The 64,206-nt window shown below is 46.0% G+C and overlaps 6 protein-coding genes across 10 annotated transcripts; 5 read left to right on the forward strand and 1 right to left on the reverse strand.

Moving 5' to 3' along the window:
* The first annotated feature begins 10,014 nt into the window (after positions 1-10,014).
* Positions 10,015-12,985, forward strand: LOC134012028 (mucin-2). Its single transcript, XM_062451633.1, has 5 exons — positions 10,015-10,652; positions 11,116-11,270; positions 11,521-11,590; positions 11,701-11,902; positions 12,078-12,985. Exons 1-5 carry the CDS (start codon positions 10,510-10,512, stop codon positions 12,564-12,566), a joined length of 1,059 nt encoding a protein of 352 aa, XP_062307617.1. The 5' UTR covers positions 10,015-10,509; the 3' UTR covers positions 12,567-12,985.
* Positions 12,986-13,569: 584 nt separating this feature from the next.
* ptgs1 (prostaglandin-endoperoxide synthase 1) lies at positions 13,570-29,127 on the reverse strand. The gene is made up of 13 exons (XM_062451632.1): positions 29,077-29,127; positions 25,055-25,112; positions 24,322-24,946; positions 24,106-24,195; positions 23,350-23,466; positions 20,577-20,717; positions 18,397-18,540; positions 17,953-18,134; positions 17,652-17,735; positions 16,630-16,876; positions 15,703-15,989; positions 14,571-14,718; positions 13,570-14,226 (listed from the first exon to the last, which is right to left on the reverse strand). The coding sequence occupies exons 3-13, from the start codon at positions 24,326-24,328 to the stop codon at positions 13,859-13,861; spliced, it is 1,815 nt and encodes a 604-aa protein (XP_062307616.1). The 5' UTR covers positions 24,329-24,946; positions 25,055-25,112; positions 29,077-29,127; the 3' UTR covers positions 13,570-13,858.
* A 2,339-nt stretch (positions 29,128-31,466) lies between these two features.
* On the forward strand, positions 31,467-37,096 carry lhx6b (LIM homeobox 6b). 3 transcript variants are annotated; one of them, XM_062452011.1, is made up of 8 exons: positions 31,467-31,576; positions 33,586-33,762; positions 34,023-34,144; positions 34,728-34,948; positions 35,129-35,229; positions 35,326-35,421; positions 35,941-36,115; positions 36,441-37,096. In XM_062452011.1, exons 1-8 carry the CDS (start codon positions 31,568-31,570, stop codon positions 36,518-36,520), a joined length of 981 nt encoding a protein of 326 aa, XP_062307995.1. In that variant the 5' UTR covers positions 31,467-31,567; the 3' UTR covers positions 36,521-37,096. The 3 variants fall into 3 exon arrangements, with proteins under 3 accessions (XP_062307995.1, XP_062307994.1, XP_062307996.1); XM_062452010.1 differs by lacking the exon at positions 31,467-31,576 and adding an exon at positions 32,073-32,424; XM_062452012.1 differs by lacking the exon at positions 31,467-31,576 and adding an exon at positions 32,525-33,200.
* Positions 37,097-41,137: 4,041 nt separating this feature from the next.
* On the forward strand, positions 41,138-46,889 carry krt1-c5 (keratin, type 1, gene c5). The gene is made up of 9 exons (XM_062451634.1): positions 41,138-41,227; positions 41,719-42,116; positions 42,324-42,406; positions 42,823-42,979; positions 43,813-43,977; positions 44,214-44,339; positions 45,117-45,334; positions 45,659-45,684; positions 46,436-46,889. The coding sequence occupies exons 2-9, from the start codon at positions 41,727-41,729 to the stop codon at positions 46,549-46,551; spliced, it is 1,281 nt and encodes a 426-aa protein (XP_062307618.1). The 5' UTR covers positions 41,138-41,227; positions 41,719-41,726; the 3' UTR covers positions 46,552-46,889.
* A 1,498-nt stretch (positions 46,890-48,387) lies between these two features.
* zbtb26 (zinc finger and BTB domain containing 26) lies at positions 48,388-51,671 on the forward strand. 3 transcript variants are annotated; one of them, XM_062451636.1, is made up of 2 exons: positions 48,388-48,509; positions 49,082-51,671. In XM_062451636.1, exon 2 carries the CDS (start codon positions 49,102-49,104, stop codon positions 50,374-50,376), a length of 1,275 nt encoding a protein of 424 aa, XP_062307620.1. In that variant the 5' UTR covers positions 48,388-48,509; positions 49,082-49,101; the 3' UTR covers positions 50,377-51,671. The 3 variants fall into 3 exon arrangements, with proteins under 3 accessions (XP_062307620.1, XP_062307619.1, XP_062307621.1); XM_062451635.1 differs by having other exon boundaries at positions 48,396-48,532; positions 49,082-51,670; XM_062451637.1 differs by lacking the exon at positions 48,388-48,509 and adding an exon at positions 48,641-48,979.
* A 6,484-nt stretch (positions 51,672-58,155) lies between these two features.
* LOC134012347 (probable G-protein coupled receptor 21) lies at positions 58,156-59,870 on the forward strand. Its single transcript, XM_062452138.1, has one exon. It carries the CDS (start codon positions 58,809-58,811, stop codon positions 59,868-59,870), a length of 1,062 nt encoding a protein of 353 aa, XP_062308122.1. The 5' UTR covers positions 58,156-58,808.
* The last annotated feature ends 4,336 nt before the right edge of the window (positions 59,871-64,206 follow it).

A 64,206-nucleotide genomic window follows, 5' to 3' on the forward strand; every position in this document is an offset into this window, starting at 1 on the left:
AGGGATTTTAAGTGAATCAATATTCCAATATTCAAGCAAGCATTCAAGCTAGTCTTCGCAGTCCAGAAACGACGGCAGCACAGAGAGCTGCTGTAGGACCTTTTTCAAGAGGCAAGGTCCTCCTTCACCCATCTCTCTTCCCCATCCAGTGTTCTCCACGCGTCCGGAACATGGGGTCGGTGTGTTGGGTTCTCCCCTCACACTTCCCTGTGCAGCGTACGACTCCCTCCAGCAGAGGGCGGTATCTGTCAGCTGGGAGAGAGCCAGCGGAGAGCCGGCACTAGAAGGCCTCCACCTAATGGCGAATGGTTCCCTGTTCTTGCCCCGACTAAGAGAGCAGGACCTGGGGAGATATTTCTGTAAGGCCTCGGCTGGTAATGACCACATCATGGCCGCTGTCCAGGTGGAACTGGCCGGTGTGTAGCGTTCGAGATGTGCTTCTAAATTCCACCGGTGAAGAATACATCACTGGTATTACTGGAATGTTAAGTGGTTTTTCATATCTTCCTCCCCTTCCCTTCCCCTCTCCCTGTCCATCTCTCTTTCTCCCTCTCTCTCACCTTCTCACTCCCTCCCCCTTCCTACCTCTGTCACCTTCTCTCCCCCTTTCCCTCTCCCCCTCCCTTACTTCCCCTGCAGATCTGGGGCCAGTGTTTCACAGCCCTCAGTCTGTGTTGGTGAGCGAAGGTCAGTCTGTGTCTCTCCAGTGTGTGTCAGGAGACAGCTCTCCTCCTGCTCACGTCACATGGCTCAGAGATGGAGCAGCGCTCACCAGGGGCAAACAGATCCAGGTAAAGTGTGTGTGCGTGTACATCTGCGTGTGTGTCTTTGTGCGTGTGTGTGCATGTGTGTAGCAACTTAGTTTGGAACGTGGTGTGTGTTTCCTCAGGGCCAGTATGGAGGTGGAAGCCAGAGGAAGACCTCTGGCTCTCTGCATCTTTCTAACGTGTCCATAGAGGACCAGGGAGAATATGTTTGTGTCACACGCAACTCTTTCCTCAACATCAGCAGAAAGAGCCATGCTGCTACGCTAACAGTGCTAGGTAAGAGCCATGCTGTTACGCTAACAGTGCTAGGTAAGAGCCATGCTGCTACGCTAACAGTGCTAGGTAAGAGCCATGCTGCTACGCTAACAGTGCTAGGTAAGAGCCATGCTGCAACGCTAACAGTGCTAGGTGAGAGCCATGCTGCTACGCTAACAGTGCTATGTAAGAGCCTCAGCCCATCCAGAGAGCTGATAGGACCAGGTTTAGCTTGCCGTGTTTAGCTACTCGATTTGTGTCCAGGAGCCCCTAGAAGACTTGAGATCACTCACGGTCCGGACAACATCACTGTTGCCGTGGGGACGGAAGCCTCCATGAGCTGCGTCGTCCGTGGCTTCCCAGTTCCCACGGTGATGTGGTTTAAAGATGGCCATCCTCAGGACAACGGCTCCAGCTTCAGCATGCTGGACCACGGACGGCGGCTTGTTTTCAGGTCAGGCAACATTTCTCTCCAACCAGGAACCAGACCACAAAACACCTGCTGCACTACTGTTTCTGAGTGGTGCGAAAGAAATATCGAATTTCCGAAAAATAACAAATGGAACACAAAACAAATCCAACTGGATTTTATTCTGATTTATGTTGTGATAATGAAGAATAAACAATCATTGTCTCAGTGGAATCATGTTGTGTGAGTGTGTGTGGTGTCTTGTGGCCCTCAGGAACGTGTCAGAGGAGCATGAGGGCCGCTACCACTGTGAGGCCCGGAACGAGGGGGAGATGGTGAGGTCCCAGCCTGCCCTCCTCCTCCCGGCAGGTGGGTAACTGGAGAGGGGAACACCCCCACCCTCGCTGAGCACACATACACAAACCCGTAAAACTGATTATGCTGCAGAGTCATGGTTCAACTCTTGCCAAAGTTTTGCTTGCTGGGGCTGGTCCTGTGGTGTAACACTAACCCAAAACAAGCACAGATGCACAGTGCACACACTAACCCATACTACCCTTCTCTTTCCACAGTGATGGACTGGGATTTCGTCCACCAGCCCAGTGACCACACAGTGAGGAGGGGGGGGTCTGTCACCTTGGTGTGTCGCCCCCCCCACAGCAGACCCCCAGCACAGCTGGCCTGGTTCAAGAACAACACACTCCTCCCTCCTGAGCGTCACTACACCCTGGCTCCTGAGGGAAACCTCACTTTCCACAGGTGTGTATGGCTGCACATGAGTGTGTGTGTTGGGCTACGTGAGGTGACACAGTGCCTGTTGATGTAGTGTGCAGGAGTCCGACAGTGGAACCTACCTGTGCAGGGCGTCTAACCCCTACCTTCACCGGTCTGTGACGTCTAGGAGGATCAGCCTCAAAGTCCTGGGTACGTGCACACACACACACGGACACGTTAACATCATTCATATTGGACTGGAGTTGTTAAATCAGTATTTATCTGTAACTCCTGACTCCCCCGCCCCCCCCCCCCCCTCTCTCTACACTGCCAGCCCCTCCCACGGTGAGACTGGCCCCCCTGGTGGCCACAGTGCCTGTGGGTGCTCAGGTGCTGTTCCAGTGCCAGGTGTGGGGGCACCCGGTACCTTCCATCAGGTGGCACAAGCAGGGACTCCACTGGGAGACTGGCGGGAGGACCACTGTGGGGTACGTTCAGAGGAACATGAAGTGTTGGACACTGTTACCGACTGATAAAATGACAGTGTTTAGGCCATTCTAGATATAGCTGCAATTGAAGGTGCTGTACTGATAGTTACATTTACTGAAGGCTTTATGTTATAATTAAAAACTGTAGTTCACTAACATACAGGAAGGGTTTTTCAAACCGTTTTACACCAGCAGAGATTGAGGATGTGGGATGACATGTAGACTAGAGGAATTCAGGAAATCAGTGCAATTCACCTTTAGTTATATACTGTAGTGGTGACATAAAACCAAAACGAGGTTAGTGAGCTGCTAACCTATATCTAGGCTACAAGCCCAAAGCAGAGTACCATATATAAACAAACAAATTGTCTTTCGGTGGGTAGGAGTGTTCTGTGTGAGGTTTTGGGGGTGAGAGCAGTTTGTCTGTTGCCAGGGTGAGGAACGCCAGCCTCTTCATCCAATCAGTGAGGAGTTTTGACGAGGGCATGTACACCTGTGAGGCCGCCAACGCTCTGGGCCGTGTCCGGAGCACCGCCACGCTGCGCGTCGCTGGTAAGTTGCCATGGCGGCAGCCTACCCTATAAAAGTCTGGTATCCGTGGTCTCCACGGATGCTCTATTTGGCCTTGTCGTACTGTAGGCGGCTGCATATATGAAAAAACAAACACCTAACCCTAAAAAAATTCAAACAAAGGTTTCTCAGCAGTTTTTTTGTGTGTAGTATTAGGTGTCCTTAATAACATACTAAAAGTTTACCAAAGTTTGACTACTAGAAAGGTGTACTTTTCAAGATGGCGTCCAAGATGAGCAGGAAGCCCTTAAAATATCCTAACTCCTTCATTATTTGACCTAGCCAAGTAATCTTGGTGTCTAACCCCATGTTTTCTGGGTCTATGAATCCATTGGACTTACTGTAAGGTTTTATCTTTATTTGGGGTGAACCAGAGATGTAAACGATTTAGCCTATGTCATGTAACTCCTACTCAGTACGTGGTTTTGGACACATAACCTTTTTTTGCTAAAACGAAGACTTGACATTCAACATAAAAGTTAACTCTGAATTAGCCTGAACAGAGGCCTGCAGAGACTGAGTTTGTGGGAAGAAAGGATGATTTACTTTCCAGATCTTGCAACAAACAAGGACTTATCCATCTTATGACTGAGGAGCTGGAGAAGAAGGACCGCAATCAATGCCTATCAATGCATCAGATAATGCTGACATGGACATTGAGCAGACGCTCTTATCCTGCGTAGTGACTTGTTTTTCCAGTTTTCCCACGCATTTTTTGTGGTGGCAAACAGAAACTTGTGAATGGTGAATCATCCATCGAGTCCTATGCAAATGTGTTTCTGTTCCCACATCAAGCAAGGAATGTCATAGACTAGAGGACCATGGGACCAAGGCAATGGCAGTGTTGTTTGGCGGAAAGAGTAACGATTCACTTGCTTCTTTGCGCTACAACCTTTTTACCTTTTACAACCTTTTTAGCAATAAAATCGTTACCCCAGAACGTCTGCCTCCAACTGAGTCGTCAACCAAATCTCATGCCAAAGAGTTTACTTCCAGATCATGGTGTGGATTGGAAAGGAAGGTGACATGAAAACAATGGATTGGGGATGGAAACTGGTGGACAACCGGTTCCTGCCAGTTATGACCAGTAAGACTGCTGAAAGCCTCCTGCAGATGATCCACTGTAATTGCACAACTGCCTGCTGAACACAACGGTGCAGTTGCAGGGCATATGGACTACCATGCTTGCCTGCTTGTGGACCATGTCAAGTTGGGAATTGTGAGAATCACTATAATCAACCTCTATGGGAGGAAGAGTGTGATGACTAAAGGTAAATCTACTGAAGGTCACAGTGCAAAAAAGTATAAAAAATAAACCAGAATAAGAGGTAAACCTCTTAATAAATAAACCCTAACCCTGAAGAAAATATAAAAAGATATGTATAAGTAAGAAAAGTATAAAAAATATATAAAAAACAAAAGGTAAAAAAATATATATATATATATATAAAAAATATATATATAAAAAAATATGGCAGCCCTGTTTTGACTAATTTTACAGTACCACACAGTTCTAATGAATTTATTCTTTATTGGAATCAAAAGAAAACCACCAACACTAGGCAAAACAATATGAGAAAGGAGAAACATGCAATTACTTAAGGGAAATTTTACGCATAAATATGCTTTTAACCAATTGCTTTAATATATAATTGTACTTGTAATCACTTATCTATCATGCAAATATGCTAATTCGAATATTACATCGCAAAAACATGTATCAGGCACCAGTATTCCTAGTCTAGGAGGAATACAAAGGAGTAATGTTCATTTTAAGGACCTGACGGCCGCCAATTTGAAAATGGGGCCTTTCTTGGAATCAAACTTTGGTAAACTTTTAGTATGTTTTTAAGGACATCTGATACTACTGTAAACCACTGAGAAAACCTTTTGTTCGAATTTTTTGGGGGTCAAGACATATTTGCAGCTGACTACTGTAGAATGAAGATGTGTTCTCTGAGAGAACACTGTTGAATGGTCTCTCCCTCCCACCCTCTCTCCTTCCCTCCTGTGAATCTGTAAAACGACCCACGTTGACACTTTCATTTCATCCTCTCCTCCTAATGGTCCTCCTCCCTGGGGGCTGTGTTGCTGCTACAGCCAGCCCCATCATAGTGCCCTGGCTGGGCCAGGTGAGAAGCTTGCTGGGGCGACTGGTGGTTCTGCAGTGCAGGGCGGTGGGGGTCCTCCCCATCAGCTACACCTGGAGCAAAGGAGACCTGCACACCCCCATCACGGCCTCCCAGGGGAGACGTGTCGATGGTGAGACCCTTCTACACGTCCAGTTTACATGACATTTCATGCTTTTATCCAAAGCGATATTCAAATTCAAGTGCATATAGAAAGTACAGTAGAAGACTAGGTATATTTATAGACTTTCTATATATACAGTGCTGTGTATAGACATTAGGGATGGTAAGATTCACCCGGTTCGCATCGGTGCTTCGGCATAAAAGCTCACGATGCGATTTCCCGGATCAAAAAAAGTTTCTTGCGAGTTGGAGGCGTGTTGGCGCGAGTGTTATTATGGCGGAGGATTATATTACACTTTCCTACGAATTGCAATAAATCAGGTTTGGGAACACTGGATTTTCCAAGGAAGATGGGCAATTTGACAAGACCCATGCAATTGGCAAGATATGTCGTGCTGCTATAAAGTACACAGGCAGCACGGTTAATTTAGGTAGTCACCTGAAGAGGCTGGTATTTGTGTGGAGCAGGGGTATTGTTAGACATAAAACTCTACTGGGGCACAGGCCCCTATTCATATCCCTTTTTTTCTTCCAAGCTTGTTGCACAATGCACTACTAGGCTATAGAAACTCCCTTTGCTTAACCCACTATACAACAGTTCAGGGACGCAAGTTTGATATCAGCTTTGGCAGGGACATCAATAGTTAATGCGAGTGCGCATTTTTTTCGCATTAATTTGAGCGCAAATACAGTTTTTACAGCATCCCATGCAAATCATCCCACCCGCATTCTGTGAAGACTCGTCCTATTCTTCCCCTGATTGGGTAATACAATACAATGGTTCACGGCCAATCAGAGGCAGAGGAAGGCGGGTCTCTTGGTGTAGAGTCGATTTGAAAGAATGGCGGAGGCAGGTCCAGATACCCCCCACGTAATAAGAAGTACACTTATAAAAGGAAGTAGGCTCTACATGCCCCAATACTGCACACTACTACTTTTGGTCCACTGATGTTATCATGTTCATAATGTTCATGGAAGATCATTTGCAAGTCTCCTGCACTATATCTATTTTTTCCAATAGACTTATTTGAGTATCAAAGCATTTGTTTAATTTAAAGTTAATAAGTTATGGATCTGATCATTTTAAGTTAATAAAATATGGTTCTCACTATTTTTTGTGGTCTCAATGTCAAACTTTGTTGGCCTATGTTTATTATTGTCATAGCTGACGATATGACCACTTGAGTTGTGATAGAGATAGACTGAGTGCATCTGTTCACACTGATTTCAATAGCAGATATCTTTTTATAATGTCGATGTATCAATCTTAATATTTTAGTGAAAACATGTTTTAAGTTGTGATTTACCACCACTGGCACGTCATCGGGCCTGTGGTCATCGTGGCCCCGAGGGGTGTGGCCCCCGCTGCGGCAGGCGTCCCTTATTTTTCAGTATTGAAGGTGGCAACCCTAATGGCTACAGTCAGTGGCTCCATCGGTACCCATAGCAAGAAGAAAGAAGACTGATGAGCAAAGCAGGGCTGCCAACTTTTCAAAAAAACTTGGAGTGAGATTTGGTGGGGCCAACCAACCCCCCCCCCCCCCCCCCCCCCGAGACGACATTACATGTCTGTAATTACATACAGGAAAGAAGGACTGGTTTAAGGCAAGGTCCAGGCCTGATTTTATTTTATCTTTTGTCAGAGACTTTGTTTAAAATGTGAAGTACAACTTTAGTTAATTTATGATTTGCTGTCTGACAAAGAAATACATCATTATGTACCATATTAAATTGCATAGCCTCATATTCTTTCGCATCTCATTGAATCGCATTGTGTCGAATCGCACTGCATCGCAATAGGGGTGAATTGTATTGTATCGCATTAGTAGTTGCTTTCATGTATCGTATGTATGTATGTATTGGATCATTGGCAGTGCATCGAGATGGGTATCGCATCGTCCTCAGTGATAGAGATCCCTAATAGACATATGTCTTGTTTGAGGGGTGGGCATGTTTGGCATGTGGGCATGGCTCAGTGGTGGGAGGTGATCCAGGGGTCGCCGGTTCAATTCCCCCTCTGTGTGTCGCTTTAGATAAAAGCGTCTCCTAAAGAAATGCATTACTATTATAATAATGAGTTCATCTTCACCAGGAAGGGAAGACATATAGATATTTTAAACTGCTGTGTATGTTTCCCGTCAGTGTGTGACTCTCTGCTCTCCTTGTCTGGGTAGATGACGGAACCCTCCGGATCACCGGTGTTCAGTGGTCTGATGGAGGACAGTACCAGTGTACGGCTGAGAACAGAGCAGGACGACAGCAGAGAAACACCGTCCTCATTGTGACGGGTATGAGACCCGTCACTGTCTGATGCTTCTGTCTCTCTCTCTCTCTCTTATCTCTCTCACTCTCTTATCTCTCTCTCTTATCTCTCTCTCCTCTCTCTCTCTCCTCTCTCTTTCTCTCTCTCTCTCTCTCTCTCTCTCTCTCTCTCTCTCTCTCTCTCTCTCTCTCTCTCTCTCTCTCTCTCTCTCTCTCTCTCTCTCTCTATCTATCTATCTATCTATCTATCTATCTATCTATCTATCTATCTATCTATCTATCTATCTCTCTCCTCTCTCTCTCTCTTTATCTCTCTCTCTTGCTCTCTCTCTATTTTCATGCTCACACTTCCTCCCCACATCTTTCACCATCGCTTCAGTTTTCCTTTTGTCTCCTCTCTCTTTTTCTTTTTTTTCTCTCTCTCTCTCTCTCTCTCTCTCTCTCTCTCTCTCTCTCTCTCTCTCTCTCTCTCTCTCTCTCTCTCTCTCTCTCTCTCTCTCTCACACGCTCTCTCTCTTTCACAATATGATGTATTCAGTTTTTAACTGGTCTGTGAAAACGTGCTCCTTCCTCCATCTGCAGCTGAAGATGGCCCAGCTGATACAGACAAGCAGACTAGACATGTTTTATCTGCTGTGAGTACAAGCCCAAAGTGCAGAAATATTTATCTCTACTGGTTTTGGAGACCACCGTTTCCTGTTGTCAATAGTTACTTGTAGTGCTCAAATGGTACTGAATGAGTCAGCTTTCTGTCGCTCCTCTGCGGTTTTGTGTTTTTACAAGTAGTTCCAATTGGCCTGTTGTGTCCTGGTTATGTAAGCCGGCCATGTTTGTTTGGACAGAACATCTCTCTTTGTCATCTGACAGAACATCTCCTCTGAACCTTTCAGGCAACCCACAATGAAGCCGAACAAACAACTCCCCTATCAAACAAGTCAAACGGCGTCGAACAGAATTCTGGAACGACCCACCAACCACCATCCTCACAACACAGGGAGAACACAGGTGCCATAATCGGTTCCATTGAGATCATTTCATTATTTGCATTAATTGTTTGTTTTTTTGACACAATCTGTTTTGTCGGTTTTTCAGTCCAGGCATCACCAGTCGACTCAACAACCTTTATTACCAAACTATTTACTCTAGGGAATACCCTTCCCCTCACGTCTCCCAGGGAGGTCAGTGGACTGACGGGACGTCACCCCCGGATCCGATCAGAAAATCCCGCCTCCGACCCAACCCAGCACATAGTCACTCAGATCCAGCCCCCTGGGCCTGCAGAACTCTACCGACCTCCAGACCTTCTGGCCCAGTCACTGGTGTCCAACCACCTGCCCTGGATACCAAACCCCCAGCCTCCACTGACACCCACCCAGCATTCAGTGACCCACATCCAATCTCTCCTTCGTATCAAGCCCCTGAACACACACCACACACCCTCGACTGCTGGCTTTCAGCTTCACATACATGAATCAACGCAGGCCTCATTTCCTGTCACTGGTGTTCGTCAGTCTTGGGCTTCATCTCCCAATGCTGGTTCACCAGCACAGCCTCCTGACCTCTTGAACCAGTCCCCTTCCTTGCTACCCGACCCTACACAACTATTCACTAAGTCTCTATCTGAGGCCCATACTCTAGACCCAGGCCTGCAGCCCTCTGTCCCTCCTCTAGACCCAGGCCTGCAGCCCTCTGTCCCTCCTCTAGACCCAGGCCTGCAGCCCTCTGTCCCTCCTCTAGACCCAGGCCTGCAGCCCTCTGTCCCTCCTCTAGACCCAGGCTTGCAGCCCTCTGTCCCTCCTCTAGACCCAGCCATGCAGCCCTCTGTCCCTCCTCTAGACCCAGGCCTGCAGCCCTCTGTCCCTCCTCTAGACCCAGGCCTGCAGCCCTCTGTCTTGCCTCTAGACCCAGGCCTGCAGCCCTCTGTCCTGCCTCTAGACCCAGGCCTGCAGCCCTCTGTCCCTCCTCTAGACCCAGGCCTGCAGCCCTCTGTCCCTCCTCTAGACCCAGGCCTGCAGCCCTCTATCCTGCCTCTAGACCCAGGCCTGCAGCCCTCTGTCCCTCCTCTAGACCCAGGCCTGCAGCCCTCTGTCCCTCCTCTAGACCCAGGCCTGCAGCCCTCTGTCCCTCCTCTAGACCCAGCCCTGCAGCCCTCTGTCCTGCCTCTAGACCCAGGCCTGCAGCCCTCTGTCTTGCCTCTAGACCCAGGCCTGCAGCCCTCTGTCTCTCCTCTAGACCCAGGCCTGCAGCCCTCTGTCCCTCCTCTATACCCAGCCCTGCAGCCCTCTGTCCTGCCTCTAGACCCAGGCTTGCAGCCCTCTGTCTCTACTCTAGACCCAGGCCTGCGGCCCTCTGTCCTGCCTCTAGACCCTGACCTAAAGCCCAGTGACCATAACTTGTTTTCAGCTTCTCAGAGTGTGTTTAAAGCAGCACCTACACAATCACTGGCATTTCTATCCCACTCTCAACCATCCCGAGGCAGACCTCAACCGTCCACAACCCAGTCACAACCTCAACCACCCAAACACTTTCCCCAGCTGCCTTTATCCCAGCCTCAACCATCTCCAGCTCAACCCCAGCGACCCGAAAACGTCACGAAACCCCCTTCCCCCCAACCTCACCAGCCCCAGTCCTCACATGAGCAAACCTGGCATCCTCGTCTCCAAACCAAACCGACACATCCCCTCAACGAGGCCTCCATCCTCACCCCCTCACCCCCACCACCGCCTCTTCCCCTGACCCCAGAGCCCCCTACCTTGGACAGACAGGTCCCCAGCAGCCCCCCGGTCACCACCATGGACCCCCTCCGGCAGAACGCCAGCCAGTCTGCCAACCCAGCACCACCTGCCAGGTCAGCTGGGCCCAACCACTCAGAGCCCACAGAGAGGCTGAAGAGGAACACCTCCCAGTCCACCATGAGGACCAGCGATGACCCCAGGTACACTGGGTGGGTGGGGTTGGTTGTGGGTGGGTGGGTGGGGGGGTTAAGAGGGTTGCACTTGCAGACAGCAAAGGGGAGAGGGGTGACTCATTGGTTTTTATCTTTCTGTCACTTCCTCTTTTGGTGCAGAGCTTATCTGTCACGAAATAGGAAACTAAACTTGCAGATATGTGCGGGCTAAGGAGTCAGATGAAGAATACGTTTTCACACTTTGGTCCACGCACACAGACAGCAAGTTTCTGCAGTCTACTATGCGCTCAGATGAAAAGCCTTTCGCATCTTAACCGCATCTGCTTTCAGTAATTGGTTTTTCACACCAACAAACTATTCTGAGCTTTAGTGGAGGGCCGTGCAAAAAAAAGCCCCAATGTAATTTACCCCAGGCATTTCATTTCTAAAACTAAACTTTAATTCACTGTCACTTTCTCATCTTTAATATCGTCTTCCTCTTCATCACCAGGGTGACACCGAAGCCTCCGTCATGGCTGCCTGTGCTGGAGAAGCACGACATCCCCATCGTGGTCGGGGTCGGCGTGTCCCTCGCCTTCATCTTCATCACCATGGCTTTCTACTCGCTGGTCCCGAAGAACGAGCCTGCTCCGATTGGTCGAGGAGGTTAGTGAGGGTCGCCTTGACCCGACTGGACCAGAAACGCTCATCATCTTGAATAAGAGTGGAAAGAAGTGTTTTTCGTGTGACATTCATAGGGATACTTACAGGACTTTTACATTGAATTGACTTAGCATTTATCCAATGATAAAGCATACAATGTTTGGATGTGGAAATCAATCTGGTGCAGACAAGCTCAGAACATTTTTGTGAAGGGTTTCTGTGAGAATCACCTCCTGGGAATGTTCTCCTCCAGTTAAGAGGAACCTGGGGTTACCTTGTAGACAAGCTGAACGTCTGGCCACCGGTAAAACATACGAGAACAGGTGACTTTGTTTGTTTGTCCCTAAATCTAGCCTCATCGTCTACAGTATGTGCCGGGGACATTTTTGAGGAGCAAAATGTCACAACGTTTTTTTGGGGGTGTTCTGTGTAGGGCGTTTGAGGATAACGAGCTGATGGCGGTAATCGAGCAAAGCCCCAATACATCCGACACAAGGGCCCGACCCTCGACCAGCCCGGTCCCTACCCAAACAGACCCCTCTTCTGAGGGGCTCCAGGAGGGGCCCCCGGCCCAGCCCACGCCTGAACACTCAGTCATAGCAGATACCTCTCTGGAGCCCAGCCAGGACACCCTGGTCAGTGTGTGTGTGTGTGTGTGTGTGAGAATGTGTCAGACTGGGACCACATACACAACACCATTGCACTGCCCTCACATTGACTGTGGCAGCGCCATATGCAACTGATCTGTAAGTCATAACAGTATCATACCCTTTTCGGACTTTCCGGTCCGATTCCTGCCCCCCCCTTCAGGTGGACACCTCCCTGGATGAGGAGAAGGGGTGCACCCTATCCCACCCCAGCATCCAGCTGCAGTGTGTGGAGGACTGGATCGCCGGGGGGCCCGAGTACCCCGCGTTCCCGGACGCCCTCCCTCCCCCGTCGCCCTCTCCCTACCGCTCGCCCTCGCCCTCCCCGCCCAGCCGGCGCGAAGAAGCCTTCCGTTCCTCCCTCACCCTCCGGACGGCGGAACCCTGCGCCACGCCTGTCCGCCACAGCCTGAGCATCTCCCACGGCAACATGCCCCTCCTCCTCTCCCACTGCGTGTCTCTGGGCCTCACCACGGTCGCCGTCGACGTCCATTTTTTCCCGGCGTCCAGTGCGGCGTCGGTGACGACGGCCGGCCAGCTGAGCACCACCGCGCCTGCGACCGCCTCGCCACAGGGGTCGCAAATGAGCTCCCGATTGGCTCACAGCCAGGAAAACGACCTCCTGATCTCCAGTATGCGCCAGAGTAAGTAAGCTGAGAGCAAAGCCGTGTTTAATAGTGACATGTTGACATAAGGGACTACCCTGGCATACATCTGGTTGTCTTGTCAGCTTGACGTAGCCCTGTTTTGTCTGTGATCAGGAGGGGTTGTGTTTGAGTTACTGGTATGTAAGAGGAAGTCCGTTTTCTTCTGAAGACTAGGCTTGAATTAGACTGTACATACTGCACTTTCACCTGTATTGACTGTACCATCTGGTGTATTTTTGTCTTTCTACTTGATATGCTATTTTATTACATTTTAGGTGGCAGAAAAATATATTCTTGGCAGCTCTCTTAAGCTGCCATGTGTACAGCTCACTGAATAGTTACAAGACTGGAGTGTAATGTACTGTACTTTGTATATTTTATACTTTTTGATTAAGGTAGAGATTACACAATTCTATTTTCTGGTATTTGTTTATTTAACACTGAAAAAAGCCAAGGATTGTTGCAAAAAGAAATCACCATTGCTGTTACTGTCCATTCAGGTAGCCAATTCACCATAAACTATAGCTGTCAGGGTTATAGGCAGACTGTTACATCTTTACTGAAACCAAAGGAATTGTTATTGGCTTACTGTCAATTACATCCAACAGCCCTGACTAAGCAGCACCATAATCTGTGTGTGACTGTTCTGATGTTTCCATGGTGAACATTGTGTTGATGTCTGTTGTGAACCGTTTCCTAGACAAAATGGCTTTTGTCATTTTGGACATAATACATTTTTGAATTGTACTTTAACTTAATAAACTTAATAAACAAGTCTTATTTCAGTGTATAAAAATACCTCATGAAAAATAAATGGAAATGTGCATGAACTTTTACATTCTTATACTGTGACATGCAGTGGGTCTGGGTTTGGGCAGTATAAAACAGGTAAAGAAATACAGTTTGTATGTCACAAAACTTTAACTAACTCATTTACAAACCGATGTTGAAGTAACAACACCTAAGGCCTTGTGGAAAGTATTCTGATGTCAATCTAATGACGGCCTGAAATGGCCACACCACATCTGGTAAACCAAAATAAATCAATATTTCACTATATTACGTTTTGTGTCGTTTTTGTCTGTTCAGAAGAAACATCTAAAATCCCTTTCCATTTGCTAAACATGAAGATTATCTGATTTAAAAAAACAAACACAAAAAACGTATTTATATGAACCGTCAGACCCAAAGTGTATCCAACTGCAGTCAAAGCATTTTGTAAACATCCAGGTATTAGAGTCGAGGGAGTAGCTGGCGATGACTAAACCCCCCTGAGAGCTGAGCTTGGTCATCGGGTCTAGAGCTCAGAAGACAGCCTCTCTGGAGCCACCTTCTGCTCCTCCTTCTGCTCCTCCTCCTTCAGAGGAACATGAAAGGCCACATACGGACACACCTTGCTGTTCAGACACACCAACCTCTCCAGCGTGGCGGAGTTGACAATATCGAAGCCCGTCTGCCCTCCGAAGGTGCTGGGCTTCCAGTACTCTGGCGAGCAGATGGGATTTCCCAGCAGGCCTTTCAGTGAGAAGGGAGCTCCCATCTCCACCATGCTCTCGCCAAAGATGGCGCGGGGTCGGGTCTTCTCCAGCATGAGGGCGGGATAGAACTCCAGGGCGTCGATGTCGCCGTAGAGTTCCTCCAGCTCCCTGGCGATCTCTTCCTCTCCTAGGGAGGAGGAAGCAGCACAGGAGACCAGAGTCGTTACCGTACAGCGCTGTGCCTTACCAATAACTGAACGGGAACAGATACTGTAGATATGAATTATTAGTAGCCAGTAGTGGGAATTTCAATTCCCTTTAGACACTTTTATTGCACCAGATCATGACATGGCACATTCTTTTCCTAGCATTCCAGAAAACCTTCTACGGAGGACTGGATTGACTCATAAAAAAAAATATCCATCCTGGACAGAAGAACGTTGTTCTATTCTTCTCAATGGTTGCAAAATGATCACATTCTGGAAATGTTTAGGATGTTCAGCATTCAAGTTCCACGTTTCAGTCACTCACCAGTGAACTCTGAGAAGGAGGTGTAGGGCTTCAGGTTGAAGCGTTTCCTGTACTGGTTGAAGGGTTGCAAACGCAGCACCCTGGACTCCTCAATGACCCCTTCCGCCACCTTGGTCACCACCCGATGGATGTTCTTACCACCCCCTACCTGAGACAGAAAATGAACAGCAGATGCAAGTTCAAGAGTGAAAAGGAGAAAGGTAGCGTGTATTACCATCAAAAGAAGGCTCCGATTATTACGGGAGGTCGAAAAATATTTGTCACGTTCCAGATAAACTGGATTATATTACAAGTCTGACACTGCTTTGGCAAGGTTTGTCCCCACAAACGATAATTGTATCCACTGTATATACTTCACTTCACAGGATATTTACAGAAATGAACAAATTCTCTGTAAATAAAGACAGTTCATATAAACTCTGCATCTTCAAATTAGGTCCATGCTCTGAATGTTGCAGATAGAAGATAGAACAGCCGTTACCTCAACATCCTTCCCTACCTCAAATTGATACCAGCACATCCTGTGTATTAGACTTTTTTCTGCCCTTGAATTTATCTCTCTTTAAACCTCACAACCCGGTTCACCCTTGCACACTTTTGTTATTTTGTGGTGCAAAATACAATCTTCTAGCTTCTAAAAACAACTAACCAACATACACCAAATGGGGATGACCAATACCAATACCCCCACAGCCACTACCAGACCCAATACCTGTCCACCAACATTCATTGCCATTGACAGCGTATTTGCAATGTACTTACACTTGACAAATTGACATACAAATACTAATGCATGCATACATATATCATATTAAATGCATATGGAAAGGCCGACAATCAAGGATAAGAAGTGAATGATTCTAACTGTATATTGGTGGTCAAAGTCAAGAAACGGTCTGTATTGACTAACCACAGTGCAAAGTAACCCCATCTAAGCTACCAGGAAAGGCGAATAGTGCAACAATACTATCACAATGACATAGGATAACGATAATCTGATATCAGATCATCATTAGCAAAAACCAGTCTACCAATATCAGAACCAGAAGGACCACATATCACTAGAACCAGCCTAGCCATGTCATCGCCAGCACCAGTTGACTGACATCACTAGCAGAACCAGTAGGCCTACCTGACCAGCTGGCTGGCGGGAGAAGGCATCCACAAGCTTCTCCACGCCGTAGTGAGTGAGGACGGACGTGTTGAAGATGAACCGGGAGTAGGGCACGTCATCGCCGCTGATGCGGAAGCTGTCGGGCATCAGCGGGTGCCAGTGGTACAGCTGGTTGAACTCCACAGCGATGCGGTTCCTGTACTGGAACTGGGAGCCGAAGAGAAGCGTGGGGTCGAACTTCAGCTGCAGGAGGTAGCCACTCAGGTGCTGGACGTACTCCTCGATCACGATCCGGATAGTCTCACCTGGATGCGGATCACATGAATGATAAAAGCATGCATGATGAATTTCAAAACGGTGAGAGGGAGTTTCACAACTTGCGTTTGTGTGACCCTGTAAACATGCCCATACGCAAACCCGGGAGAGTTCAGAAAAGGACAGCAAAGACCGCAAGTCCTCCCCCCTTTCTCCCCTCTTCCCCCCTCTCCCCTCTTCCCCCCCCTCTCCCCTCTTCCCCCCTCTCTCCCCTCTTCCCCCCTCTCTCCCCTCTTCCCCCCTCTTCCCCCCTCTCTCCCCTCTTCCCCCCTCTCTCCCCTCTCCCTTCTTCCCCCCTCTCCCCTCTTCCCCTCTCTCCCCTCTTCCCCCCTCTCTCCCCTCTTCCCCTCTCTCCCCTCTTCCCCCTCTCTCCCTTCTTCCCCTCTCTCCCCTCTTCCCCTCTTCCCCCCTCTCCCCTCTTCCCCCTCTCCCCTCTTCCCCCCTCTCTCCCCTCTCCCCTCTTCCCCCCTCTCTCCCCTCTCTCCCCTCTTCCCCTCTCCCCTCTTCCCCCCTCTCTCCCCTCTTCCCCCCTCTCTCCTCTTCCCCCCTCTCTCCTCTTCCCCCCTCTCTCCTCTTCCCCCCTCTCTCCCCTCTTCCCCCCTCTCTCCCCTCTTCCCGTCTCCCCCTCACCGATGATGACGAGCCTGGCGGTCTGGAAGAGCTGCTCGTCGTCCCAGGTGGGGTGCTCCTCCTTCAGGACGTCGCACACGCGGTTGTGCTCCCTCAGCCACAGGGTGGCGTACATGGTGAGGCCGGGCAGCAGGCCAAACACCTCCTGCCCGATGGCCATGCACTCCGCCCTGGGCACGGTCGGAGGGTAGCTCATGTTCACCGGAGCCTGGTCCACCGTAGGCGGGTAGACCTCCCCGTTAATCACCTGGGGAACGACATGAGTCGACATGGGGAAAGGTCGGGTTTGAGGAATTGGTGAAAGAACAATAAGGTTGGAAAACCGTTGACTGGGTAGAAGTCACCCTAACCTTTGTGACTCATGGTCTTTGAAATTAGGCCGTATATTTTCCCAGCGTGTAAAAGTCACTAATCCTCCCAACAAATTAACCTAGTAGTACATACTCCAACTTCCCACCATATCTATTCCAAATAGGCTTCCCAGAAACACTTCTTTAGCAATACTTATTCTGGGGGGAAATAAATATATATAAAATCAAGTTCTCGGATCATTGTACGCTGTAAACAATGCTTCACTGGTGCAGCACAGCCAAGCCTCCCCATGATGAGAAGGCCCTTGCTGAATCGGAAGTGGAGCGTTATCACCATTTAAAAGGCTACAGATTGGGTCCAGTGAGTTTATATGAACCCCTTACTGAAATAAAACATGCATGGACGTAATCAAACTGTCAAAAAAGTCCACCATTCCAAGGCTATAAATGTTCAATAATTCCGCACACCGGAGATCACTGTCACATTTTGACAAATCTGCACACAGCATTCCGGTAAATTAACACAAAATGTAATGCACACCCACAGACATACAGTTTTCTCCGTTATACAGCGATAAAGTAACATTCTGGAGGATTTGACTCAGGGAAGAATTTGTGTTCAGTGCACAGCGGAGCAAGTCTCATAGTGGTACAATGTTCCGCTGGGAAGAGAGAACTTGGCAGCGACAGAGTAATGTGGGGAAGGTCTACCTGGTATTTCAGCTTGCCATCCTTATGAAGCCTCAGTTTCAGTTGACGAGTCAGGGAGTCTCCATACACATGTCCTGCGTCCACCTAGTGGGTTCACACACACACAAGAAACTTTATCCAATTGACTTTCCCTCGGGAAGATACTCTGCAAGACTTTTAATGTGTGTCCAGTTCAAGTTCTAAACACTCAATCATACTGGATAAGCCTGGTTCTATCCTGGGCCTTTGTAAAGCAGACAAACGTGGGACTAAGCTCCAGAAATTGATTAATTTGGATTGGATTGGCCCCTGCGTCTCTCACCCCGTGTCCCAGAGCCTTGGTGAAGCCTAGTCCCATTCGGTTGTGGGTCTTGAAGAACTGGTGGGTGAAGTGCTGGGCGAAGAAGGCAAACATCAGGTTGGTGCCCTGAGGGTCTGGCCTGAACTTCCTCCTCAGAAGAAACTTCTCCACTATCAATTTAGGGTCCGGGAGATCAAGCTTTCCTTCAGGCGAGAGAAACAAGACATGGTGTTCGTTTGGGGGATTTATAAGAATAGTAATTTTAATGATTTATTTGATATAAACATGTCATATTAATAATGTATGGCAGATGTCCAGTAAATCACAGGTGGGGATTTGAACCTGTGACCTCTTGATCCGCTGCCAAACGCTCTACCACCAAGATACACCTCGGATCTCCCCTAAGCGATGTCAGTCGACTGTGTTCATTTAGCTGATTGGTGCACAGCACAAACGACCTCTCACCTTTAGTGCCCATGGGTGTGGGGCAGTCCTTGGGCACGGGGGGTAAGAGCCGAGTGTAGTAGGAGACATTGGAGTAGGACTCCCAGCTGAGGTAGCCATACTTTGAGTTGAAGGTTGGAGGACTGGGAACTAGGTTGGACCTGACTTTGAGAAAGAAACAACACAGTCATTGGAAAAACCGAAAGATGTGAAGAGAAAGAAAGAACGGGGGCAGAGATAAGTCCCTCATGAAAGGATGTTTAGACAGGGAATGATACTCGAACGAAAATGCATGTTGAATCTGCCAGAGATTAAATGTGGTATGTGAGATTCGTCAGTCAGCAACAAAGATAAGATGATAGGAATGATTTGGTTGGCTAAGGTTATATGGGTGAGAGAAAAAGAGAGAGACAGGGAGAGAGAACGATATATATAGAGAGACAGAAAGGGAAAGAAAAGGGGAGTGAGAGAAAGAGAAGGGGGAGTGAGTGAAAGGACAAAGTAATGTATGGGGTTGACTTGTAATAATAATTGTAGGAGTAGGCAGGGTGGACAGGGTGGACAGGGTGGACAGGGTTGACAGGGTGGGTAGGGTGGGGGCCAGAGTAAATATTCTCAGGATGTCAGGTCAGGAAAGACCACTCTACCCCATTACCGGCTAGCACCAACAGAGAGAAAGAGACTAGGAAAGATTGGCGTCTACGTGTTAATAGAACAATATAATGGGGGGCGCGGCGGACACAAACACAGTGTGTCAGTGTGTGTGCATGTGTGCCCATCGGCCGTGCGCGATACAGAGAGCAGAGGAGAAATCTAAACGCGCGACCATGTAGAGACAGAAATGGCATGCCGTCGTGTAAATAAGATAAATAACATAAGGCCATTTAGTTTGTTTAATAAAAGAGCAAGCTATAGACCTGTTTTATAGGAAAGATAACCTTAAATGACTTATTTTGTGATCTGGCACTATAAAAACTATTACTTGACCTTCCAGGGGGGGGCGGTGGGTGCTTTTGGGGGGGTGGGGCGCCCCCCTAATATAATGGTAGGGGAAACACTGACCTTGCCACACTTCCCATTTGCCACACACCTGATACCCATCAGACAATCACACCTGATTCCTGTCTCCTAATCCCGCCCTGTCACTATGGGTGTCTAATCTTGCGTCACACGCCCTCCCCCCATCTCCTTTTGCTGCAGCCGGCTGATTTGAAGCAGCCAATGTCTTTCACTACTTCAAGTCAGCCAGCTGCAGGCTGTCGGCAGCGTTGCATGAAGTCACCTATTGACCCCAGGAATCACCCGCCACACCCAGAGTATCCTGCCTCCTTTAAGTTTTATTCGAAAAAGTATTTATTTTCCTAAACAGGGAGGTGTTCCTATACAACTGGATCATGTCTGTGTGTACAACAGTGTGTGTACAATGTGTGGAGTGTATGTATCTGGGAAGAAGCAGACTCAGAAGTCTGCACATAAGTGTGGCTTCTCTGATCCTTACTCATTTAAGTGTTGAAAACACTGTCTGGTGGTAACCGACCACTGTTAAAACCCAACGCTTGCCTAATGCTAGCAATATAACGACATTTCTTTACTACCATAAAACTCTCTCTCTTCTCTCTCTCTCTCTCTCTCTCTCTCTCTCTCTCTCTCTCTCTCTCTCTCTCTCTCTCTCTCTCTCTCTCACACACACACACACACACACTCTTTCTTACGCTCTCCCTGCCTCTCTCTTCTCTTTCTCGCTCCCTCTCTCCTTCTCTCTTTCTCTCACTTTCCATCTCCCTCTCTTTCACACAGCCTGCACTCGTATGCTGCCTGGCTCTGACCTTCTGACAGGAGAGAATCTGGCCCAGTCACAGTCTGAACCTCTGCCAACATGCCCTTCATAAATATTTAGACTGGAAACAAAACAGAGAGGGGAGCTGAGGTGATGGTCAACCTTGGTTAGAAAGCAGCCAGTCTGATCTCCAGTCTCCAGTGGCAAAGAAAAGAACGTCCCCCACCCCCCACCCCCCTCCCCCCACCCCCCTCCCCAGTCCAAATTGGATCAAGTATGTCAACTGCTGTAAAGATACTACATGTATCTGTTGTATCTGTATGTACATGTTTCGACACCATTAGTGGTTGTGAAGCCTGGTGTGTTTCAGTGTGGTCTGGTACTGGTTCAACAGAGACGAATGCAGAGGTTCCAAGCAGCCTACCTGTGAGGACGACCCTCATGAGTCGGTCTCTGAGGAAGGAGTTGTTAATGAAGCTCCACAGCCAGTGGAAGTGGGTGAGGAGGTAGTGCACCGTGTCAGGACTGGGTTTCAGCAGCAGACGAACCCTCGTCCACAACTCGGCTACAGAGCGAGCGAGAGAGAGGGAGACACAAAGGGAGAGAGAAAGGGAGATGAATGAGAGATCAGATCATACTGAACATGCATGCATGGAGTCAGGTGGCTGAGCGGTTAGGGAATCTAGTAATCAGAAGGTTGCCAGTTCGATTCCCGGCTGTGCAAAATGACGTTGTGTCCTTGGGCAAGGCACTTCACCCTACTTGACTCGGGGGAATGTCCCTGTACTTACTGTAAGTCCCTCTGGATGAGAGCGTCTGCTAAATTACTATATGTAAATGCATGCATGCGGTGATCACTTGAATTTTCATCACGTCCTAACATTTTGGGTTTTTTCTTTCTTTTAATAAATAATTATGTAGCATACTACTGTGAGTAGAGGTGTGTGAAAACCCATAATGCGTCTGCTAAATTACTATATGTAAATGCATGCATGCGGTGATCACTTGAATTTTCATCACGTCCTAACATTTTGGGTTTTTTCTTTCTTTTAATAAATAATTATGTAGCATACTACTGTGAGTAGAGGTGTGTGAAAACCCATAATTCAGTGCGGTCTGAATTCACAACAGTTTGCTAGAATATAATCTTCTCATGCTGTTATAAATATTTTGAATAAAGTCAAATGCCTAAAAGTTGCCAAAAAATGTTTTGAGTACCTCAGTCCACACATGAGAATATTCCATTGGTTCAATTGTAATAGGTAAACTAACATAATAAACTAGAGAGGGTACAATTTCTGGGGAAATTGTAGGGTGTGCTTGCTTGCGTCGGTTGGACAGGGGTCCGTTTTTTAATGACATTTTTACAACTGATATTTCTGTATTTTATATAAAAATGCATACTTATTATTTATAAAGATTACATAGATTTAAAAGCATTTTTTTTGCTGCTCATTTACAACTGAAAATACGAGTGAAGTGTAGAATGAAATGGATGTCTTCTCATTTCCCCTGCAAGAGGCAGCCTCATCGTTGAATCAAAACGAATACATTTGGCAGACCGGTGTACAAATTGACCTAATCTCTATGACTTAAACGTCCTTTTAAGTTTTTCCCTTTTCGTGATATTTTCATGCATTTAGCCTACTCATTGCATTCATTCATTAATAAAGAACCCCCTTTGAAGATTATTCTACGACGACATTACCCGGCAGTAGAAGATGGAATCGCGATTCAAACAGTACCATCTGCTAACTGAAAATATGGCCCCCAAAACGTAAATAAGCTTGACATTTATTTAGTGGAAAATCGCTCATTCATAAAAAGCTCACTGGTAGCGATCATTGTAAGGTAACAACGCAAAATGCGATATAGCCCTGTGTGGAGAAGCTGCCCCGGTAAATTGTACTACTACGGTACAGTACTAGACTACTGCTGTGTTCGTCTCGGTAGCGATTGCGTTGGTTGAATTCGATTAAACGTTCCGTTGTACGGTTTAGGCTGAAATTCATTATTTTCATGAACAGATTGACAAAGTTTAGGCTGTGGCAATGAAGTTCAGGTTAGTAGTTAGATAGACTTTTGATTTAAGTAAGGGGAGTGCCGAACATGTTCTGTCGCCGTTTGACTTCCTAAACAGCTGTGTATGTTAGATGTTTTTGTCGTGTGTCTCGCGTAGGCTACAGCGTTGCAGTGATACACTGGATTGAAACCACAGGTAATGATAATTTCACCCACAAATCGTTTACTTGTAATCTAATGTCATAATAAATCCTACAACGAAAATGTATATGTGAGGAATGTTTATTTTAACGATTGAAAACAGATACATCATAGACCACTGTAGTATGTGTTGCCCGGGCAACAGAGGCTAATGTCATGATGCTAATATTTCAGTGAAATAGTAGACTACCGTTTCCGAAAGTAGATGTGGGCTTACTTCCTTAATAATATCAGCTAATATTGTACATTACACATCACAATTGTGTGTCATATCACAAAGTAAAATGAGTAAATAGTTATCACCCTGGCCTCTTTGCTTGTGGCGTTCCTGCAGCTGCCTTGCAGTAAAGCTATAGTTAGCCTAGCTATCCCCCAAGTTAACAGATTCTAAACGAATGTTCTGCTACAGGTAGTCACGCGTGTTTTCGTGACGTTAGTGACGTAGTGACGTTAGTAACGTCAGTGACTGTGGCTAGCAAATTAGCCACCGTTCGCCACAAAAACTTAACTTAAGCCCAAACCATGCAACGGAACGTAAATTCCAATAGAAGCAACGCAATCGCTACCAAGACGAACCTCTTGACACCGCCGTTGTGTATGTAGGCCAAATATTGACTGAGTTTTAGGGGGGCGAAAATAAATAATAATAAATAAATGAATATATATGTGAGAGAACAAAGGTTGTGCTCTCGCCGAAGGCTTGAGCACACCCAATTAACAGTATTTGTAAATACTATTACATCCAGGCTGGAGCTTCTTTCTGGTTGCCATCACAAACTAAACCAGGATATACACAGCTGTTCTCGAGAGATTGCTCTTGCATCTTTATATACTACTTAAAATACTAATCTGATTTTAGGTTTGTAAATGTTATGTCCTGATATAAAAGAACCTTCTTAACTCCCTTTTACAATCTTAGAACAACAGAGAGAAGAATATTGCCATGTTTGTCTTGTAGATCAGGTGGAACTTACGGACAGTGCAGTTCTCTCCATAGAAACCTGTGTAGGTACAGTCACATTGATACTGGTGTGTGCTGAACCTCACACACACACCCATGTTCTCACAGGGGTAGTAGCAACAGGGATTAACTGTAAATGAAACACACACAAACACACTGATTACAGTGGTACACTTGACAATACCATATATTAAATTCAATACCAGCCTGGTTTGTTGCATGAAGCATCACTAAAACGTCCCTCTCTGTGTGTGGAATGTATTAGCTAGACGTCTGACAACAGTTCATATCTTCTGCCCTGCCCATCCACATCATGTCATTGTTTCTTTTTGTCTCTCTTTCTGCTCAGAAAAACGTATTCCATTGAAAAAAGTGTTTTACAGTAATTTCCATGTGGCTTATGTTCCAGAAAGGGTAGACAAGTACATATCCTTCCTCATTAAGCTCTGCTGTGAGTTTCTCAAAAGATAACCCTCTGGCAGGCAACCTCGATGACAGTGCAGTCCCCAGCTGAACTTTCTTGGGGGAAACTGCTGTCTTTAGATATGAGATGCAGTAATTATAAGTCATCATAACTGGACGGAGATATGGCTTATGATTAAAGGGCGATTGTTCACTTGACCGATATTTTTAATCTAGTTCAAACTAATGACTAGTTTTGTGCGCCTTATTTAAATGTTGCCTTCCTTAAAAACATTCTGGGGGTGTAGAGATATTAAAAACAAATTCACATATGTTATAAACGTCCTGCACGAGGACATACACTTACCTATACTAGGAGTTTCTTCATGAGGCTCGACAGCAGCGGAGAGACGTGACTTTAGAAGCAGGATACATACCCAAGCGAACACGATAGACTCTGACAATGAGCAACGAAAATAATTTGTCATTATTTACCATGTGTCTTAAATAACTTATTGCTAAAACCAAACAGATCAAATTCACCAAGGAAATATGTTCAAACTTTTCAGGAAATTGGTTTTACCTCTCATGTTGCAGGACACTGCGTTAAGCGCACTTTGGGTGCGTATAGTCCTATCAAAATGCCACCAGGACAAGTCTGTTGGTCTACTGTAAATATTCTACTTTTAACATACAGATACATCCAAACTCCAACCTGTTGTGTTGGCAACTCTAACTCAACCGCTATGTTTCCTCACCGGAACTTTTAAAAACGTGACGTGTATAAGAACTACTCAGAGACGTGAGAAGCTCAGCTTAACTTTATTGCAGCTTTCATCTCACTGTTCTACTGAATGAGGCGGCTTTTTTAACATGGGTGATGAGTTGTAATTGTGGAGCCATCTACCGGTGAATAACACAACAAGCCCAGTTACATTGTGCCTAATTGGTCTGCGTTAGAGAAAGGAAAACGTAACCCTTGATGGTGGTTTATAGATATAAATAATTTAAAAAATCTGAAAAATAGATATTCTTTTTAATACCAAGTGTTCCGTAGCACATAGGATTGTTAGTATCGGTATGAGTTGACAGTACGCACAGGTTCTTTTTCTTCTATGGCCACACAGCAGGTGAATAGCTTCTTTACATTGTATTCTCCTCGTATTGCACTCTTTGTATCGCCCCTCTCTTCTGCACCTGTTCGCCTTCTGAGACATAATGAATACAGTTCATTAGTTAGCAGCTTTCTCCAATGGATTTCTTTTAGCACATTCTTTTTGAATATCAGCCTGAGCGAAGATGCCCACAATACCCACCACTGTCTTCATCAGTTGTGTTGCTTGACGGATCAGTTGTTGGCATAACCTCTGTGGTCTGTGATCAAAATACAGCAGAATAAGCATAGCAACAATCACTTTCCCATATCTGTTTCACATCCAATACTCCAGAGGGCATCCTATTAAAGCACTGTCATATCAAGCATGGTTGACACATTATTCTTTTATCACAACATTTTGAACCTTCACTCCCATCTGAAGTGGAGTCTTCTGTGCGTCCAATGATGCCCAGGCGAGGCCAATAGTCTCCAGAACCTTCTCTCTGGCCACTATGTTAACAGAAGCCTGGAGAACCTGCCGGATAACAGTCTGAGCCGTGGCATGATACTGGACTTGTTTTTCCTTCTTTTTCCTTTCCTTGTTCAGCCTCACAAAGACAGCTCTCACCACAAACCACGCCACCATCTTCGAGCACAAAAACAGCATCGCCGACAACACGTCCCTATAGGGAGTGCAGAGAGGGATTTCCACCTCCAATAGCTTCTTGATCTCAACGATGGCTGCCTCAGGACTGCAGGAGGAGCAAGGTGGGCCTCTCTGCTCCCAGACAGCTGTCTCACTCTTCAGATTCGGCTGATGGGTCTCGTCTAACGACGGGTGGAGATGTTTAAAGGTGTATTGTACTAATTTGGAGGCGAGCTCCTCCATCTTCTCTAGAAAGGTCGTCAGTTGGGCTTCGGGTGACACGGGAGACACAGTGTCCCCTGTGCCTCTCTGCCGCATGTCCTCGTCCTGCTTTCCCTGTACGAGCCCCCAGGAGAACTTTGCGAAGACTTGGAGGATGGCCTTGACATCTTGTCTGGCAGACGGTCTGGCCTTCTCCATGACGAAAAGTTCTTGGCACTTCACGTTGATGGGCATGAGAGAGACGGCGACAAAGAGAACGAGGTGGAGGAGGGAGGGAGAGAACGAAAGCACGAGCAAAGAAATGGAGAGAGGGAATGGAAACCGAGAATTCACATGCGGTCAACGACAATCTTTGAAGTATAGGTCAAGAAAGCAAGCAATGGATGTTGTAACCTACCCTATTTCTAAGATTCTGGTGAAAATGGCCGAATTTGGCCATCTCCTAAAGTCCTCTTGCTTCGGTCTCGGAGCCTGTTTGTGCTATGGCCGGCTACTGAGCTCAAATCACTGGGGTCTAGGACTTCAAACAGAGACTAAGTGCACTTCTTTTCCTGGCCTACAGCAGGACATCCAGAAATGCACAACTGTTACAATTCAAACGTGTGAACGCACCAACCGTGCAACAATGGACCAGAGGATACCTCCGTTCTTAATGGAATGCTCTGGATTCAATGCAATTGTTTAAGCATTCTGTTTATCTTTAAAATTGTATTTTTTTCTAGTTTTGTTTTTGTTCAAATTTTCTGTCTTCAGTGAACGCATTGGTTAGTTGGGGGAACAGCACGATGAGGTAAATTAGAAGGATTATGTTTCACATAGTTCCACTAGGTGGAGCAATGGTATTACAACTCTTGTTGGAAAAAAGTTCTCCCCTCTCAACATCCCATGTCCCTGAAAGTTTAAAAGTGAAATGTTAACCATACCTTCATCATGACCAAAAAGACAGCCCATAATTTCATTAATTAGTTTTGTTTTTTAAACACTGAAGTAGGCCAACTGTTTTACTGCTGTTTCAATGTTCTGAGTAACCAGGTTAAGAGAGAGAGACAAAGAGAGAGACAGATAGAGGGAAAGAGAGAGACAGGGAGAGAGACAGGAAGAGAGAGACAGGGAGAGAGGGAGACAGAGAGGCTGCATCACTGAGGCCCTGCGGGGCTGTAGTAGGACTGAGCAGGTCCAGCTGGCACCATATGGCCTCAGTATGTCTTCCATGTCAGAAAGCACAACACTGTCAGCAAGTCTTCCCCTGACTGCAGACTTTCTGTTCCACAGCTTCACTCCGCATACAGGGCCTGTCTGGGCCCTCGCTGACACTCTGAAACTAGAGACTCGAAATAGAGACCAAAAATGCTATAATGACTTCTGTCATGAAGTCATGGCATCATCCAGCATTTTTAGGAATGGTTAAGTTGGGGGGTGTAAGGGGGAGGAGTTAGGGTGGGGGGGTTGTACAGAGGAGGAGTTAGGTTGGGGGGGTGGGAGTGGTTAGGTTGGGGGGCTATACGGGCGAGGAGTTTGGTTGGGGGGGTGTATGGGGGAGAGGTTGGGGGTTCATGGGTTGGGTAGGTGTTGTGTGTGCTGGTGATGGGGGGTGGTGTGTGAAGGGGGGCTAGACGTGGGGTGGTTGTATGGAGGAGTGGTTCGATGGGGGCAGATTGGGGGAGGGGTTCATTGGTTCCAACCGAGTTCTGATAATTGATATCAGATGCCCCTCAGGATCCGACCTGGGCAGGCGAGTAACCTGGAAGCATTTATTTTATGGAGAAGATGTTTAGTTAAGCAATGCTCCTGCTCTTAATGAGTCTGGTTCCAGGCCTGGTGATGGATACCACTGGTGAAAGCACTGAAGTCTCGTTCCTTCCTCCTTCCTCTCGGCGGATCAGATTACAGATTAACAGACTTCCTGTCCAGTTGGAGAACGGGCCGATCTAACTGATGGTTTTGGGTGGGCAGGAGGCTTGGGGTGGGATGTGTGCGGGTGTGTTTGTGTGTGTTGTAGGGAGGGGGGGGGTCATCATGTATTACCTCAGATGGGTTTTTGGACAGAGGCATAGAGTACTGGAGGTCCTGTGAGAGGCTCTCGGTGTATCGTTTGCTAAAGCTGTGAGATGAAACAGCTGATTCTCAGGGAGGCCAACTGCTTCCTTCTCCAGACCAGATACATCCATCTCCATCACCTTCTTCCTCACTGAAGGTCATGAAGAGGAAGTTCTAAAGTGCTTGGTGGTCTACCAAACTGAAACAAGTCTGCCCCTACTAATGAGTGGCTTTGTGCTCATTCCTATAGAATGTTTTTCTTAATGCCGTAATACCGCATACTTGAATGTTCATTAGCATAACTTCATTACATACAGTGTTGTATCGCTTCAATCAAACGCAGGAACATCAAGGGGAATTGCTTGGCTTGCAAATGGTTATAGCCAGGAGCACATTTTTACGTGTGTTATCTAGTGATAGAGACTGTATCACACGTCATGATTTAATTCCCCGTAGCGGTAACTGACCAGTGAAATAACATAAGGACAAAATAACTTGGATTGTTCTCTTGAACACAGATTCTTGTATCACCTTTCATGCTCCCTCTGGCTAGAATCCGACTGCCGACTGAAATATCTCAGAGGTCTGTCAATGATTCCTTCCCTCCTTTTTCTTGCCCCCCCCCCCTCAAAGGTCATTGGATGAAAACATCCCCGGCTCCTCCCCTTGGACCTTCCCATCCAATACATTTAGAGGAGGAGGTAGTAAATCACTTTTGAGCCTCACCTCTTCCCTGACACCGTCTAGAGCTGTTGAGATCAACAACCAGGCAGGATATTGTAGTCGGCGTAAAATTAAACACAAGATGGCTGCTGTGGCAGTAATCTCTGTTTCGAGCCTATTTGACCTGACAGTTTAAACACTTGAACTTCAACATGCCTTGTTGCAGGGGGCAAAGCAGTACTGGGGTGTGTTTGGGGGCAGGCTACGCACTTCCCTGGGGGGGCGTCCTTGATTAGGAGCGTGCTTCACCTCTAATTGCTGTGGGTCACTGTAGGTGAGTGCAAGTGGTCGGAAGGAAACAATTTTTCTCCTGGAGCTAGTTACCTGATTGGGTAAGTAAGTGACCCTTGACCCTGACCCCACTCCATTCAGAATTTAAGATGAGTTAGATCATGGTCAGTGATATTGTTTTCGCATAGGGTGCAGTACTTATATATTGCAGGGTTATAATGTTCCATAGTTATGTTATGTGTTACTTCAACATGCTGCTTGATATTACTTATACTGATTCTGTGATCGGTGATTCAGTTTTTTTCAATGATCTTTTTACTCCTCTATGTCGTTTAGGGGTGGACCAGTGTCTCACTGGTTACATGTGTAGGCTAAGGCCTTACCTCACAAGTCTGGGTTTGAATCCAACCTGGGCAATTTCCTGCATGTCCTTCCCTCTATCTTACATTCCTTTCGCTCTTTACTATCTCTGCCCAGTAAAAAAGAAATGCCCTTAACACAAAAAAAAAAAAATTACACTTATAATGCTATTTCACGGTGTAGATATTACATGGACATTAATGTGCCGTGGATACGAGTTGATCTGGTGTTGTTATAGTATTATTCATCACTCACAGATTCAATATATATTCAACATCAAACCCCCTGAATAACCGCACTGTGGCTGGTGTAACCAAACTGATGGACTCATTCAAAAACGGGGTGCCCACAGTGGCTACACACCTGTCCTTGACCCTGGCTGCGCGTGGATAATTCATCACATTGTTTACAGAATGCCCTTCACAGCTTGTATATTTTCATCCTGCAGAGTCAAAAAAAAAACACCTCCACCTCTTCTCGCTGCTCGGCCAAACGTATCGCCTGCCTCCGAGCTGTAAATAAGAAGGCGTACTGTAATCCACTTGATAAATTTCAGGCGAAATAAAGTCATCAGCTGAAAGCAATTTACATGTCTGTGTTCGAGCCAGAGGCTCGCGATTTTCTCTGTTGTCATCCATCATAGGCCGCAAGGCCCAGCCAAAATACACACACTCTTCAAATTGCTGTCGTATGCTGGCGCGAGTGCTGAAAACCCAGCCATTTTTCCTTGTCTGTACTTCAAATAAACTTTTTATTTGTTTATGATGATGGGGGAGTTTTTTTTGGTCAATCAGCAATTCAGCTATCATGCGGGAGGTTTGTCTCATTTACTTTGTTGGTTGAAAGACGTCGAATTCCAATCCACGTGTAGTGACTGTATATTCATCCTCCACAGTGGAGGCTTCCCATTGGCTCACAAAACAACAAATCCTCCATTTGGTTATGGACAAATGTTGAGTCCGTTTTGAGTTGTAACAAATCAAATCAAGTGTGATTTCCATAGGCTTGCCTACAGTAGATCTCAGTCTTCACAGATGCCCATAGCTGTCATCACATGAAATCCAATCTAAACCCACAAAGCAGACAAGGAAAAATGCACGTGAATGATTATTTTAGTGTGTAATAGTGTTTATCAAAGGTCCTTTAACACATACACATGGAAACATGTGGAAGGTCTTTTATGCTAAAGGAAACTCATCACATACTGGGCAACTTAGAGGTCAACCACTTCTGTACACACACTTCAGTCGAGTATGGACCTAGTAGTCAATGAAATGGATATACTGTCATTTTCTGAGCCCCCTTTCTCCCACTTTTAGCCAGTCATTGTTGGATATCAACACATTTTTTTGCTGTTGATCACAATGAGTTTGCTACTAAGCGCCCCTTGTCTAGCTATTTTTTTTTTTGTGAAGCATAAATTATGCTGCCCATTACCGCCCCGCCCCCTCCACATACCGTCACATAGAAGCCATTTTATCAGTCAGGTCCTGACCCAAGATCACGGAGGCGCTGGTGCTACAAGATAAGGCTCCACTGCTGGGCTTAGGCTTCACTCCGTCCTTCCCTCTCCAAACATTTTCTTTCAGCGAACATGCCAAGCGGAGGATATGTCATAATGTCACTTGGCTGTGTGCTGCATGCAGGCCAGGCCAGGCCGTGGAGGAGGCAGGGCCGTCGAGGTGTCGAGCTCTCACACACCCCAGGGTGATGCTGTAGGGTATACTGAAATTGTGTGTAGTATCAAAACTAGAGAGAGAAATTCTGTCTCTAGTTTTGATACAACACAGTGCACACACTATTACATTCAGAGTGATCTGCCACGAAGCTGAGAAATCTACCTTAACTTACAGAGACAGCTGAAAGGAGAACCTATAGACAGCTGTAACCAGTCATAATGACAGGAAGGTTGACTATTAATTTTGTGTTAATAGGCTGATTGGACATTGTTATTATTATTATTAATAAGTATTTGTGCAGTGCAGATGAATGGAGGACTGTGAGAAACGGAAGAGGATATCATATCCTGGATACGATTTCCCACCAATGCAGCTGATAGTCACAGACACGTCTTGCAGTGTCTGTCACTACAAGGTGTAGTCCATTAGTTTTCCTGGTTCAGACAAGCTTTACGGTCAACATGTTGTTCGTTCTTGTTGTTATTCAAAAGCAACAATGGCTCCCCTCCTTAACGCTGATGATTATTTCCTTTAGTAAACACATTCTGTAAAGAGCGCCCTCGAACAACCCTTCCTTACTTTACGAGCTAGTGAGGAACGGATGACAGGCGGATTACCGTTGACACGCTGACCTCCCGACCGTCCGTTGGGGGCTGTTTAAGCCGCGGTGATAAGTTAAGCATATGTTACGTTTTGTTTTTATTCAGGTGGGGGACTCGTGGTTCATTGTTTGCCTGGAACAAGAGCATCTGCTCCTAAAGGAAGGGTGGGGCGGCAGGACAGAGATATCAGACCAGCAGCAATCCACCTTCAGTTCCTACATTCACTGTTCCGGATGCTGCAGGTGACACAACCCTGTCTTTGACCTCACATTGTGTGTTCTGTGTTAGAGAATTGTGTTCACTGATCAATACTGGAATTTAGGCCTACTGGGATTTCATTACGTGGTGCAGGACAAACTGTACCACGGGGGAAACAAACAATATAACAGCATTTGATCTTAAAAAAAAAACAAAAAAACATGCCTTTAACTGACTCACGCACACAAAGCACACTTTTAACTAATTAAGTGTTACGACACATTAACTGTAAATACTACAAAGTAAAGTAAAATTATCCATTTCAATAACAATACTCTTTTAACAACATATTGTGTTTCTATTTATTTATGCGTCATATCATTTGATAATGCTATTTTATTTGATTAATTTAACATATTAGTGGAGGTAATTGTTTTCTCATCAGAGTGAATGGGGAGTAGCCTAACTTCCATTTTGGAGGAGAGGCGGAGAAAAAGACCAAAAGATAAGTGGAGCCCAATAGCTCTGCTTTCCTGAATGAACACGGGTAGCCTATTTCTTAAAAGGATAGAGTCGTCTTTTGCCTCTAATTTGGTTTTTACCGGAGAAGTTAACAACAGGACAGATACACAAAGAAATTGGCTTTCTCCACAAGAGTATAAACTGAAAGACACGTGAGATTAAATCTTAATGTTGACCACTGATTTAAAACATATTCGGAGGGCGTTTCGTTGTTCATTTGAATGCCGGATTTTCCCCTTTTGAAGAATAAGGCCTGTAGGCTGGTAGCCTTTATTTGGATGTTTCCTCTTTTCTCATGTACTGGAAAAATGAATCTCAATCCTCACTTCCAAAAGAAGAAAATGTCTTATTGGACAATGATTTCGTTAAGGTAATGAAACGATTTGGGGGTCATTAAACCTCAACTTCAATGTGATAATTTTTTACTCTGATGAATTTGTATCTGAATTTTTGTTTCCAATGTTTATGTTTAGTGACAATCACGATTTTTTTTAGATTGGTGCTAATTTTTTAAACGAAAGACAACATGGATTCTGAATTCCACCCTGAAGCACATTTTTTGGCAGTGGGTGAATAGTGCCGTAATCACCCAGGGGACTCTCAAGTATTTAACGAGCCTATCATGACCGAGACAATCACCGTCCTTTATGTTTCAAGATCAGCTGCAACTTCTGTACATTATCTCGTATGAATAGTGCGATCTACAATTGAACCACTTCACATCCTATGGCTGTTTAGAGAGATTCGATTTTCGATTACGGCTATTAAAATTATAATATGTAATTCTGCTGGTGTCCCGGTGCCTTCTCGTGAGTGACAGCTGAAATTGACACTCTTACTGCCTCTTGTCGCGAGCATTTCAAGCAAACACTAATTGCAGGTGGTCTATCTTTTCAGGGCTTTTCGATTGCATGGGGAATATGAGGTAGGCTGTTGCGCGCAAGGGAAAAAAATCAATCATTTAAGTCTAATTGCCTCATCAAATTTGGCCTTTGTTGCCAGCTTTTAAATGCGTTATTTATTGTTTTGGACCGGATGTGGCTGGCAGTGTGGGTTAGGGATGCGTAATGCGTGGAAGAGGGCGAGTAGTCTATCTTTTAGGCTCCATCTTTCTCACCGACACCCAGTGTCCGAGGATTGATAATGGTGAGTCAAAACTACAAGGTCTTTCTTTTCCTGGTATAATGCTTCTGATTCTTAGATTGTGTCGAAAAGGCCGTTAATCGAACTGCTTTCACCCAAGGATACTCAATGCTGTCCTCTGAGCTGTGTCGACTGTTTGGGCGTTGAGTTCTTAGTTTTGTCACTTTAAATCAATTACATTTTGGATCGTGTCATGTTATTGTCAACTCACTGTAATGTCTGATGTCCGTAGACACAATTCATATGGTGGGTATACGCTATTTCAAAGTTGGCAAGTGTGAGAAGTTATTGTATAGTATAAAGGTAAGTTATGCAAGTTATGTTAAACATTGGAAGAAGACTATTTCAACCTAAAAATCAGATTGTAAAGTGTTGTTGTTCATAACAGTCTCACTCGGAAGAGGAGTCCCAATCGGAGGTGAAGAAGGAGGCAAACCTGTGCAGTCCTTCCCTGACGCCGTGTGTGTGTTCCTCGCCGTTGGCCTCTCCGTCAGCAGTCCGCTCCTTGGGGAAGAATCAGTGCGCGAGCTGCGGGACGGAGATCCAGGACAGATATCTGCTCAAGGTGACCAGAACCATTTTAGGCCGAAATCATATAATTCAGTGTTGTCCCCACATATACCTGCTGATATCTACTGATGATTGTGGTTTACAATCAATTTAACAGTTCTGGATGATGTACGCGCCTGCATCGCCTGATGTTTTTTTTTTTTTACATAATTATCCAAAAACGAAATAAATCATTTTTAATGTTTCTAGTGGATGACTATAACATGTGCATGTTTTACCATGTAATAACTTTGCATTGTATTGATAACCTTGCAGGTGAATAATCAGAATTGGCACGTGGGATGTCTGGAGTGTTCAGTCTGCAGAGAATCTTTACGTCAGCACAATAGCTGCTACATAAAAAACAAAGAAATCTATTGTAAATTGGATTATTTCAGGTAGGGTAAGTTCTGCAACCTGTTTACATTAAAGTGAAAGCCTTTATGTGGATATAGGCTACGACATTTAGCCCTTTTCGTCATCTGGTGACGCAAAATAGAACTAGGCCTGAAAGGAAAATGTAAAATATTGGATAGCCTACAGTCTATAGCCAAGAAAAGTGTTGCTGTGTCAACACGTTTTAACGGCATACTTAGTTTTATAATATATATGTTCTTTAGAAATAACGTTTATTATTTTTAAACTATCTAAATTAAATTGTCTACCCGTTATCATTTGTCTTTCTGGTCAACACCTTTCACGTTTCTCTTTGGTCGTAGACAACAATGTCGTGAAAACAAATTGTTTTTTAAACGGTTAGTTTATTCCTCTGAATAATCTGCGATTTACAAAACATCTCTTCATGTAGTAGTTTATTATTTAATGATCTTATTTTTCACAGTATTTTTTAAACTTCTTCAGATTACTGTTATAGTTTATATTACTGCTATTACTAAACTATATTGCCGTCACACATTCATACAAAAAATAATTTTGAACTTAAATTAGCCTATATTTGACAGCGTTCAATCTGTCTCACAGTCGGTTCGGCACCAAATGTGCCCAGTGTGGCCGTCAGATCTATGCCAGTGATTGGGTGAGGCGAGCGCGTGGCAGTGTGTACCACCTGGCGTGCTTTGCTTGCTACTCCTGCAAGCGACAATTGTCTACCGGAGAGGAGTTTGGTCTCGTGGAAGGCAGGGTTCTCTGTCGAGGTCACTATGATACCATGGTGGACAACCTGCGTAGAGCTGCAGAAAACGGTTAGTAACAACTTCCAGACCATACCAGACATTGCAGGCATAGCCTATGTTAATTATGTTTTTATTGTCGTCACAATTTGAAAACAGAATACTAAACTGGCGCCGGCTAGTCTCAGTGTAAGAAAATTAACATAAATGCGTTGAGTGTGGTTGGTAAATGATTGTTCCTGTAACCCGTAGGGACAGGGCTGACTCTGGAAGGAGCCCTGCCTTCTGACCAGGACAGTCAACCCAGACCAGCAAAGAGGGCACGGACATCCTTCACTGCAGAGCAACTTCAGGTATATAGCATGTTGTGCTTAACAGTCTGAGTGTGTGTTTCTCTGAGAGGGAAAAACAGTGATGGCTGACTTGAGTGTTCTGGTGTGTTCTCCTAGGTAATGCAGTCCCAGTTTAACCAAGACAACAACCCAGATGCCCAGACCCTACAAAAGCTTGCAGACATGACAGGACTGAGCCGACGGGTCATACAGGTCAGGGAAACATGGCGCACTGCAATATGATATAGGCAACAGGACATCATTCCATGTAGTACAATATGTTGTCTATGATAATTTAATATATAGGCCTATCTAAATGATTCTATGAACATTTAAGATTTTTTGTTAAAATGATAGACAATTTATTTAAATGTCTAATCCCAAAATCATTTTATATACGTTTACTAACAATCCACCTTATACAATCAGTAATTTTTCATTATTTGGTTTGTAGAAATGTAGCATTTTCTGTGATTATGTAGTTGCTTAATTTGCATGTGATTTGCATCCACTTCACTTACGGATTGCACACAGCCATATCAGGTTCCCACCCACAAAATAATTAGGATTTTTCAACATCAAATCCTAAATCCTAAAATATATCAGAAAAGAAAAGGAAAAAATACTTTGCATACTCCCCTTAAAAAAAAAAAAAAAAAAAATCCTAAATGATTTCTTCAGCGATTGATAATGAAAGATAAATCATAGGCTATATTTTGGATTTTCTATCAGGTTTGGTTTCAGAACTGTAGAGCAAGACACAAAAAGCACCCTCCGCAACCCAGCGCTCTGTCCCAGGGTGTCCCCCACTCCCGTATGCCCTCCTCCCTGCCAGAAGACTTCCACTACTCCTCCTTCAGCAGCCCTGACCACCCCCACCTGATGGGCCTGCATGGATACCTGGACAGTGAGTCAGCGCCTCCTCAGCCTGTCCCTGGGAGAGATTGTATTTGAGAGAATTGTCTAGTCTGTTTCTTAGTATCAACCACCGTGGAACTGTGCTCTCCTAGTCCTTGATTATCTGCTGCACTTACTATCCACACTTTCGTACATCGCCGTGGATTAAAGCATCTGCTGAATGAATACATATAAATGTTGTTGTGAACCATGAGGGCTTGATTTCCTACTGATTAATATATATGTTCGACTGCTGAATCAGTTATGTTTAGTTTTTTTGCTTTTCAAGTGCATCTTCTTGAGTAGATCTCTTTTGTGTTTGTGTCTGTATGCAGGCCATCCTTTCTCTGTGCTGGCAGGCTCGAACCATCTCAACCACTCGACCATGAGCTTGACTCAGCTGCCTCTGCGCTGAGCCCTGCCTGACTCTACAGGTCCCCAATCCCTGTTCAGTTTCCTCATGTGAGCAGACAGCAGGACGGTCCCTCCTGCCTCTTCGCAGGATTACTGTGTGTTTTTTTACGCCATCTAATTCAGTTTGGAATTGTGCTTTTCAAGGAGATGTATGTTTTCTCTCTCTCCTCTTGGAAAATCCTCCTGGAAGATCAGACATTAGCAAGAACAAAAGGACGTGACGTGAAACCCCCCCCCCCAATTTTTTTTTTTTGTCCTGGATAACTTTTTTTCTTGCTCTTTTTCCATCAAGTCACACCATTAAAGCAGGTTTTTTGTTTCTTTTCAATCCTGAGGTTTAAATGTGTAAGAAATCCAAATGCATGACTTGTGTGTGTCTCTGGGCTGAGGATATGTCTGACCCCGGAGACTGTGTTTTGTGTTGATGTTGTTTTGAAGTTGTTTCATAGAATGTTACGTTATTTATTTTGACTTTACAGAGAAGCACTTTAGTAAATGTCCTTATATGCTGACTGCTAAAGTCATTTATTGTATATTGTAAATACTGTACGAATTTAATAAAATGTGCCTGTAAGTGTTGTGTAAACTCAATGTATTTTCTCACTTTTTCAGTTATTTTTGACACACACACACACGCACACACATACACACTGGAGGTAGATCTTGTAGGCCTAACACACAGTTGGTTATTTTACACACACAATCGCAAACAATAAACCCAATAGGCCATCCATCAAAAGTCAAATGGCTTTCATAACCTGGTATTATCAGCAATATTCATAGGTATGTAATGAACAAGGTACGGGTTGAGGGCCCTCAATTTACAACGTGTTAAGGTAATGGGGAAACTATTATAAGCATTTCACTCAACGTATGATATTGATCCAGCACTCTGTTGGCTTTCATAAGACCTTTTAACTCAGAGCATGTGAAGCAGTTATATTGACTGCTTAGCACTCTGCCCGCCATTCCGGCAATGAAAACCACAACGACAGTAATGAACTCATTGCAACAAAGGAGAGCACAGCCCTGTCCATCTCTTTAGAAGACAACCTCTATTACATCAGTCTCTTAACTGGAACACTTACGCTGCGGGGATCAATCTCCTGTATCCACTAGTCCTTCCTCGAGCAGAGGGATGGGGGTCTGGGTCAACTTGATGCTCAGCCCACACCAAGCCAAATTTTGCTTAAGAGGGTTCATAGTTTTGATAAGGCGTCATTGTCCACCCCCCCCCCCCCCCCAAAAAAAGACTTGCTTGAAACTAGCTGTACAGTAAATGTTCCACCCAAATACTTAAACACCACAGTGTAGGAAAGTTCCTGTGATCAGATGTGTTCTATCCACATTGTCCAAGTTAAGAATGCTAATTACCCATAAGTGTATGATCCAGTGATATCATGTAGCTACACAGAGAAACTAACCCAGTAGAGGGAGGCATTAGGAAGAGGATGTACCAGATACATGCACTGACTCAATGGCGTTCTTTGTGCTTGGGCCATAGCGATTAGAGATTTAATTAAAAATAGACTAGATTGGGCTGAGCCAGGTGTGTGGGACTCAGGTGGAGAAGGCAGCCTCCTCCCTGCTGACTGAACCCACAAGGAGAAGCAGTCACCAAGGCCAGCGCCAAGAGAAGGAAATTAAAGATGGCTGATTAGAGATACAGATGCAGATTAGTAAGATACAGTGGAACGTTTACCAGTAGTTTTTTTTTAAATCATCAACTTCTACTTGCTTGCTTATATTGTCTTGTGCACAGATTTGAACACTTAAATGCGATAAAAAAAGTGAATTGGTGTGTTGTTACTATGTAGTACGTTTGTAATCAGAGTGTCTTTTTAAGTCAATAAAATATGAGAATAAATTGTCACTGAAAGGTTTATTCTACTGTATCTAGGCATGTGAAATCTAAAAACAAAGTCGTGTCTCCTTTGTTATGTTGAATAGAGCTGATTGTCAATCAGGCATATTCTTGGCCGCTCTTTAACGAAATAACATCAAAATGTCTCTTTATTTCCTCCTATTGGATTATCTCATGTACAGTATCGTTTGTCTATTGAGAAAACGAGGCAGGGAAACGACATCGTTCAACCACGCACAAGCTTCTATCAGCCTTCAAACCGGCTCATTCTGTCAGAATGTCATGCGCCGGCTCAGTTGATTGGCAGGCTCAAGTACTTGCAGATGAGAAAGGCCCCCTATGTTAATGAATAGCCGTCTGATTGCAGGATTCCTCGTGGTGAATTACTGCGCGCGGCACCGCTGATGAGTGATTACGCGACAGTACTTTTCAGCCGAGTCCTCGGCTGAGCTCCACAATCTGACTACAAAGGTCTGTGCAGACCTCTCATCTAAGCACCCTGTGCCTAAAAAAAAGTAATTTATTTTTTGGTGCGAGGGAAAAAAATAAATAAAAGGAAGAATGGAAGGAGAAGTAGCAGAGCGCATCACATGCCTAGGCCTTCTTTCTGACATTAAAATGTTAAACAGAACTGAGAATTAACCCCTAGAATTGGGTTTTGCTGCATTAATTTCGGGAGTCAGGTGGCTGAGCGGTTAGGGAAGCGGGCTAGTAATCTGAAGGTTGCCAGTTCGATTCCCGGCTGTGCTAAATGACGTTGTGTCCTTGGGCAACGCACTTCACCCTACTTGCCTCGGGGAGAATGTCCCTGTACTTACCTGTAGTCGCTCTGGATAAGAGCGTCTGCTAAATGACTACATGTAAATGTAATTTGCTGCTTCTACGGTGATTGTGCTCGTTCCCAGGAACACTGAAAGAGATGCAGATGACAATGTCAGACATAGCTAAAACATTACTGTCTTTCATCAGACCTGGAGCCAATTCTCTTCGGTCACCAAATTAAATATAGGCTATATTTTGCATAGAACGAAACTCTAGTGCAAGTTCTGCATTCCCTACCATGTCATGACTCTAAGTGGAAGCAACGCGGCCGTCATGGTCGCTGTGTCGTATTGCAGCCTTGGGCACGGAGTGGTAGTGAGGCAGCTGGCAGACTGTGTTTGAAGACTGTGCCAGACCACTCCAGTCTACTCGAGCCCTCTCAGACAGACAGCAGAGAAGAGATGGCTCGTCGAGTAGTCTCGTTTGACCCATTTTCATCTCAAGTCGGCTCAGTGGAGTTATTCGCAAAGTGCACACTCGTAAGTTTTCAAATGTGCATTCTACTATTCTTTTTACTTTTGGCCTCGAGTCTGATATCTTTTTGACAGCTGTCCAAATGCAGTGACTGTGTAGTACCACCAGGGAGCGGTACATCCTCAACATTAGCCACTATATCTCATGGACATGCCCAGGTTTCCTTCCATAACATAATTTAAATTGATCTACTACAGCTAAAACACACAGTTCAGTGTACAACAATCGGGACATGTGTCAAATGTGTTGGATTGACTCAACTCTTCTGTGGGTCTGGTTGAGATTGAAATATGGGTGGGGGCCATGGGACTCTTTAAATCAGGTCCGACGGTTTTACTGCCTGATCAAGCAAGAATTGGGCACATTGAAGTTATAGTAAGGAATCTATATAGATGTTGCTGTCTGCTGAGGTACCTGAGAGATGAGTTGTGAAAAAAAGAAAAGAAAAAAAAATATATATATACATATATATATATTGCCCATGTGATAATGGATATTGATAGTGTTGGGTACACAAATCTACACAGTACAAGTATGTAGTGTACTAATATGCAAATGTGCCGGGGTTCAACAATCCCTGCCTCCACCAACCTCTTGAGCTATTCTCAGGGGTTTTCCCTTTCTCCTCTCTCTCTCTCTCTCTCTCTCTCTCTCTCTCTCTCTCTCTCTCTCTCTCTCTCTCTCTCTCTCTCTCTCTCTCTCTCTCTCTCTCTCTTCCCTACCTCTCTTGGTCTCGCTCACCCCGCTCTCCCTCTCTCCATTGTCCACTGGTTCCTCCCAGATCCCCCGGACCTGAGCCATCCCCAGGAGCGGCAGGTGTCTCGGGTTGCCAGGCATTCTTCTGTGGCTCAATAGGAGGAGGGGGAGGCTGTATCAGAGAACCAGAGACATGTGCACTCGGCTGGTCCAGCTCCCATCCAGGACCAACAGGAATAGGGACTTTCCATTGTAACCTAAACCTCAAAAATGACCTAAGAGAATTATTAGCATTACATCTTTCATTACAGACCACTCAAATACAGAGTTCGTTGTCAACATGTGGTAACAACATGGATTCATTAGTTCTTGTGGAGATCTGGATATGCATCGAATTTGTTGGTTCTACTGGTGGTTAAGACAGTAAGTGTGATGACTTAACAATCGGAATCAGGCTGTTGTTACTGCTGGATTTGATATGATGACAACTCTGGTGTCTTGTTCAGCCTTGGGTGTTTCACTTCACTATGTTTTCACAAACGGATCCAATGTGATCTTAAATGTCACAAATACAAGATTAGGGTTTGATTTGATCCATCAGCCTAGTTCTTGATAACACTGTCATGGTTTCACCCTGGGGTGTCATGTGACATAGCATACCTAAGTGTTGGTGCGGTGCCATTGGCCAAGTCTATGACGACCCCACCCCTCCACACAGACAGAAGCCCGCCCCCTTGGTCCCCAGCCTAGATCACCTGAGGCATCTCACACAGTCACAGCAGTCACCTTCTTTACCAAGGACCTCAGACGTAGAAGCTTCTAGAAGCGCATCTCCTGCACCCTGAGCTCCATGTAAGTAATGTATCTGTTTTGGTACTGAGTAGAATACAAATGCGTTGTGTTTGTAGTGTTTCTGTTGTAAAGTGAGTGATTTAGTGGCTGCATCTTGAAAGGGAGAGAGGGTTCAGATGTGACTTTGTGAGTTTATGGTTGAAGCGGGATGTTTTGTTGGAAAACTGTTTTATCTTCAGGTGAGCCGATGTGCTCTTAATTCGTTATGTGAAAGTCCACGTAACAATAACTGTAATACATTTCATGAACACTTGCATTGGAAACAAATTGGAATTAGTTGCAATATTTAAGTAAAGGTTCTATATATATGCTGTATTGTCTGTTAAGAATGTTTCATGACAGTTTATGCCGCCTGTAGTCCTTTGAGTGATTTGTTGATAGACCACTATTTTCAAGCCACAACACAATGACTTCATGACCTCAATAAAAGAGTATGACCTCACTATGCTCCGACATAACGACTCCAAACGCTCCTCTGCACTCCTCTCCAGCGGACAAAATGGCCTCCGCTTTCTCCATGCGCAGCTACTCAGTTCGCCAGCCCTCCTTCTCCAGCATGTCCCTGAGGGACAGCGGCCGAAGCCCTCGCTCCAGGCCCCCTGTCTCCTCCAGCAGCAGCCTCTCCCTCTCCCGCTCGCTCTCCGTGGGCAACGGCCTCAACACGCTGGGCTCCAGCCTCTCCCTCAACAGCATGGGGGCCGGGGTCAGCGACAAGGAGGCCATGCAGGGCCTCAACGACCGCCTGGCCAACTACCTGGACAAGGTGAGGTCTCTGGAGCGCTCCAACGCCGAGCTGGAGGTGAAGATCAAGCAGATGATGCTGGAGCGCGCTCCCAAGGGCCACGACATCGAGGCCATGATGGCTCAGGCGCACGCCATTGGCCAGGAGGTCAGGGTCCATTCTGATGCAACTAGATGCTTGTCGTGTAGCGTGCACACTAACAGACACTAATTGAGGGAATTTTGTATTTGTTTGTCCATTTATTTTGCCGTTTCTCGCGGAATTACCTTCTAAAGGCGTGTTTGACACAAGTGCATTCGATACAGTGTATTGTGTGATTTGAGTTGTTTACACGCCTCTCCGCCCACCTGCCAGGTGAGAAAGAAGACCCTGGAGAACGCCCGTATCATGCTGGAGATTGATAACGCCAAGTTGGCAGCTGATGACTTCAGGGTCAAGTGAGTGACAGACAGAGGGGCTATTCTTTCAGCCTCGCCCGTCTGCGAGTTTCACATGAGAGTGCAAGTCCGCGTTGCACTGTGAATAAATGACCTCTCTGTCAGGCGGAGAAATAAGAGCCCATTCCCACGGTGCTCTCACTCGAACGGGGCGCTCACATCACCTCCCATCAGCTAGCCCTGGAGCCTGTGATAGATAGACGGGGGTCAGGGAGACATCATCCGTTTCGGATGTGTCTGACGTTTGGCACGGCGAGGCGCTAGGAGAGGAGCCTGCAAGGAGTAGCAGTGTTCATGTGCGGGGGAAGTTACGTCGTCAGGTTTTGGAACGTGTGTGTGTGTTTTTGTGTGTTTTTGTGTGTTTTTGTGTGCCTCTACTGGTGTGGAATCTGTGTCTGGTAATCCTGTATCATTAGATGGGAGGCGGAGGCAGCGCTGTGCCAGTCCGTGGAGAGAGACTGTCTGGCTCTGCGGAGGGCCAAGTCGGATCACGACCAGATCATAGCCACCCTCAGAGGAGACCTGGACAGCCTGAAGGAGGAGCTCTACTTCCTGAAGAAGAATCACGATGAGGTGAGATCTCCCCCGCGGGTCTCTCTCTCGTCTGAGAAGGAGCAACGTGTGTTTGCACATCATTGACTAATTACCTCACAAGTTGTCAAGGGGGGGGGGGGGACGTGTGAGGAGTGTGTGTGTGTGTGTGACTGTGCCTGTGTGTGTGTGACTGTGCCTGTGTGTGACTGTGTGTCTGTGCCCGTGTGTGTGTGAAGGGCAAAGGGTGATTGGGAGAGTGTTCAAAAGTTCATAAACCTTTGAAAAATGCTATTCTACTAAAGCTGGTTAGCGTATGCAATGTATTCATTTAGCAGACACCACTGAGCCGTACGCTTTGCACAGTTTACATCATGTGAAGAGTATTTTCACCAACTTAAACTGCGCTCCTCACTAACGCTCAGAGGAATGAAGGGCAGCAGTAACTGAAAAACGATCTTGTGTGTACAGGCACACCCAGCTCTCTGAAATCTTTGCGCCGCGAGATGCGATGATCACTTAGACACACAGCTCGGAAAGACACACATGGATTGTATGTTCTGATAATCAGGCGTGGTGTCCAGGATGTGGCCAAGTACAAACAAGGAAACCTACCTCACAGAGTTAGTCGGAGTCCGTTCCCAGCACAAGCTTCACTTCCACTACGAGAAGTCAGGATAGAAGCACGATACAGTCATATCATTTCATTCTATAGCTGTACTGGGCCTGTACAAACAGATGTCTGTCTGTCTTCCTGCCTGTCTCTCAGCGCTTGTCTGAATGTCTGCCTGTTTGCCTAACCTGTCTTCCTGTTCCACCCCTCCCTCCCTCCCTCCCTCCCTCCCTCCCTGTCTGCTGGTGTTCATCCACTGCAGGAGATGAACGCCCTGAAGGCCCGTCTGGCCAACGAGCAGGTGACTGTGGAGGTGGATGCCGTCCAGGGCCCCGACCTGGCGGCCATCATGGCGGAGCTGAGGGTCCAGTACGAGGGCATCACCCGCAAGAACAAGGAGGAGGCCGAGGCTTGGTATCTGAAGAAGGTCAGTCGGAATGTAGGGGTGATTCCGAATTCTCAGCATATTTCAGCACACAAACCATGAAATGGATGGAATCCCACACAGCACAGCTAAAACATTGATCAGCATGTCTGTTATTCCATATATCATGTCATGTACATCCAATAATATTCTGTTTTGACAGCACTGTCTGTGTTCAAAAACTGTGATGTGAGCGGTTGTGTGTGTGTGTTTGTGTGTGCGTGTGTGTGTGTGCGCAGCTGGACTCGGTGCAGTCGGAGGTGAAGGAGAGCAATGAGGCACTGCGCTGTGCTCAGGGAGAGCTGAGTGAGAGAAGGCGCTTCCTGCAGGCCCTGGAGGTGGAGCTGGACAACCTGCGCAAGCAGGTACTGCACACACACCCAACCCTAGGAGACAGGGGACTCAGAATTGAAAAAATACACTTTTATTCTGAAAGAATCAGCCCCTCTCACGGTTCAATATCTGTGCAAGATACATTGTACCGATTTTGAATGGATGATGGGAGATTTTGGGAGTCTGAGAATTGCTGTTAGCCAGCAAGTTGGTGTGAGTTGTCTGCTGTGTCCTCCTTGTCATATTGATGGTTGGTTAAACATGCATAGTGCATAGTTCATCAATTTGACAGGACACAAACAAAGTCAAGGCTATGTGTGTGCCACTGTCTGTGTGTCGGGTCTCTGTACTGTAAACACAAAGACATACATAATGGAAACATTTCCCAGGAAAAATATATATATTGCGGTGTGTGTGTACTCAGCACCAACTGATAAATGACCACCTTATCTATGGAGAGTAAGATTTATGTGACAGTGATGACATTAGCTTGTCTCGCTGGTCATAGAGCAAGGCGTGGTGGAAGGTTGTAAAAGGATGAACCCCAGAGCAGCGCACCATACGTCTAACATGGATATGCTTGATCAGTGCTGAGCTACATGCCTGCTAAACAATATTAAAGAAATGGAAAGCCACGCGTAGGGCCTAATCATTGTTAATTAATCTTGATTTTAGCATCTTTTTTAGCATCGATTTTAGCACAGACTGGTTGCTTGAATAGTTCGAACAAGTTCATAGCCCCTCGGAGGGAGGAGTTTAACAATCCTAAACCTCACGGTTGTTGGTTTGTGCTCTGCTTTGTCTACCAGGTGGGCGTGATGGAAGGTAATCTGAGCGAGACGGGCCACAAGTACACCCTGGAGATGGAGCGTCTGCAGGCCACGCTGACCCAGCTCGAGGACGAGCTCTCCCAGCTGCGTCTGGACATGCAGCGCAACAAGACCGACTACGAGCAGCTGCTCCGCATCAAACAGAATCTGGAGATGGAGATCGCCACCTACAGGCGGCTGCTGGAAGGGGAGGAAATGTAAACAACGTCTAATTTAAATATCACAGAATCACAGGCGTAGTAGTCAGAGGAGGGTGGAGGGGCAACCCCCCCCTAATCTCTGTGGAATGTTTCTAACAGGGGCTTTAACTATTAAAAAATGACGTGTTTTAAAACAAACTGCCCATTTCTCTGTCAAAAGGGGGAGCTTAAACTTCTGGCTAAATGCTTATCACCCAACATTGTATTTACTCCTATGCCCCTATCCGGTAGTCTGTAATCAGTCATTAAAGTAAAAGAATATTTTATTTCATGATCAAACATTCCTAGAACTGACTGTTGTTACTTTTCTTTTCCCTGCAGGGTAAAAGAGATACCACCCCCTAAGAGTAAGTACTTTGTTAAATGTTTTGATATTCAGAATAATAGAAAGCTATTCTTTGAAAGGATCTACGTTCCCCATGTATTGTGCATGTGTTATACTGTAGGTCATTTTATATTCATGGACAATTGGTTGTAAAGCCAATTGGCCCATTGGGGATAGTAAAGATTGACTTGACTCTGTTGTATATTATTTCCCACATCAAATAGATAAAGCAACATATCAGAGTGTAATTTCAGTCTAATCAAGACTACATTGCTTATCTGATAACTAACATGGCTGCATTCCATGGTGAATGTTAGGCCGTGAGAATGGGTGAGTTCTTGGGTTGGCCTCCCCAGGGTCATTTCAACCAAGTACAGTCGAGGACACGCCCCTTCTGTTGGCCTTGGTCTCGGTATCGCCCTGCTGTCATACGTGCTACTTGATACAGGCCAGCGCAGTCCAAACCCTCTTCTTTACCCTAGTTGTGTTTATGTACAAGTGCATCCTTCCTGGTAAAAGGAGGACATTTATCTTAGTACACGGGGATGGAGTGTCACATGACAGATCGGCACCGATTCTAAGCGTTCTCAGAAATGAGCTACTGAGAAACTGCCATTCTACCATTAAGAAACATGCACTTTTGATCCTTAATCAATCTGCTGTGCTTTGTCCGTCGCTTTGGATAAAAGCGTGCGCCAAACGAACAATAAGGGGAAAGACGCGAGATGTAAATGTAAAGATGACGAGGAGCTGACTGTGCCCGTGTGTCGCAGGGGAGCCTGAGGTGAGGACGAGGAAGATCGTGAAGGTGGTCACCCAGACCATGGTCAACGGCAAGGTGGTGGACGAGTCCAGCGAGGTGGAGCAGATAGAGGAGACCAAGAAGTAGAGTCAGCCTTCATCATCATCATCCTCATCACCATCAGCATGTCATGCGTCTATGGAATCGTAGCCTTCCACGTGTGATACTGGAGTTGAAGGCTCACCCATGTGAGCAGTAGTTTTTGTTTTTTTAACAGGGTGACCTCCATAACAGTGACTGGAGATGCAGAATCCATCAACTGTTCCAAATAAAGGAATACATAAAAATGTGTAGTCCCATGTATTGACTGTGTCAACACTGTGTAGTCATAAGAATGTGTAGTCACATGTAGTCTTCTGTAGATTATCTGAACATGTCCATGGTATTGAGGGCGAAAATAAATACTTTTTAGCGTCTGCAATACATTCTATTAATACAATTGGTCATTTCAATGTTTCACTTCTTTGTCAACATTGCATGTTAACATAAATGTTGAACTCTGTGTATCAAATTCTACAGCTTTCAAACCCTGTGACCATGTGGCAAATGCCCCTATATGGAGAAAGAAACTGGGGAGAAACTTAGGCCACACTTAAACAAGAGGCAGAAACCAAAATCACTGGGTGACCAAACACAGGGTCTCGGATATCAAGGCTTTTGTGTGTGTGTGTGTGTGTGTGTGTGCGAACGAGCGTGTGTGTTTGTGCATGATAAGAAGAGTAAAGTTATTAAATTAAAAGTGAACCAACGAGTCACTTTTTTACAGCCACATATGGTGCCTCCAACTGAAAGCTAAATTCCTGAGATAGGTTTTATCGTGACATTGTTGACAGCCTCGTTTTGCGAACGCAATACAGTGTTGAAGTCATGAGAACCTTTGTCCTGTCCTTTTGGGTCACTGTGACACCGGAGGACAGATCAGATGACATGTCAGTCTACAATTCCCATGTCTATTTACTCTATCAATAGACCCCAAATACTGAACCTGAAAATCTGGTCCTTTGCTCATTATCTTGCCTGGAACCTCTTCTGGAGCTAACATAGCAAACATGGATGGCCTGTTGATAGGCTTGATAAGATATCTTTCCTAAAATGTCAAATGGCCACTGTTGTTAAGTATATGTGGAACTAATATCCCATGTTGCTAAGTGTTAAAAAAAAAATTTGCACTCCACTCTGAGGTTTTAGTGCTCTTGCTGGACTTTTGTCACTGATCACTGAAGCATCATGTGAAGGGATATTGTGTGTGTGCGTGTGGTAAATATATCCCTTTTTAAGACTTTCCAGTTTGAGGTAAGTCATTCCATGGCCTTGCGCTAATAGTCAAGCAGCTATTCCTGTGGTCACTGTAGCCTACAATGCTAAGAGTACTTGGTCATTTTCTTTAAAGTGTTGACTGATGTAATGGGCTGCTGACACACATTATCACAACACAGTTATATGAGATACCGGCAGTGGTAATCTGACTTTAAAGGAACAGTCTAAGAGAGATTGGTGATGCTCCAAATAGGCTTGTGTGAGTCATGTTCAGTTGTTCAACATCACCTTAATTTCGAAAATAACTGGTGAGATGAATACATATATATATATATACTTTTTCTCCTTTAGGCAAAACAGGTTTAAACAACCTTAAGCAATCTTTGAAAACCAGTTTTGAGTGGAAGATCATTATGACATAAACACGTTCACGAACACACACACACCTGCGCATGTGTCTGTGCGAGCGTTTATGTGAGTTTTCAGTAGGATGGATGCGTGTGTGAACGTTTCACATGTAAAAGTGTATGTGTTTCGTAATGTGTTTTTGTAACAACAGTCTGTTATTAAAGTCGGCATGGCTTGTCCATCGCCATATCATTGTCAAACCAAACAGTGCCGCTTTAAATAGTCACCCGTCTAGATTGCCTCCGCCCCCTTCCGACACCGCTGTTCCGTACACAATCGGCCATTTTTCTAGAACGATTCTAGAAATGAAATAAATCCCCATTTTTGTTGGGGTCCACCGAAAAAAGTGGCCTGTTTAATTAGCTATTTCCCAGCTATAGGTGAATACATTTGAAATACATAAGTGAGTTTAATAATATATTTAAATGTTCTCTTTCATAAGACAGGTTGCTTCGAAATACGAAGTCGATTTTAGAGCCTATTCTAGACGCTGGATGAATAGGATGGAATGGGATGTTTAGCCAACAGATTAGCTACAACGTCATTGTTCACTTAAACAAAATGATAATACAGCCGATTTCGTTTTTGCTGAACCATGCAATGTGTTCAGAATGTCTAATTGCATGCAGCGTCTGCCGAAATATGCGGTGTCATTATATCTAATGGAAATATTCAACAATTTAATCTACTTAAATTGTGTTCTACACATCAGTGCAAGCGTTTTGTGGCTTCACCGAATTGATAGGCTCAAGGTTAATACTTTAAAAAAACGGATTGTCATTAGGGGAATGGGAATTGTAATATCTTAGTAGTTGCCTAGAACATCTGAATGCAGATCAAGAGTTAGCAGGTTGGATAAAAGTCTGCTAAATGAATACATGGATTCATTATTTAGTGTAGTGCTGGTGTTACCCAGGAGAGCCTTTAAATTTGACTGTGTATTGTTCTCCAGGTTCTCATATGTGAGGCACCATGACCCAGAACCAGGTGATCCTCCAGTTCCGCTTCTCCACCTTCGGAGACTCCATGCTGCAGAAGATGAACCTTCTTCGCCGCCAGAGCCGGTTCTGCGACGTCACGGTGCGCATCAACGACCTGGAGGTTCCCGGGCACAAGGTGGTGTTTGCCGCCGGCTCGCCCTTCTTGAGGGACCAGTTCATCCTGCAGGACTCCAGGGACGTCCAGATCTCCACCATCCAGGAGGCGCAGGTGGGCCAGCAGCTCCTGCTCTCCTGCTACACCGGCCAGCTGGAGCTCCCCGAGCTGGAGCTGGTCAACTACCTGACGGTGGCTAGCTTCCTCCAGATGGGCCACGTGGTGGAGCAGTGCACCCAGGCCCTCAAGAAGTTCATCAAGCCCTACCCTCACCTGCAGCCCCAGAAGCAGGAGGAAGAGAGGCCCTCCTCCCGCCACAGAGGCCTGGAGCCTCCGGCCGCCCCTCCGCCGGCCGCGCGCCACCAGGTGGTTGACGAGGACGAGGACGACGACCTCATCATGGAGCCCAGGACTCCGCCCCGTGGGCAAGCGGAGCAGGAGCTGCTGATGAAGGACAGCCCCATCACCATCGTGAAGGTGGAGTCTGTGAGCGAGGGCGTCTCAGACACAGAGAACCCCCCTTCGGGACCCTACCCCCCCAGCAGCCCCCCATCCTCCCCGCTGCACTCCCCCGAAGCCCAACACTCCCTCATCAACTCCACCGTGGACACGCGCTCCGGCGAGATGGCGGGCGAGATGGCCGGCCTCCCCATGCCAGAGTACCCCCTCAGCCCCCCTCCCGCCGCCACCCCCACGGGCAGAAGCAACAGTCTGGGTGGCGGCCACCTGCGCTACTTCGACAAGTCCCTCCAGTGGTACCACCAGTGCCCGAAATGTGCCCGCGTCTTCCGCCAGCTGGAGAACTACGCCAACCACCTGAAGATGCACAAACTGTTCATGTGCCTTCTGTGTGGCAAGACCTTCACGCAGAAGGGCAACCTGCACCGGCACATGCGCGTCCACGCCGGCATCAAGCCCTTCCAGTGTAAGATCTGTGGCAAGACCTTCACCCAGAAGTGCTCCCTGCAGGATCACCTCAACCTGCACAGCGGAGACAAGCCGCACCGCTGTAACTACTGCGACATGGTGTTCGCCCACAAGCCCGTCCTGCGCAAGCACCTCAAGCAGATCCACGGGAAGAACAGTTTCGACAACGCCAACGAGCGCAGCGCGCACGACGGCGACTCGACACACAACGGCTACGCCATGTGAGACTTACCGTTGGACTTGAATGCACTGAAATCCAGTGTAGCGGTTAGCTGGTGACATCCATGTTTTTAAACCATGTTGGTTATGTTTATGGAAGGATCATTTAAGCTACTCTGGAACCTGTCTGTGTTGAATGTCATTTTGTATATGAATACTGTCAGCCTGTTGATACATGACTCCATGTAGTTTTTTTAAGATCTAGCTTCCAAATCACAGTTTAAAGATATTTTAGAGTAGGTTTAACTATTTAGCAATTTTAGGCCACTGCAAGTGTTCTTTTGTGAAAAGTTGTGTGCCAAAGTGCTGTTTAAGAACTGACATGATTTCCCTTCTCCTTAGAAGGTAATGTAGGACCAAAGTGAAAACTGTGTTTCCATATACATGTAATTTTCAATATCAAATGACTTAGATCAGTGGTTCTCAAACTATGGTACGCGTGCCCCCTTCTAGTGGTACGCGGAGGAATCTCAGATTATTTAAATACCGTAACCATGATATAATTGAAATGTGATTTAAAACAAGTTTTGCCTTACCTATAATATTTTTGTTTCAAAACAAAAAAAAATTTTGGCACACGCTACTACCTGACTGTTCCCGGGTAGTGGCGCATGCAAACATCCACCATAGTTACTGCGTGAACTGTGTGTAGCTCAATAGGCTAGGCTTACGCTACTGTATTTAAAAAGTCGGTCATAATGGTGGTACTTGGAGAGTGAAACATTTTCTGAGGTGGTACGGGGTGTCAAAAGTTTGAGAACCACTGACTTGGATAATAAATGTGTCTTAGATCTGGTGTTGTAATGTCAACAGGTTTTTTTTTCTTCTTAAGGAATATGTTTTGTGGCCAACTTTCATCTGCCTTAATATATATTACATATGATTAAGAATCCTGAATAGAATAAATTATTTCCCCCAGTGAATCATTCAAATGTTCTTATGACGGTGATAGCTTGCAATATCCAGAAGAGGGCACTGTTGCAACACCATATTGCATCATCTGAAAAGTATGGCTCCAACATTGCTATCATCTCCAGCTTGTATAGAAGCATTGTGTGTGTGTTTGTCTGTGTACACACTCCTAGAGCAGCTGCTGCAAGAGGAAATCAACTATAATCTTCTCACTGCTCAATTATGTAAACTGGCATCCAATTAATTTCATAAACTCATTTGGCCAGAACATACCTTTTTTCTCTTGATTGTGCTCCCAGTATGTGAATAGCCTTTCAATTAGCCTCTCAACATACTGTCAATTAAACATTAACAACTAGTATTATTGGTTCACACACAATAGCTCCAGTGGGACATTTATCAGTATAGGTTGACACATCCACTCTATACTGAAACAATAATTCCAGGTCCAATAAACTGCTCTTATGTCGACATGTTTGACATCCTTTATTGCTCCTGGGCCCCTGCTCTCCCCCTCCCCTCTCTTTCCTTCTTCTGCCTCCAGTTATGTGCACAGTGTTTTTATAAATGGGCCGCATTGTAGAAATATGGGGCCCTTTGTCAAACAACTTGCCATCTACAAATAGCACTAACTCCTCTTAGTGGCGAGCATCAGTGTTTCCTGTCGTTTGTCATGCCCCGGGACCTCAATGGGGCTTTTATTCTGAGACGGGCGACCCCAGAGAACCCGGAGGCTGCAAGGCTCCCAGTCTACACCTGTCTGAAAGGAGACCGGACCCAGTCTACACCTGTCTGAAAGGAGACTGGATCCAGTGTACACCTGTCTGAAAGGAGACCGGACCCAGTTCCACACCTGTCTGAAAGGAGACTGGATCCAGTGTACACCTGTCTGAAAGGAGACCGGATCCAGTCTACACCTGTCTGAAAGGAGACTGGATCCAGTTCCACACCTGTCTGAAAGGAGACTGGATCCAGTGTACACCTTGTCTGAAAGGAGACCGGACCCAGTTCCACACCTGTCTGAAAGGAGACCGGATCCAGTCTACACCTGTCTGAAAGGAGACTGGATCCAGTCTACACCTGTCTGAAAGGAGACCGGACCCAGTTCCACACCTGTCTGAAAGGAGACCGGACCCAGTCTACACCTGTCTGAAAGGAGACCGGATCCAGTCTACACCTGTCTGAAAGGAGACCGGATCCAGTCTACACTTGTCTGAAAGGAGACCGGACCCAGGTCGAGGGTGTTTAACATCAGAGGAGGGAGACACTGGTGCCGGGGCAGGCATGGGTCTCACTCTGGAGAGCAGGGCAGCTGTCACCCGGGAACACATCCAGGGTGGTGGATCTGAGAGCTGGTTGGTTGATGGGCAATGGATGGATAAGTGATGGATGGATGGATAAAGAATGGATGGATGAGGGATGGATAAGTGATGGATGGATAAAGAATGGATGGATAAGTGATGGATGGACTGATAAAGAATGGATGGATGAGGGATGGATGGATGAGGGATGGATGGATGGATAAAGGATGGATGGATAAGGGATGGATGGATAGATAGATGCACAGACAGATGGATAGATGGACATTGTGTATGGAGGGGTAAATACTGATACTGGGTCTATTGGTACACAGTGAACTAACTCAGTGACATGTCACTAATAGCCCTGACCGCATCAAGTGACAAAACAACAAACCCACACATAAACAACGGAGTACAATGGTACGGGAGTACAACGGTACTTAGGAATGATTGGCTGGACCTGATGTTTCCTCCAGGATCACAATGACTCTTATTGAGAGACTTGTTGCTCTTGTTGGTTAGTTGTAACTGACTTAAGTATTGTACTCGCTGTGGAATATATTTTTGTTGCTTGCTTTTTCCACAGGTACACCCTTGCACTTTTTGAGGTTCATGTTGTTTAATTATAACTTGTTTAACTAAATGCTCTTATCGTTCTTTCCTTTGGGACTTAGTTAGTTTTCACAATGTATGCTTCATGTTTTGGCTACCCGCAATGTTTGGGGCTATTTCGTTGTTATGATCAGTAACCTATGCACTTTTGTAAAGCTATCTTTTGGAAGTCGCTTTGGATAAAAGCGTCTGCTAAATGCATAAATGTAAATGTAAACTGTAAACACCATTGTGCATGATAATTGGATGACATTCCCTCTCATCTGAGTTAAACAACATGAAAAAAAAACGAGTCAGTCAGGGACAAGAACAGTGGAAGGACCCAGAAAAATGTCCACTCTGTATGGAACCTAATTAATAACAATGTTCCTCAATCCTTTTGCATAGAAATCTGGGATTGCAGCCACTATCTCTGAAAGTGTTTTGGCGGAATTAACACAGACACACTGCCTAACGTATTCATCACATTCAAGTGGTTGTGAAGTGTACAGAGAAGCCCTGTGAATACAACTGTTCTGATTCTTTGGATGACCAAGTCTCAAATGAAGATTTGTTCAGTTTAAATGTCATAATCATCAATTACTTTGTGATCCATGAAAGAAAGTTCCATTAAATGTCCCTTAAGAGGACATCTTATTGGAAGATGTTTTTAGCATCCATGAGGGTCTTGCTATTGGAGGTTAACAGTGAGTCTGTGTGTTTCTCTTCCTATCTCTATCCTAATCAAATTGTGTTGCTAATGACGTAGGATCAACATCTGAGGCTTTCTGTCAGTGTGTGTGTGCGTGTGTGTCGAGGGTGGGGGAACTGTGACAGAGAGGGGAAGAGAACATGTGTGTGTGTGTGTGTGTGTGTGTGTGTGTGTGTGTGTGTGTGTGTGTGTGTGTGTGTGTGTGTGTGTGTGTGTGTGTGTGTGTGTGTGTGTGTGTGTGTGTGTGTGTGTGGGTGGGTGGGTGCAAGCGTTGCTGTGAATACATGTCCTACGCATGTTCCTCTTAGTGTGTGATCAGGATGCCGTCATGTGTGCGCCGCTCTTCCCACACAATCCTGTGGTTACCGACCCTGGTAAAGACCCCACTGAAGGCTACTTTCTGTCATGCGGTAGCAGACGGGATACAGCCCACAGCCAGCTAGCAGACAGTAAGGGTCCTGAGGTTTACTAAATGAAAAGTCACACGTGAATGAGCAAAGGAGTGATATTAAAGTTATTTATTAATCCAAGGTATTTCATATGTTACGTTATTACAGTCTCCTCTTGAGAAATTCCATAGGCTAGGTTGCGCCTTGCATCAAGCAATCTTCCGTGTCTGAACCCAACCCGCTGGTTCCAAGCTTTACCAAACTTTGACTTCCAAACCCCGTTACGACGTTTTAACATGCAACGAAAAGCGAACATGGGGCTCTCCACAGTTTATAAATGGAAATGACTTGTCAGTATGTATACTAAATTAAATTATTCCAGACGGTGAAGACTGTAGGGGGTAAGTGTGGTGCATTATTGATGAAGGAGAGCCCAAGAGATATTCTTGAAACCCAAAGACCACAGTAGGCTACATACAGACGCTTACAAGGAGGGAATCCATCATGTCAGTTCTGTTAATAGCCGACTTCCATCTATTCCTTGTTCTTAATCAGAACCTTGAGATGGAGGCATCAAAATCCTTTTAAAAATAGACGTTGTCTGCCAGCTGTGGCAATTAGCGTAGTTTCCAGTGGGGGGTTTCCAGTGCGAGTTAATGTGCGCTTATGTGGGACACGTCAGGGATTTCATCGTTGACATAAGGAATGAGGGGTGTTTAAGAGATTTCAGGCCGCTCTCAGCAGTGCAAACATTCGGTGTTTACACCTAGGGGACTCGTTTAATCTAAAGCCTCTATTTTAAACAATAGCCTGTAATTACATCAACGTAACTGCTTTAATGAACATCCTACTGGGCTACCACTCCCACTCCCATAATCAACCTTCTTCGCATGCTAGTTTCCCTGAACCTCAGACGTCAGGCGTGTTTACTTAAAAATTTCACCAGCTTTTACATATGAGAAAGTTTACAAAACATTCCGTATCTGAAACTCAGTACGTCCGAATCTTTTCTATTTTACCTTTCTTAGTTCTTCCACCCCGTTACCGCACACCGTTGATTTATGCAGTACGACTCACAGTTCATATTTAGTGACCATGGACACTTCAACGTCTCCCTGCGGGAGAAACCAGTGGCAGAGATTACATCTGACCTTACTTCCATTCGTCCTGTAGCCTTATGTTGCGCGGGTATTTCCGTGATTACAGTAATGGGGTTAAATAATGGCTGGTATTACTGTAACTGGCGTTTAGCCTTGGATGGTTTCATTACACTCATGATGGTGAATTAAATCTGAATGACTGATTGAGATGTTCAGTTCAGTTGGTAGTGCTCCGGGGGCTGAAAGCATACAGGGTTCAGGTTTAGGATTTGATTGCAGTAGGCTATCGAAACATATTACTAAGATGTACTCAGTTAAAACACACCACACTCAAGCTTACTGTATAAACCTCCGACCTTAAGTAATACTACACTCAAGAGATTTAGAGTTAGATTTAGAAACTCAAAATATGTAGGCTATCCTTTCGAAGGCTTGCACATGATGCTCATTACATAAAGTAGGCTACATTCTGTTCCTTGAGGTTTTAGGTTGGTTTTGGTGCAGTTCTATCAGTGTATGTGAAGATCTCTGTGACACGGCTTGTACATTGGGCTGTCCAAATAAAATTTGATTCGATTTTGTTTTGATGACGAGTCTTTAGCACTGCCTTAATGCCTTGGCCCTGTCCTCCATTAACGCCGTTTGTGATGGTCTCTTTCCCGAGAAGTCTCTCTCTCATTTCATACAGTGGCCACATGCAGACTGTCATTGTGAAAATAAATTGCCTGTGGCACCACGAAGGCCTCTCGTAATGAACCATGTGCCTGGAGTTAACTCAATTTGGATGCTAGGTTCAAATGTGACTGTTTCTTTGCAAATGGGAATTAATGGATGCAAAAGGAACATGCGAGGGGCTGGACTGTGGGTTTGTACAGAGGGTTTACTTGGCACTCCCCCATGTGTCTTTTCTCACCTCTTTCTTTCTCTCTCTATCTTTCTCTTTTTCTTTCTTTCCCCAAACCCCACAGCCACTCCCTCTGTTTGTCCTCTCGATCCCTTTTCTCCTCCAAGGTATTCATGTACGGTGAACGTGAATGACTCCTCTGTGCTGCTCCTGTTCTGCCTGCAGCACGACCTGTTCTGCGTTGATAACAGGAGGAAGTGTAGGAAGTGAGGTCACCCGCCCTCCACCCACCAACCGCCACTATTTAGCCGACACCTTTCTGGTTCCCTTGGTGACGTCGGGATGTGGCGAGGTTGCCGTTTACACGTCTTGAGGGGGAGGAGGGGGGGGGTGTTTGTGGCAGAACAGACCCTCCGCTTGTTCGCCAGGCACCTCGGACCCCCGGTTCAGTCCCATAACGTCGGCAGATGTGCGTTCGCTGACCCCTGACCCCAGATGTAAACACTGTCTCTGATACCTTACCACCCCCCCACCCCACATGGACCATATGGTGAAGAATAACAAGCAAACTCTCAATGCTGGCTCTGTTTCTACCCATCAACTCGCCACAGCACTACAACTGTGTGTGTGTGTGTCTGTTTGTGTGTGTGTCTGGAGAGGAATTAAAACAACCTCCCTGGTCTGCCCGTAACAGGGGATATAGACCGTCGTTAGGACGACGCAATGCTTCCCAGATCATGTGGCATGCGTCGAGGAAGTGTGGTAACAGGAGCTTCTCGGGCTGTCTGATTTATATGGACAGGTCCCTGTGTGTCCTGCCAGATCAGTCCTTTATTACCCCAGTGGCGTGTTGTGTTGCAGTTTGTGTACACAAAAGCTTCGGTGCTCCCCTCCTGACCGGAGCCAAATCTGGCAGCCGAGGTTCATCATGCATTTTAATGAGCTGCAGGTGAGCAAGGAGGAAAGGAGCGATGCCCTGCTTGATCTTCCTCTGAAACCAACAGTCTCTCATTAGATGCCAGTTATCATCTCCTTGCTCTCTCTCTCTCTCTCTCTCTCTCTCTCTCTCTCTCTCTCTCTCTCTCTCTCTCTCTCTCTCTCTCTCTCTTTCGTTTCTTCTTGCAGACACATAATTTTCCCCCCCACGAGTGATGGCAGTGCGTCTGTGTCTGGATGTGTGTGTGTATGCACTTGCCTGGTAGTATAATGGGCTTGGGCATCGGTTAATCTCTTCTGTTCTGCGGCGCACGTGTCTACGTGAGAGTACACACACCGTGTCAGGACATTTGCACGCATACTCGTGTGTGATGGAAGCCTTCCCACAGACTGCTGTAGTGCACGTGGGTGGGTGTGTACCGTCTGTGAGGAGAAAGCCCCCCTCACCGCCTGGCGATTGGCCGAGGACGCAGGAAGGGAGGAGCCTGTCTCCGGCGGCTGCTGCTGCATGCACAGAGCAAGAGAGAGAGAGAGAGAGAGAGAGAGAGAGAGAGAGAGAGAGAGAGAGAGAGAGAGAGAGAGAGAGAGAGAGAGAGAGAGAGAGAGAGAAAGAAAGAAAGATAGAGAGAGAGAGAGAGAGAGAGAGAGAGAGAGAGAGAGAGAGAGAGAGAAAGAGAGAGAAAGAGAGAAGGAGAAAAAGCAAGTGAGAAAGAGAGAGAGAGAACGAGCGACACAGAGACGGAGAGAGAGACAGAGACAGAGGAAGAGAGAAAGACAGAGGAAGGGAGAGCAAGAAAGAGCAATAGCGTGAAAGAGAGAGAGAGTAAAAGGGGAGGGAGAGGGCAGAGGCAATTTCTGCATCATTGCTACAGCTGTGTAGTGAGCAGTCTACTCCTCTCAAACAGCTCTCGGACTCTGGCTCGTGACAGACAGGGAATTAGAGAGAGAGACTCTTCTTGACTGATCCATCACCTCAGGACGTTTGTGTGTGTGTGTGAGCGCCTGTGTGTGTGTGTGGGCGTGTTCCTCCTTTTCTCTGGTAGTGGATACCGGCATTAAGGATACTTCTCTCTCCAGCTGTATACTGAGTTGATGTTATTATCAGGACACACCGCTTCACACTGCTAAAGAGACTTCTGGATGTTTACGACCCCGTTGTTGTTCGGAGAGGATTTGCGGTCCTGCAGTCGACTGCTTTTGTTTGCAGAGACTCAGCTGGACAATTCCCATCAAAGAGTTTGTTTTTTATTAGGGGGGAGGCTTTCATTTGCTTACCCGGAGTGTTCGCATCACCAATCTGCTGGACTGGCTGAACTTGGGAGGATTTTGTGTTTCCGCACATCCTGTGTGAACTCTCTCTGCATCCAGGTGCTCCACTGTATGGGACCAGGGGACCCCTGCTGGGATCAATACCAGTGAGAACACTGTTTATGCTGCAAACTCGGTGTCCTGTCCTGCCCAGGCTCCTAAGTGTGATAAGTTACCCCCGCCAGCAAGCTCTGGACAGAAGAAAATAAAACGGGTTGGTTTTCGGACATTTTTGCATCTCTCGAGGATTCCAACTCCATTCTCAGTCCTTTCCCGGTTTTCCAGAGTTTTCCGGAGATGACGGGAAAGCGGAACTGACCTGCTCTCGGACCTCGCAGCTCAAACATGAACTCTTCCTCCTCCTCTTGGGTGAACCAGAGCAGCTCTCCCTTCTGCCTGCTGGGCGCGGCGGGCTACTCCCGCACGCTGGACACCTGCGTCCTCGAGGCGGTCGTCATCCTCCTCCTCACCGTCCTCATCATCGCCGGCAACCTGGTGGTGATCTTCGTCTTCCACTGCGCCCCCCTGCTCCACCACCACACCACCAGCCACTTCATCCAGACCATGGCCTACGCCGACCTCATGGTGGGCGTCAGCTGCCTGGTGCCCTCCTTCTCCCTGCTGGGCTACCTGCGAGGCCTGGACGAGGAGCTCACCTGCAAGCTCTTCGGCTACACGGTCTCGGTGCTGAAAAGCGTCTCCATGGCGTCGCTGGCGTGCATCAGCGTGGACCGCTACATCGCCATCACGCGCCCGCTCTCCTACGCCACCCTGGTGACGCCGTGCCGCCTGCGGGCGTGCATCGCCCTCGTGTGGCTCTACTCGGCCCTCGTCTTCCTGCCGTCCTTCTTCGGCTGGGGGAAGCCCGGCTACCACGGCGACATCTTCCGCTGGTGCGCCGCCTCTTGGCCGACCGACCCGGGCTTCAGCGCGTTCATCGCGGCGCTGCTGTACGCGCCCGCCGCCCTCACCGTCTGCTTCACCTACGGCAGCATCTTCCGCATCTGCCGGCAGCACACGCGCGAGATCACGCGGCGCCACGCCCGCTTCGGCCCGCAGGAGGGCGAGCGGGGCGAGCGCGGCGAGGGCTGCCCCGACAAGCGCTACGCCATGGTGCTGTTCCGCATCACCAGCGTCTTCTACATCCTGTGGATGCCGTACATCCTGTACTTCCTGCTGGAGAGCGCCGGCCTCTACCGCCACCTGGTGGCCTCCTTCCTCACGACATGGCTGGCCATCAGCAACAGCTTCTGCAACTGCCTCATCTACAGTCTGTCCAACAGCGTGTTCCGGAAGGGCCTCGGGGGCCTGTTCAGGCCGGTCTGCACCCCGTGTTTGGGCTGCGTGGAGGGGCTGAAACACCCCAAACCCTCCAGCCAACGCCCAGTTCCTTCATGCCAGGTGTAAGAGCCAACCCACAAAGTGAGGGTTGAGTTTGGCTTATTCTAAGGCATTGGTCCTCGGAGTGTGCTTTGTGATGCATTGCACTTGCATAGAGGAGGGTGGTTGGGTTCCACAGTGTTGTGTGTGGAGGCCCCCTGTGCCCAGTGCAGAGATAGGTGTCTGGGGAGCTGCCTGTCCTTTCAGTAAGGATGTTTGTAGGCAGGAGCCTATGGAGGTTCTCCAGGGTTCTCCTAGATGTTCCACAAGGTGGGGTGAGGTTTTGCGGCTGTTTGGATCACAATGTAGGAACGAGGACTGTGTCCGGGAAGGAAATCCAACAGAATGTGTGAACGGAAAGAAGTGGAATGCACACTAATGGAGAAGAGCAACGTTACCAACAGTCTTAGGCGACCATTTGGATCCCTTTGTAAACATCTACTGAAATCAAATGTAAAAAGAAAAAAGACAAACGCAACATAATTGAATTTTTGTGTTATAACCACTAAAGTGCTATAAGCAATTTTTCCTTCCACTTAAGACTTTTCAGCTGAATATTCAGCAACACTTAGTTCTCTCAGGGCGGAGACATTAAAGCTGCAAAAGAAACTTGTGGTGAAAGGACACCTAAAATACCTTTATTGATTACATTAAGTACCTGTACTGTTATTTCCCAGTGGTAACTTGTACAACTAACGAGTGAGTGGTCAATTTTGCGACAATTCTACGGTGAGCTGAAGTGTGTGAGATTAGCAGAGACCGGCTTGGAGAATGCGGTGGAGTCAGTCCATTTCCCAGACAAGAGACTAGGGTTTTATTCCTGTGTATTGTATAAAAAGGATTCCTCTTGAAGTTGGGTGTTGGAAGCAAGCTCAAAGCATGTTTATTCAGTATTGAGTTACACAGGAGAATGTTGATGTAGGAATTAATTTGTATTTTCTAAGACGGACGACTGCATGCCCAGAGGCATAAACCCTTATCCACTTCTCTGACTGGTCTTATGTGTGTAAGGAAACAAGTTTATTTATTCAGAATTTTACTTTCTGTCAGTTTTATATTCTCTGCGCTGGCTGTCGGATGTCTTTAGACTGGTCTCACTGGGGAAACGAACCCCGGGATCACAAGCCATGTGATCTGAGGGCAATATCACCATCCATCTTGATATGGTATAGCTTCATGTTGAGCAATACTTCCTCTCAGTGGAGAAATGTGACCACGCAAAGAGATTGTGATTGTAAAACAGTCATTCTCTCATTCTCTGGATCCCAGGTCCTGTTGTCTCTGGGGGCTGGGATGGGGTGGAGGGTTTGGGTAGCAGACTCAGAGGACAGCTGGTTCAAGAGGCGCCAGGAGGCAGAAACAGAATAGGTCCAACAGTAGATATATCTGTAGCTGTACAGTCCTAAGATGTATAAATACTTGATGTAAATAGGGTGCTCTTGTGGATGACCATACATGGCTGTGTAGTGTTTTCATGAACTTCTTGATATATTTATGGGTGTTAGAGTATCTGGGTTGGAGTATAGGTGGACATGGAGGAGAATTTACTATGTGGGAAATGTACTGCACTGTATACACTCAGACTTTTATACAATCTCACATCCAGAAAAGGTCGTTTGTGCAAACTTGCCAAACAGAGAAGGAAGAGATGATTTGAGACACTCAACAACATTGATTCTACTGAAGAGTTCTACTTTCTAAGTTAGGAAATTTTGGGGGGATAGGGAATACAATGAGAATGGGTTTTCAAATATATGTGTGTAGCCTACAAAGGGAGAAGCACTGCACAGTTGAGAGAAAACATTCCTGATTTTGTAGGGTTTTCTCTGTGTGGTCATAGGACTGTTCACTCTTCTTGCTGCAAGCTAGTGTCTGATTTTAAAGATACTCTGTTCACAAGACATTTTCATGCATGATATTGATAGTAAGACCCTAATATGCTGATGTTAATGGGTAAACATTTATCCTTTGGGTGGCTTATTTGTATGTGTGCCCTCGACAAACTCCGAAAACATACAGTTGGAACAAATGTATTTTTGTATTGATTCATGGAGAACTTTTTAGTGTGCTGACTCACACTTTTAGAAATAAGTAATGCAAGGTGTCTGTTTAAATTCATTATTCAGCATTACTGAGTACTCCTCACCCTCTTCTATGCAGCTGTATGAGACGTCTGTTGCAACACAAACTCACAATCCTGTTCTACCTGTCTCCAGACAATGCAAACATCTCAATAATAGAACAACAGTATTACAACAAAGGGCTCTTGTTTGGATGAACAAGGCCGCTGATTAAGCACCATGGTGCGGGATGTGCATGAGCTCCATGGTGTGCTATGTTTGTGCCTGTCATGACTGTTTACTTGAGGTCGGCGTCAGGAGGGGATGACAACCAATGACACCTGTGTTTGTGTTAGGTGTGTTTGAAGACGGTCATGTGACTGCTCGTGTCTTGCGAAACCCTGCTGCTTGTGCGTGTGCTGTGTCGACACTCGACAGCAGCAGCCTCGAGATCTTGGAATCTGTCGTAAACAGTCCGATAAAAACGTATTTTTGCACTTGTCGTCAGACGTCACCAGCATGATCCCCGGGAGTAATGCTAACCTTAGTGACACAGCCGCGTGCAAACGACTCGGCGTTAAATCAAGCACAGCGCGTCTGTACCTGATAAGAGAAACACGCACTGGAAAATGTTTCAAATGTTGTTTCTGTGAAGTGTAGAGGACATTAATGACAGCATGGTTATACTATAAAAGTATTTGATATCTTGATTCACAAAGTGGTTGAATATCTCTGCCTCATTATACTGTATGGTATACGATTCCCTGAAGGCTCTTTTATGTGTTGATGTGGCTGAAAAAAACATGTTAGGTCAAAGCGTAAGTTGATTTATTTTTTCCTGTGGGAAAAAGAAAATAGTGGGGTGGTTGTTTTTTGATTGTGACCCGGACCACATTGTGCCAAACTGGGCCTAGAATTTGTGAGGACAGGGGTCGAGAGTGTGTGGAAACAGTAACAGGGGTGCATATTTACTCAAGTAGACCACAACCCTCCCTTGGCTTGGCATGTCAATATTGTTACATTCAAAATCCCAGTCCGGACGCACTGTGCTACTGGCTTAATGTGACCCTGTAGCCTACTTCCTGTCCTGTGGCATTTAAAAGAACAAATGGATGGTATATTTCTTGAATCGAGTTCTTAATCTCATGCATCAACGTTTTAAGGTGTCTATAGCCTAATGGATAAAAGTGCCAGGAAATCTGTGCATGACAATATGAATACTGAAATAGACAGAATGAGATCTATGAAGTGCATGCTTCTGATGCTATTCAACGCTCGTTAAACAATCTGCCCTTTAAAAAACGAATGCTTAAACACATTGTACTGAACCACAATATGAAGATGCTCGATACTGTAGAGATCATGATTGACAGATGATGACCCACTTTCACCTTTCTCGACTGTACTGTAAGAACAAATAAATGTGATGTTACCTCTAATGGTCTCCGGCATTATTTTACTTTGAGGATTTGAAATTGGTGCTAGTCATATTTTGTCGTTGGTTCAACATTCATCTGTTCATATTCAGAGCAGAAAACCAGATTCAAGGTGCTCAGAATGGAGGTCACCTGACGTGGAGAGCTGTCTGGAATTGTGGCCATATTGTGGGTAACAATGTCTGGCAAAAGTATGAAAATGTAAAGCCATAAGCCACAAAGACATAATGTAGTCGGTACATTTCCCCTACCCCAGTTAATCCGAATATTACAAGCAAACAAACTACCTAAGTTATGCTCACAGTGGGGGTCTTCCTCCTTTAAACACTTCCCTCATGTTTTTATAGTGGCGGTTCAACCAACACACACAGAGACACACACAAGCCGACAACTAACAAACACACATACGCATGCAAACTGCACAGCCTCTCAAGGTTAAACCAGGGTGTCCTTCTCAGTGGAAACGTGAAGGTGGTGGTCCAATGATGGCTAGGAGCAGCCTCTGTGTGTGTGTTAGGACCAGTGTGTGTGAGTCAGGCCCAGATAACCTGCCGCCAGAAATAGAAAGAACATAAACACTGGTAATTATCAAGGGCTGAAGAACACTGTCGGGCTGGCTGGCCGTCGAGCCGAGCCCACCAGGCCGGGCTGTGGGAACCTCCGATATAGAAAACTGGAATTCCTCGGCTTCCCTCCTTGCAAGCAGCTCTTTGTTTATTACCCTTTCTTCCTGTCATTCTTTTCTGGCTTTCTTTCGTGGTGCCTTTCCCTGTTCTCAGACGACTGAGAGAGGTGGGGGGTGGGTTGGCAGGGAAAGAGAGGAGAGAGAGAAGGAAAGAGAGAAAAAGGTATCTAGGGAAAGAGAGA

This window comes from Osmerus eperlanus, chromosome 25 (genome assembly GCF_963692335.1).
Source record: "Osmerus eperlanus chromosome 25, fOsmEpe2.1, whole genome shotgun sequence".
In the NCBI taxonomy this organism is placed as follows: Eukaryota; Metazoa; Chordata; class Actinopteri; order Osmeriformes; family Osmeridae; genus Osmerus; species Osmerus eperlanus.

Bases quoted from the DNA above. Each gene is read 5' to 3' on its own strand.
- LOC134012028 (XM_062451633.1), top strand. From the start codon at position 10,510: ATGGACCCCCTCCGGCAGAACGCCAGCCAGTCTGCCAACCCAGCACCA. The intron at 10,653-11,115 runs GTACACTGGGTG...CTTCATCACCAG, and splicing joins AGGACCAGCGATGACCCCAG to GGTGACACCGAAGCCTCCGT. The intron at 11,271-11,520 runs GTTAGTGAGGGT...GTTCTCCTCCAG, and splicing joins TGCTCCGATTGGTCGAGGAG to TTAAGAGGAACCTGGGGTTA.
- ptgs1 (XM_062451632.1), bottom strand. The intron at 15,990-16,629 runs GTGAGGGGGAGA...ATCCGCATCCAG, and splicing joins CGCCAGGCTCGTCATCATCG to GTGAGACTATCCGGATCGTG. The intron at 14,227-14,570 runs GTGAGTGACTGA...CCTCCTCCCTAG, and splicing joins CTCCTTCTCAGAGTTCACTG to GAGAGGAAGAGATCGCCAGG.
- lhx6b (XM_062452010.1), top strand. From the start codon at position 32,350: ATGTACTGGAAAAATGAATCTCAATCCTCACTTCCAAAAGAAGAAAAT. The intron at 32,425-33,585 runs GTAATGAAACGA...TGTTCATAACAG, and splicing joins TGGACAATGATTTCGTTAAG to TCTCACTCGGAAGAGGAGTC. The intron at 36,116-36,440 runs GTGAGTCAGCGC...GTCTGTATGCAG, and splicing joins CCTGCATGGATACCTGGACA to GCCATCCTTTCTCTGTGCTG.
- krt1-c5 (XM_062451634.1), top strand. From the start codon at position 41,727: ATGGCCTCCGCTTTCTCCATGCGCAGCTACTCAGTTCGCCAGCCCTCC. The intron at 42,980-43,812 runs GTGAGATCTCCC...CATCCACTGCAG, and splicing joins TGAAGAAGAATCACGATGAG to GAGATGAACGCCCTGAAGGC. The intron at 44,340-45,116 runs GTACTGCACACA...TTTGTCTACCAG, and splicing joins TGGACAACCTGCGCAAGCAG to GTGGGCGTGATGGAAGGTAA.
- zbtb26 (XM_062451636.1), top strand. From the start codon at position 49,102: ATGACCCAGAACCAGGTGATCCTCCAGTTCCGCTTCTCCACCTTCGGA.
- LOC134012347 (XM_062452138.1), top strand. From the start codon at position 58,809: ATGAACTCTTCCTCCTCCTCTTGGGTGAACCAGAGCAGCTCTCCCTTC.